General features: G+C 38.2%; 4 protein-coding genes, 1 long non-coding RNA gene and 1 other non-coding gene across 6 annotated transcripts; 1 reads left to right on the forward strand and 5 right to left on the reverse strand.

Moving 5' to 3' along the window:
* Positions 1-10,860: 10,860 nt before the first annotated feature.
* LOC145111064 (etoposide-induced protein) lies at positions 10,861-13,741 on the reverse strand. Its single transcript, XM_079047368.1, has 11 exons — positions 13,566-13,741; positions 13,418-13,483; positions 12,631-12,778; positions 12,264-12,316; positions 12,012-12,164; positions 11,860-11,923; positions 11,695-11,780; positions 11,549-11,631; positions 11,346-11,422; positions 11,118-11,233; positions 10,861-11,032 (listed from the first exon to the last, which is right to left on the reverse strand). Exons 1-11 carry the CDS (start codon positions 13,685-13,687, stop codon positions 10,966-10,968), a joined length of 1,035 nt encoding a protein of 344 aa, XP_078903494.1. The 5' UTR covers positions 13,688-13,741; the 3' UTR covers positions 10,861-10,965.
* Positions 13,742-15,376: 1,635 nt separating this feature from the next.
* On the reverse strand, positions 15,377-16,190 carry LOC145115460 (uncharacterized). The gene is made up of 3 exons (XR_013711577.1): positions 16,101-16,190; positions 15,857-15,962; positions 15,377-15,579 (listed from the first exon to the last, which is right to left on the reverse strand). It is a non-coding gene; the product is annotated as an uncharacterized LOC145115460 (long non-coding RNA).
* Positions 16,191-16,225: 35 nt separating this feature from the next.
* Positions 16,226-18,852, reverse strand: LOC145113052 (putative magnesium transporter NIPA5). Its single transcript, XM_079049157.1, has 6 exons — positions 18,462-18,852; positions 17,656-17,712; positions 17,378-17,468; positions 16,686-16,846; positions 16,471-16,598; positions 16,226-16,375 (listed from the first exon to the last, which is right to left on the reverse strand). Exons 1-6 carry the CDS (start codon positions 18,616-18,618, stop codon positions 16,226-16,228), a joined length of 744 nt encoding a protein of 247 aa, XP_078905283.1. The 5' UTR covers positions 18,619-18,852.
* An 8,618-nt stretch (positions 18,853-27,470) lies between these two features.
* Positions 27,471-30,345, reverse strand: LOC145113053 (uncharacterized). The gene is made up of 6 exons (XM_079049158.1): positions 28,907-30,345; positions 28,501-28,801; positions 28,165-28,422; positions 27,921-27,975; positions 27,652-27,830; positions 27,471-27,533 (listed from the first exon to the last, which is right to left on the reverse strand). The coding sequence occupies exons 1-6, from the start codon at positions 30,343-30,345 to the stop codon at positions 27,471-27,473; spliced, it is 2,295 nt and encodes a 764-aa protein (XP_078905284.1).
* On the forward strand, positions 29,561-29,667 carry LOC145118073 (small nucleolar RNA R71). Its single transcript, XR_013713057.1, has one exon. It is a non-coding gene; the product is annotated as a small nucleolar RNA R71 (small nucleolar RNA).
* Positions 30,346-62,034: 31,689 nt separating the features above from the next.
* Positions 62,035-63,786, reverse strand: LOC145111400 (nifU-like protein 2, chloroplastic). The gene is made up of 4 exons (XM_079047681.1): positions 63,526-63,786; positions 63,342-63,435; positions 62,704-63,020; positions 62,035-62,457 (listed from the first exon to the last, which is right to left on the reverse strand). Exons 1-4 carry the CDS (start codon positions 63,652-63,654, stop codon positions 62,266-62,268), a joined length of 732 nt encoding a protein of 243 aa, XP_078903807.1. The 5' UTR covers positions 63,655-63,786; the 3' UTR covers positions 62,035-62,265.
* Between the last annotated feature and the right edge of the window lie 8,303 nt (positions 63,787-72,089).

The following is a 72,089-nucleotide window of genomic DNA, read 5'->3' on the forward strand; positions in this document are numbered from 1 at the left end:
GAAGTAATTTTGTCTTTATTCAACTATTTTCTTAAGTAATTTTGGTGGTGTTTGTTTTTTGTCTGCAGATCTGCATAGCCTCTTCTGTCTGCGCCGCGCAGACCACGCGCAGACATTAGCCTTCGCAGACTGTTTGTTTTTTTGAAGACTGCAGACCTAAAAATGTCTGCATGCCCTCTTTTTGGCGCAGATGTGGACCAGAGTCTTCTAACATCTTCAGACATCTTCTAGCCTAAAAAAACACATATATCTTTATTTTTTTAAAGTTTTTTTTTTAATTTTTATTTTTTCCAACTTTATTAATGATAAACAATTTGAAAAAAAAAATACAATACTTAAAAAAAACGTTCAACGATACAAACATGATATTTTTGACAAATTTATAAATAAATATTTATTACAATAATAGTCGTTGAAGTTGTTTATATAAATATGAAAAAAAAATCATAATATATATTCTTATATTTTTTTGCCAAATTTTGTAAAACATTATTTAATACAGTATCGTCAATTTCTTGAGAAAATATTTATGGTACGTTTTTAATGGATTTAATTGAAAAAATCGAAGTTTATTTCCATCTATTTATGTATCATATTCTTTGATCCCTAATTATAATGCTTAGTTATAACTTTACAACCAAAGTTGTTGGTTTTTTTATCAAATATATACGTTAATTCATACCATTTTTATTTTTATTTTTTATATAATAATACATAAAAGTTGATCTAGATTTGTTAATTATTTATAACAAAGTCATAAAAATATTAAAAAAAATCACTTTGAACTTTAAAAAAATCAGTTTATTTAGATTTCAGTTTATTTTAGTAGTCCGCAGATGTTAAAAAAACAAACAGTCTTCTTTTTTCAGACTGCAGACGTTTGGTCCACCTCTTCTACAACAAAGATCTACAGATGTGGTTCGCAGACTGCAAACATATTGCCTCAGAAAAAACAAACAGCACCTTTGTCATCAGTCATTATCTCATATAGCTTGGTTATGAGTTTATGACTACTGTTTAGTGCCACTAAAATGGTCGAAAATATATGGCGGTTCTTCTTTTGCAGGTTGCTCGATACCTCAACCTATCCACGATCGGACACTAAATTTAGAGCTAACTCGTCCATGTTAACGTTTTTGGAATCTTAAAAGATTTACAGGAAAAGTTCTTAAATTTAAAATAAATTCAAATCAATTTATTTCCGACGACAATTTATATTTCAATTCATAATAAAGATTATGGTACATTAATGTTATTTGAATAATATAACATAAATATAATATAATATCCTTTATTATATATCTCTTGTGTCAATCATGGCTTATCCTATTGGCTTTGGTTGTAGAAGATTCTATCTTATCTGTCGAAATTTGTTCTTCCATTGAAAGTTTTTATGGTTCTAAAATAATAATAACTAGCAAAGTACTCGCGGCTACGCCGTTGCCGTTTTTGGGGTAATATAGAATAAATGGGCAAACTTTAAAAGATATGTGTTAAAATTGTAAATCACCATAAATAGGAAAGAAAATCGACAGCCCTTAAAATTAGATGTCAAAAGTATACAAATAAAAGAATGGATACTGGTAGAGAAAATTCAAAAATGTTGTGGCAATAATGTTAAAGTTGCCAAAGTTGGGAAAATATGGTGGTAAAATTCTAAATGAGGTTTTTTTGTGTTTTTTATGTCAAAATGTAAAAGTTTTTACTACAAGGACGAAAAATGTCAAATTCATTAAAGATTTGTGGCAAAAACACCACAATGTAAACTTTTGGCTGCAAGGACTATAAGTGTCAAAGTCACTAAAGATTTATGTCAAAAATCTAAAGTCACAAAAACTTAATCAAAACATAAAAATGTAAAAATTTTGACTTTAGGGACTAAAAGTGTCAAATTCACTAAATACTTGTGGCAAAAACCTAAAGGTAAAAAAATTTACTATTGCTTGGCTGCAAGGACTATAAGTGTCAAAGTCACTAAAGATTGATGTCAAAAATCTAAAGTCACAAAAACTTAATCAAAACATATAAAAATTTTGACTTTAAAAACTAAAAGTGTCAAATTCACTAAATACTTGTGGCAAAAAGCTAAAGGTAAAAATATTTACTATTGCTAAGCTCCTTTAGATTTAATATATATATATATATATATATATATATATATATATATATATATATATATATAGTAAGATAGAATAAACCACAAACATGTTTTTCCTTGATTCGTTTTATTTTAATTTTGAGGTTAAATAAATGCCAAAAACGAAAAAGGAATCATTTTTAAATTTATCGTATTTGACGTTATGATATATTACAATGATTGTTGTATTTAGAAAATTCTTTATAATGAATAAATTATAGATCATAAAAAGAATTCTTATAATTAGGTAAAGTCGCAATTTATGATACTTAAGAGATTTCATTCTCTACTAATAACATTAATAAATTCAAAACTTACGAAAACTTTTGTACAAATAGCGGCATGTTGCATCCACAGGGTCAAAATTTGTTGACAATGTGGAGTCATTTCCATTCCATTTAAAAATCCAGTACAAAATCTCTTCGAAATTTGGGTGGCCCACATTATAAAGTGATTAGCTTTTTTGTTATATATGAATTAAATAAAATAAAAATAATAAATATTCAACGATATATAACAATCTAAGAATTATTAATCACAATTGGTTGTTGGTAATCATTTCAATTCATCATTCGATTTTGACACAACGCACACCAATCTTAAATTCGTAATGTTTGAGCTAACAGAATTTGCAATCAACTGGTTTTCATAAATATTAACAATTTTCAAGTATGTATGTTCATTATTTATACTATCACAATTGTTTTTTTGAACTAAAATTAATTGTAACACCCATAAAATTCAAGCTAATTTAAAACTTTTTAAAACCATTAAGTTATTACAATTTGTTTTCACAATAGTTTAATAATCAGAGTATCCCCAGAATCAAATCGTAAAATCATGAACTATGAGGAGCTGTACGATCACGCCTTTGTCTTGCCACGATCCCCTAATGCACCTGAAACAATAAACTGAAACTGTAAGTCCGAAAGCTTAGTGAGTTCCCCCAAAATACTAATACCCACAACAATACACATATAATCATAACAACATACTATGGGTCCAATCAACCATCGGGTTAGAATACCCCAGGCCCTCAACCAACAGGTTGGAATGCCAACACACTATGGGTCCAGTCAACCATCAGGTTGGAATACCCCGCCCCTCAACCAACATGTTGGAATGCCAACACACTATGGGTCCAATCAACCATCAGGTTGGAATACCCCAGGCCCACAACCAACAGGTTGGAATGCCCACATACTATGAGTCCAATCATTCTCGGGATGGAATACTCACGGCCCACAACCAACAGGTTGGAATGCCCAGGTCTATTGGCTTTCGCACAAAGCAGATAAACCTCAACCGCCAAACAACATGTGCACATATAACAAATAATCACATAACAGTCTATAGACAACAAACTGATCTACCAGATCATACCTCATAACATATAATATTATATCCTACCCTCTAGGATATCAATCTAACAGATCATACCAGCATAACATAACCAATAACAATTCAAAGGGCCGGCCTTGGTGCCTTAGACCCTTGAGTATAGTGAGGATAACTCACCTGGCACTGCTGAAGTCCCGCAGATACAACTCCAGCTGATGGTTGACAGATTCTCGAACTGTCAACATCAAACAATACCCAATTAATAATTGGGTTCCAAGCCCAAGGTCCAATTCATACTACAAAAACCCAAAAATCAAATAATGGGCCAAAGCCCAACATATGGCCCAACTTTCCAAATTGGGCCCAGACCTCTACATGGTCTTTCCTTAAGGTCCATCAAATTATTCTAATCCAATCCCCATGGCCCAATATTACATAATCATAAAGGCCCAACACAAAGTCCAAGTGAAATTAGGGTTTCACATAAAATGACAATTAGGGTTAAGTGTTTCTCACTTAACCCATTAAGGACTTAATCCATTAAGTCCCTCACTTTACTAAATAAGTCATATGGTGTGATTGGGCTTAATACACAATTCCATTCCAATGGCCCAAATGTGGGTCCCGATAAGTCCAAGCCCATAATCCTAAAATTAGGGTTTTCACATGAAATGGTTATTAGGGTTAAGTGTTTCTTACTTAACCCATTAAGGACTTAATCCATTAAGGACTTAATCCATTAAGTCCATTCTTGCCTTAAGTTAGTTTGCCAATGATTATTATTTAATATTTCAAGTTATTAAATAATCTCGTGTGTGTGCCGATTAATTCTCAAGAATTAGAGTTTTATGCTATTAGGGTTTTCCAAACCCTAATTAGGGTTTCCTACCCAATACTAGCTTATTAGTCAATTGGTTGAGCATCTAGGTCACTTTGGGCCTTATTGAGCCCAATAGGGTTTTATTAGGTCCATTGGGGTCTCTTTGGGCCCACTAGGGTTTCTGTTGGCCCATTAGGGTTTAGTAGTCCCTTGTCCAAACATCCAAACGAGTCACAAACGAAACAAGGCACACCGCTACCCGACACGGCGGCCGGTGGCGGCAGGAGGCGGCAACCACCACCTCATGGTGGTGGTTCAGGTTTCTCTATTATTATTCTGATTACATATTACAATGATACACACACACTAGCCCAAAATAAACACCTAATAATTACACAAACAACTACCATGAGGCGGTAGACGGTGGTCGGAGGTGGCAGCCACCACCTCACGGTGGTGGTGGTCCTCTTGTGACTCCTGCCAAGACAACTACCCACCCGACACTCTTCTTTTTGCGCGATAAGCCCATCCACCCACCTGGTGGCGCGTGATGATGGCAGCAGCGGCCTTGGCGGCCATAACCTTGACTAACGGCGGCGACGGATGGCTACAACGGAACCCAGCAGCAGCAAATCCAATCGGCCCCTCCCCCGACCACAACACGGCTCAAGACTCCTCTTATGGTCTCCGGCGTACAGCAAGTTGTGAGTAACAGCAGCAATGGCATGAACGCCGACGCCCCGACGGCGGTTCTCCGGTCTCCACAGCTAAAGAGGCGGCGGCTGAATGACTTCGACGGGGGCACAACAACGGGTCTTCTACAGCTTCGGCACATGACAACCGTGACCTGGTGGTCCACGACTGCAGCGTTGATCCCTGCGGTTTTTCCCCAGTCACATATGACGTTCGACGATGGTTAGAAGAAGCTAAGGCGGCTGAGAAGAGAGAGAGAAAGAGAAGGGCGGCGATTTCCGGTGGTCGATGTCGCTGGCGATTGACGATGGAGTTCCTGCTTCGGCACGACAGCATCCCCGGTGGTTGATACTCGATCTCGACAAGGTGGCAGCAGCCGGCGATGGGGATACAAGGTCGGCGGCGGAAGTGGAGAAGGAGGGTGGAGGCGGCTGAAGTATTAAGGTAGGGTTAGGGTTTTAGGTGGTGACGGGTAAAGAGATTAAATACCCGATCCCTTGAACAAATTTCCATAATAACACATTTAGTCCCTCTCTTCCCTTTTCTTTCAAAACAAAACCCTAATTTACCCTTTAAACCCTTGTTTCCAATGATCCTTTTCATTACAAGTCCAACATTTACAAAACAACCCCTTCTTCTATAAATTATTCTCAATTAAGATCCGTAAATTACCATTTAACCCCTCCTTTTGAAAATCCTTACAATCCAAGTCCAAAATGTTACCAATCAGCCCTTGAGTTATGAAAATCTTTACAAATTAAGTCCCACAATCACACTTTAACCCCTAGAGATTCAAATCTTGTCAGTTGGCTCCCCGAAACCAACACCCCACTAATTATTATTTAATTTCTGAGCTCTAACAATATAAAATAATAATAATTACTTCCCGGAGTTCCTGATTTATTATTTAATTAATCTCTTAAAAAAATGGGATGTTACATAAATACGATTATTATAAACATTTTCATAACATTCAAAACATATAAATATTAATCATCAAAATACATAAATGCGGATATAATAAAATAAAATGTTTGGTTAATAATTTTGTAGTTATCATTTTAGTATTTGATGTTTTTGTTTTCAATAGGGTTATTATCACTGTAGCCCAACAAACTTACGTATAATGGTTTAAATGGTCCCTCGTGAGTATTTCTTGCATTTTAATGGCATGTAATTATGTTTTCTGGTTTTAAAATGACACTTTTGGAAATATGAAGGGGTCACCCGGTGACACCCATCCCACGTAGCATTTTTCCAATTCCACGTAATATCTAATTAGATTAATTAAGTCGACATCATTTCCACGTGTATATGATTTAATGATACATATTGTACGTATTAAACCCCTCAAGTGCCTCTTTCGACCTCTTTCTTCTGTAACATCTTCATCCATCATTTGTTCAACTGTTCTTCGGTCCTACCATTTTCTTCAATTGTTCATCACTTTGTCGTTGCTATGGTCATTTACATGAAGATTGATCTACATTTTGTCGGAATTTTTGCCAGGTACCCCGCTATTATTTACTCTGTAACGCCCCAAAATTCAGAACAAGATTTTTCATTTAAAAATAAAAGTATTTATTCAATTTACAACAATGATATAGATAACACCATTTGATTCAAACATTTATCAGAGTATTGTCAAAAGTTATCATGTGTGGAAATCTCCAACTGGATGCGATGCAATTGAGCCGTACTGATCCCACATCGGCTTGGAAGGAGAACGAAACATTTCCTTATAAGGAATTTGGATACCTCCCTTGACACAACGCATTTTAAAGTCGTGGGGGCAGCAGATCCCATAAGAACTCTGCAGTTAAGCGTGCCCGGGCGAGAGCAATTCAGGGATGGGTGACCCCCTGGGTAGTTTTCGTGTCGGGAGCCCAAAGCGGACAATATTGTGATACGTGTCAGAGGGGGATGTTACAAATGGTATCAGAACTAGGGCACGGGTCGATGTGTTTAACAGGGACGTCGAACCCTATAATGGGGGGGGGGGGGTGTGAAGGTGGGTTGCACCTAATCCCACATCGGCTTGGAAGGAGAACAAAACATTTCCTTATAAGGGATGTGGATACCTTCCTTGACACAACGCGTTTTAAAGCCGTGAGAGCAGTAGATCCCATAAGAACTCTACAGTTAAGCGTGCCCAGGCAAGAGCAATTCAGGGATGGGTGACCCCCTCGGAAGTTTTCATGTTAGGATCCCAAAGCGGACAATATTGTGATACGTTCCAGAGGGGAATGTTACACGTACCCCTTGTTTAATATAAGAAAAACCTGAAACATTTAAACAACAATCCGTAAACACAAAGCTTAGTGTGTTCCCTAAAATACCACACACAGCACAACATAAATAAACAACTATGGGTTATCAGGAACCCTGGAGACTACCGAAAGTCTCAGTGGGCAAACAGAACGTGTGGGTTATCAACAACCCTGGAGACTACTCGAAGTCTCAGCACACACGATATCACATATCATAGTAACAACAATAAGACCCAACTGGTCAGCACGTATATACTACCGCACATGCCAGCATACAAGAGTCACAAGAACAGCAAGCATCCTACATACACAATTTAGTGGGTCGGTATTGGTGCCTTCGACCCATGAGCACAGTGAGAAGACTCACCTGAATCAAAAAAATCTAAAACACTACGATACGATCCCTTTTCTGCACTGCTTGCACCCGTGAATCCAGTAACACCAAAACTAGATAAAATCTTAATTAATAGCCCAAAATCCTCAAGTTTGACCCAAGGTAAAACTTGGTCAAAAAGTCAACGATCAACGGAAGTCAAAGTCAGTAAGTCAAGAAGTCCAACTTCAGGCTGAGTACGCCCAACGTACTCAGCTCGTACGCATGACATACTCACCATCCGGAGACAGGACTCCACACGAGTACACATAACATACTCAAAGGTACGCCCAACGTACTCGGTCAAATGGCACTTTTCCATTAAGTGCTTATTCTCTTAAGTCCTTTCACCCAACACTCAGATCTAGACCCATAACATCATTCTAAGTCATAAAGTTCCCACCTTTATGACTTTCCATGCCTAGAAAAGGTCCAAAAGCCAAAACCCTAACTTATTAATCCATTAAGACATCATAAATCTTGCATGGAAGGAATAGAAGGACCAAGATTACATTTTTATGTTTCCTTATAGCTCCATAATGGATAAAGTTTCCAACTTTATCAATTAGAATGGTTCAAAAAACCAAGATCTAGTCTTTAAGTCTCAAAGGGACTAAAAGTGCGTCTTTTTCAACTTAATCCATTAAGTCCAAGTCTCCAACCTTTAGATCTAAATCAATATGATATTTAGATGGATAAAGTTTCGAACTTTATCCATAACAAGGTCGCAAACTTTAAAGATCTAAACTATACGCACTAAAGTGACCAAAAGCTCATAACACCTCAAACTAGCTAGATCTAACAAATGCATCATCAATATTCAAGCTTTATACCTCTAGAAGAAATATCAAGGTGAACAAAGTCTGGATCTACAAGCTCCAATGCAACTAACACTTCTCTGATGATCTCTTTCTTCTCCATGATGCACCAAGCACACTCCAAAGCACTCAAAAAAACCTTCTTTTTTGCTCACAAGGCTCAAACTAGGGTTAGGGGTTTCAAATGAGGGTGTTGGAGAGGTGGAGGTTGAGAATGGAATGAGTTTGGGGAAGTTAAAGAGCTTAACTAGGGCTTAAACCACGAAAATAAGGTTTGGGTTCTGATCGCGTACGCCTAACGTACTCCTGGTACGACCAACATGTAACTTAGAAAACACTTGTCATGAAGACATGTCTTTCATTCATCATTGGAGTTCACTTGCAAAATGCTTGTCATATAGACAGGTCTTTTACATATATCTCCAAAAAAAACTAATATAAAAATAAAAAACAGAAAATCTGCATACTAATATGCTTCGTAACCACCATTGCTTCAAATCCACCCATCACCCAAGCTTAACAACGAAATGTAACACAACCACTAGCAACACGAGCATCCCCACCATTATGTCACCCATCGCAACACCAACAACTTTAAACTTCTGATCATGGTCATCCAGCTTGTGATGGAGATTGATGTGGTCGATCCTGCACACGATATAGTCATGTCTGAGCTGCTTCTTCAACTGTTGCATTTCAGATTGATTATCTGCAATCTTCTGACCACATTCACAGAAGATTGAATGGAGCACATTGTATTTGATGTCTTCACCAGAATTTAAAGAGTCGGGTGAAGGTGGTGGAGCCGGCATTGTTGCTTTTTAAGGGTTCTTGTCGATGAGCGTTTGGCCAAATATGGTAAACAACTTTCAGGGTTGTTTTACATCAAGCCCCACATGGGTGTGTCCCCGTTTAATACGCAGACCTAATCCTGGAACTCAATTGGCTGTAAGGGTTGGTGGGATGTTGGTAGAAATTAAAGGCGGTAATTAATCTATGCATGCGTGTCATCGAGTCAACTCAGTATTGACTCTAGGGATGAGCTTTAGAACCAGACCCGGTTTTCCTATATTATAAGAACCGGGAACCGGACCGCCGGTTCTAGAGTCGGTTCCGGTTCCGGTCCCAGTTTTTCGGTTATTTTTCAAACTAGAACTGGTTGAAATATTATAGATGATATGTTATCTTCCAGAGTTTGTAAATGATTCAATATTTAACTAAATTATGACTTTTTACATTTTAAATTGAAGTACAAACACTAAATTACATGATGAAAAAAGAATCAAATAATTATGCCTTCATATGAGTGAGTTATGCGCATTTTAAAAGCGGGACAGATTTCAAAAAAAAATGTTGGAACGGAAAATACGCAACATTGATATGTTGTCTTCCGGGGTCTATAATTGATTAAATATCTAACCAAAATATGTGTTTTTATAGTCTAAAATGAACTATAAACACCAAATTACATGCTGGAAAAAAATTAAGTAATTCCGACATCATATGAATGAGTTATGCTCATTTAAAAAAATGTGTCAAATTCAAAAAAACAAAAAAAAATGTTGAAATAGAAAAAACGCAACATCGATATTATTTCTTTCGGGGGGTGTGTCTGATTCAATATTTAACCAAAACATATGTTTGTACACTAAAAAATGAATTACAAACTCTAAATTACATGTTGGAAAAAAAATCAAATAATTCCGACTTCATATGAGTGAGTTATGCGCATTTTAAAAAACGAGAAAAATATCAAACCGGTTCCGGTTTTTAGAACCGGGACCGGTTTTCATAAAAATGGAGAACCGGTAACCGGACCTTGTTACCAATTCTGGTTCCGGTTCCGGTTCTGACGGTTCTAATGCTCATCCCTAATTGACTCAACAGGTTCACTCACCTGCTTACTTTGCAAATGATTAGGTAGGAAAACCTACTAAAATGGGTAAAAGGACTTTTCCAATCGGTAAAACAGAAATACATGCCCTTAAAATGCAAAAAATACTCACGGGAGACCATTTAAACCATTATATGTAAGTTTGTTGGGCTACAGTGACAATAACCATTTTTAATAATTTAAAAAAAAAAAAAAAAAAAAAAAAAACTAGGATTCACTTGATTAGAACCCAACTGGCAACAACCCTTAATTCATTATTGAATGATGTTCAAAATGAAGATGCCAAGAGTTAATCGCATACAAAGACGTTGTGGTTTCATGCATACACATACAGTTCTAGCTTCATTTTTACAATAAATACTCCCTGTATTATGAGTGAAAAACGAAACTCCAAAGTTGCGTGTTTGAGTGTGCGTTCAGAAGAACTAATCAAAAAGGTGAAAAACCAATGGATTTTTTTTTTCTTTTGGAATCCTAAAAAAATGAACTAATGAACATATAAAAAACTTGAAAATACACACAAACTAATTAATTTAATGATTGCAGCCATAAAACAAGTAAAATTGATCTTTGTACAATGTTAACTTTCCAAGTACTACTTAGGATCAGCGTGTTGGTTTCAGAGTGCTTTCTTGTCGGATGTTTGTCCATGAGGTTCCACAGGAAGAAGAGATAAGATTCGCATCCTGTTGAAAAAAAAAAATCGATTATTTAAGACAAATTTTAGCGTAACATATATATAATTTTTTTAGAAAGAAGTAGATTTCTTACAATAACTTATCCGCAACATAAAATATAGGAAGCTTTCCCAATTCTTGACCCCTCCATTTTGTTTTTTGATAGTTGACCACACTCTCAGCATCTGAGCCTGCTGCAGTCAGAACAAACTGAGACACAAACAATTAGTGTGATTAACAAAATAAATATCCTGAAACTTATGATTTTGTAATAGTATGAGTTTGATTTTATTGATACATGGAAAGGTTTTTGAGCATTTACCATTGGAAAGAGCACAGCCATTACACCATAACTTACTAAAGGAGAAAAGAAGAAAATAGCCAGAACGCAAGGAGATCCTGAAAGTACATTATTCATACTTAAAATAATTGACATGCAGAATATAGTTAAGTGGATAAAATGATGCCCTTCAGAATAATTGAGGCAAATCAAATGTAAACGTGAAAAAGAAAAAGAAAAATCACCAAAACCAGCAAAGAATGCCCAGTTTGACTCAAAGAAGTCAAGCCTTTTATCCAAACTCAAACCAGAGAAGTTCCATTTGTACCTATAAAAAGATTAAATGAGAGGCCACAAAATAAAAAACAGGAGCCATGTCATCGCCACTTACTCAAAGCAGTAGTAGGCATACATCCATGAAAGAAGTATAAAATTGAGTGCCTTCCCGATATAAGGCACCAAACCCGTGAGGTAAACCTGTTATATAATATCTATATTATTACCAAAAGCTATCTATTACTTAAAAACACCAATGAAATATGATATATGTATATACCTCGAGAAAGAAAAAGGTCAAAAGGAGGAGTGAATAGCCTTGTTCTGCTATTCCTATCATGACCCTGAAAATATATATATGATGTTACTTATGGTTATGGCAACTAAATTAGCAACTCCAAAAAGTTTTTTTTTTTTTTTTTTTTTTTTTACCGGCCAAGATCAGTTGGTTTATCAACATGTGTATGTGTTTGTGTTGTATTTTCTGAAGTTGATGCCTCTTTTTTGTTATTGTTAGATGGAGTTGCATTGGTTGATCCAGCTCTTTCAGTCACTGTAAGACCAAACTGAGCAATATCATTGTACCTAGATATAAGCAGTATAATTAATCAAAGTCGACTGTTATTTATTATGTATGTGGGTGGAAAATGATGTATTTAACACTCATTATAAATAAATATGTACCAGATAGTGCTTAAAATGAAGCTGAATATGTACAAAGGGTAGAACCATAGACCCTGTTAACAACCAAAATCATATCAATTCATGGCCTTGGCAGCATTTCAAAATCACAAAACATCTAATTCAAAAGACAGAAAAGTCAAACAAGTCAATCGATAAAGGAGTCCATAGTCAACTCTCTCAAGTAGATGGGGTTCACTGGGTACAAAGGAGATCTAGAGACTTAAGCACAAACATATTTAGCATTTTCAGATTGTAGGCATCATGGCAACTCACATTTCAAGAATTAATTCTCAATGATTGTTAAAGTAGGCATCTTTAGATCAAAGCTGCACACATAAATTAACCAAGTTTCCTATTGTATACTCACATAAATAAGTTGTAAGAGTCCAAGTCGTAAGAAGGCATACAATCTTATAGGCATATGCGATAAGCATAGATCTTGATCACCATCTGAGACTCCAAAGGGTAATATCCATTGTAGTGTTGGAATGATAAGAGATCTTAGAATGAAAATACTGCAAATAATACAAGTTTAGATCACCATAGAGAGTATAAGGTCGAATGAGAATTGCAACTTAGTAACAGTTGAACATTATGCATCAAGAAACTTATAAAGAAATAATTTATTTTTAGGGCTAAATGCTACAAATAGTATCGTACTTTCCTTTATTTGTTTATTGTAGCATCTTAATTTCATTTGTTTCGATTACAACATTGTACTTACACTTTTTCCCATTATGGCGTTCTACTTTGAAAAAATTACCCAATTATAGCATTGTACTTTGATACTAGATTACTAGGTTATAACAGTGAAAATTGCTTTGTAGTTGGATGGCATTGCTATGATTATTTAAGTACTGTGAATTCTACACGATTATAGATTCAAATCTAAACAGTTTTGAGGTTCAAATTTGGCATAGATTTCCGCAATCGTAATGTTCCTTATATAATTACACATAATTATCAATGTGATCTACGCAGACAAACTAATTCTAGTCAATTTTGAAGTTAAAAACGTTTACTAACGACCTCCAAATATCCAATAGTAACTCTTTCAGGAACAAAGGTAGGATCGTTTTACTTCAATCAACACAATTTTACAATAGTTACAAGTATTCGAATCATCGGCACAAATTAACAGAGCAAGATATTACCTCCCTAAAAATATAAAACCGTTTAAGAGAAAGCACTGTCCGGTTCGAATCATCAGTTGCCTCGACCTTCAGAAGCGAATAAAACAATTAAAACAAAAGGTCGAAATTGAAGAAGCAACTTCTGTAAAAGTGGAAAAAATTGGAGAACCTGAGACAGTAGATGACGACTCTGTGGAGACAGCAAGCTTCTCGAAAACCTTCGACCCACAACACCGATGCTTGCTTTAGCTTCGTGAGGTAGCCTCTGATCAAGGGGCCGATGTTTTCCATTACTGAATTTACTCTTTGTTTCGTGCGCGTGAGAGAGACGAAATTGATTCCTCCAGCACCAGCAGGTTACGTTTCATATGCCGAACTTTTAATGACTTGGTCCCTATAGTCTATCGTTTGTAACAGGTCTAGTCCCTAAATGAGAAATTTAATGTATTGGTCCCTATAGTATATCATCTGTAGTAGGTCAAAAGTCAAAACACACGAATTCTAGCACCTATCAGGGTATCACCGTCGACAACGAAGAATAAAGAATTCGATGATTCGTAAACTAGAGGTCACCAAATTAAGCCATTCAAAATTTTCCTTTTTATTTCAACATCTATGCCAAAATTGCAAATTTGTCCCTCATCTCTGGGGAATTTATATTTAACTCCTGACATTCATAACTTTCAAAATTTTGTTGTCTAAAATAGTAAAAATTCGTTTGCAATTTTTGTTCGTTTTGTTTATGGATATTGCATATAACTAGGGGTGAGCAAAAACCGAACCGCAAACCGAAAAACCACAAAAAAACCGCAAAACCGAGACCGAAAAACCAAAACCGAAACAAAAACCGACGGTGCGGTTTCTACCTTTGCAAAAACCGAAAGTTTTCGGTGCGGTGCGGTTTCTAGTTTTGAAAAAACCGCAAAAAAATCGAACCGCACCGATATATATATATATATATATATATATATATATATATATATATATATGTGTGTGTGTGTGTGTGTGTAAAAGAATAAATTATTTGAAATCATATGTGTGTAAACTAAGAAATCATATGTCTTGTTGTATGTAAAAGAATACAATAAATTAATTATATATACAGTGGATTTAAAATAATATATGTGTTGTGTGTGCAAAATAATAAAAGAAAATGTGTAAAAAAATGCAATATACAAATTGCTTATATGTTTGTTGTGGCTATCCCACATCGCTTGATAAAGAAAAAAAATGAGGAATATAATTTATAAATGGACATAATTAAAGATACTATGTATAAGAGATTTAGTTCAGCCGACCGGTTGGTTCCTTTGAACCAAGTGGTTCCATTCCACAAAGTTACACTGTTATGGACCGAGTTGGTTCTATTTTAGTCTGAGTTGTTTTCGTTTCAACTTTTGTTTCCATTTTTGACCGAGTGGTTTTATTTTGGACATGAAATACCGTATCATTTTAACCGCAAAACCAAACCAATTTATTTTTCGGTTAAAAAAACCGAAACCGCACCGAAATAACCGCAAAACCGCAAGAAAAACCGCAAAACCGCACCGAAACAAAACCGCAAAGTTCGGTTTTTCATTATGGATAACCGCAACTTGCGGTTTGCAGTTCGGTTTGGTGCAAAAACCGCACCGAACCACACCATGCTCACCCCTACATATAACAACCAAGTTCAACATTTATACTATTTCTTTAACATTATTACTCTTGGTAATTGATCCTTGCAAATATATAAAAAAAAAAAATTCATCAATATACAATTTACTCAAATAAGATTATAACTTTTTGCAAAAGAATATTTAACAAATTTTATTATTATAAATATGGTCTTCTTATTATGACATGATTTTTTTTAGCGAACTTGATAGCTTACATACATCAAGGTCAACAGAAATGTCACTTATGAACACCATACATATTACGTAACAGAAAAGGAGGTGCATTTTCTATAATCAATATGATGACCTTTATATAACTGATATAAATCTATAATTAACAAACATGATAAAGTTAACAAAATCGATTTCCCCTAGCTAATGAAAAAGGCCAAGAGTAAAAATACAATGCGGTCTGCTAAAAAACACATCATGTTAACCTCATATTCATATTACTCGTCCTCAAAGGGATGCGTTCATTATACATACCATCTTCCTCGTCCATGTGCTTGGATACTCTCACTGGACCTGTCATTGATACACATGATGTAATTGGTTTGCACATACAGAGTGGCACTGACACTGACAATGATATGACTGATGTCAATGAGACAAAAACTGCAACTTTTTGCTGTCTCGCCCAGAAAGGTGGGACAGGGACTCACTCTCAGTGCAAAAGACAAAAGACATGAATGCCCTCATCATTTGTATATTGAAAATAGCAATAGAAAACTTGTCCAATCATGTGCCATAAAACTTTGTACTAGAAAGAATATGATGGTGATGAAAAGGTAAAGAAGCATACCATCAACCATGTCTTTGGTTTTATGAAGAAGAAAGGTTCCAGAAAGAATTGTCACAAACCCACAAAGTTCTGTTATAATTTGTGTAGGATCTTGCCCATCCCAATCCTGTTCAAACAATCAAACTTAAAAATGCTTTTAAACATATCATTTATCCAGATAACCACTTAATGGATAAACAAAGCTTAAATGATACTTGTGCAAAGAAAAAGACAAATGTAGTTAATTATTTTGACAAAGAATTACCTTGAACATGATCACACTTGCCAAGATAGTAAGAGATGTGAACAAAGCAGAACAAAGAAAAAGATGTACTCAATATGGGTGTTTTCTTTCACTTAATGTAAAAACTAAGAAGAACTACTTAATAGTTAATAGAATACCTTGTTCAAATAATTCATTTGAGTAATGATACAAAGCAGAACAAAGAAAGTAAAAGCCCATGTTTGAGGATAGACTAATTGATTCGTTCCTGAAAAAGTAAGCTTCAAAGCAATACCAAGACCTTTAACACTCATTACCTGTGAAACAAACAAACAAAAAAAAAACCCTTATATATATTCAGACACAAAGACCAAGAGAATAAACTAAAAAAAGAAATAAGAAAGTTACATACCGACAAATAACCTACTAGAGAACAAACTCCAATGTAGCACATTACATGTGTATGACCATATAACGAGATATAATATAAGACAAGTATAAAAACAGCTACAAACACCAGCACCCCATATAAAACAAAAGCTGCAAAATGAAAGTGGGAAAAATGTGAAAACTTGTTTGCATAAATGTGCATTTAACCCAAAAAATTAAATAAAAAAAGAGTGTTACCTGGCTCTGTAGCAAGATCCCATACCTCTGTGACTGATTCAATTGCGCGTTCTTGAGGAGCATGTAGAACAATTGTAATGGACCCCACAACACATAGAGCACAACCAAGAACTCCAAAAATATGCAGTTTTTCACGTAAAATTATATGTGCAAGTACAGCACTGCAATATGGCATAGGTCAGCTATATGTAGATGAATAGGTGTTTCTTTTTTACTAATGCAGAAAGAACGAATTAATTAAGGGGTTGTTTCTTTTTGACTTAATGAGCTTAATGGATTAAGCACTTAATATGTACAGGTATACATGACTGATTTTTTTACTTAATTTGGACATAATGACTTATTGGGTTAAGCCAAAAGACATGGGTGTAATGTATTAAGACACTAACCCTTTACCTATTTGCATTTTTTTTCCTTTTTCCTCCCAACTCCTCTCATAATGAATTGATTGATATTCTTAAATACTTAAAATAGATAAATATTGTGAAATATGTTTTTCGAAATGGAAGGGTAAAATGGTCATTAGGTCGTGTTTATTCAGTCTAGAAAAGAAACAGACATTATGTATACAACACATTATCCACACACACATCATTAAGGAACGGAAAAGAAAGAAACAACCCCTAAGTCCTAACTTAGGACATCCTTATTTGTATATTTTTATCTATATCTCAAATATTTTTTAAACCTGCCTGATTATAATGCTGAGTGCCCCAAGAGGAGTAACCAAAATAGCTGGTGCAAATGCATAGGCTGCAAAGTTTGCAACCTCTCCAACAACCACTGTACAAAAAGTTTGAATGAAGGTTAGTGTTTACATTAAGAATCAATATTTCAAGTAAAAAGGGTAAATTCCCCCACCAACGGGTCCCACTGCCAACATGGACAGGTAAATCATAATATCCTCAGAACAAAGAAAGTGGTGCAAACAAATAGGATACCATTATACAACATGAAATAAGAAACTCACTTGTTATCATGCCTACCCACCATAAAGGCTCATACAAGTATGAATATCCTCCGCTTCCTGAAAGAAAGAAAAAAAGGTCAAATTTTTTGGTATGTAAAATCGTAAAAGCATTATCAGAAGCAAATATTAGTAAAGCAGGAAGAAGCACATGTATCCTAAAACACCCTATAGCTTAATACTTTGAATTAGCACATTAGTTGGTTTAAGCATAAATAGCATTTTGTTTTACTTACGGATAAATGCAATAAATACTAATGCACTTCTATTTATTTGTGTCATGTAGCATCTTATATTCATTTCTTTCAAATAAAGCATGGTATTTTCAATCTTTTTCTTAGTAAGATATTGTACTCTGAAAAAATCTACACAAATTATAGCATTATTAAGATATTATACTTCGAAAAAATCTACCATTTATGGCAGTGAAAATTAACTTGTGTTTGGATGGCATTACTATAACCATGTAGATTTTTCAAAATGCAATGAAAATAGGATTTTATAGTAACCAAATAAACAAAAATATGTTGTTATTTCTTGCATTTAACCCTTTTTCTTGTATTCAAATTTAAAATCAATTTTACTATCTAAAAGACTACCATTAAGGTGAACAACCAAATATCAACTGACAACACAAATATAAAGATAAACCAACGAGGCATAGGAATAAAAAGAATTGCATCATCCATTTTAGTCTCACCAATTGAAAAGGTAAGTCTTGCAAACCGAAAAAATTGTCAACCCAAATAAGTCACAATAAATAGAAGTGCGTAATTAAAGATAATGATTTGCGTAATTGGTGTAATTACCTGCCCTAATACCAAAAGCGCCTGCTTTCTTGAGACCTTTTTTCTTAATAATAAAGCTAGAACCAATGAACAAACTTGAAGACAATGCTAAAATCAAACCCTTGATATTATCGGCGGACATACCACTGTAGGCATCCCTCCAGCTATGGGACGTCATCCAACAACAAAATCGAGAAAACCCTTTTGATTTTGCTTTCACAACTCCATTTTCTTGGTATTATGTGAGAGAGGGTTTTGGGGGAGATCTCGACTGGGTTTTGTTGGCAGGAGCTGCAGGTGTTGGCGAATGTGACGCGTGTTTCTTTGGAGAGGAGGGGTTTTGTTCGACGTCTCGTCCGCTTCTCCTTTTTGTGTAGAGTGATGATCACGTTTTGCTGGTCGGGTCCTAATCGTTCATCCCCAAACTAGAAAAGTTAGGGTTACAAACTCATTGGTATCAGGTACGACGACCGTTTATCGAAGCCTCTGTTACCTTACCTGTAACTAATTTCTAAAGCTCAATTACTCAAAATTTTATTTTAAAAGCATTCTTTTTTCTTTAAATAACTAGTAAAGAACCCGCGGCTACGCCGCTTTTGGGGTAATATGGAAAAAATCGGCCCAACTTTAAAAAATATGTGCTGAAATTGTAAATCACCATAAATAGGGGAGAAGTGTACAACGAAAAGTTGGGAAATTGGTGGAGAAAATCCAAAAATGTTGTGGCAATAATGTTAAAGTTGTCAATGTTGGGAAAATATGGTGGCAAAATTTTAAAGGAAGTTTTCTGTGTTTTTTTATGTCAAAATATAAAAGTTTTGACTACAAGGACGAAAAGTGTCAAATTCATTAAAGATTTGTGGCAAAAACACCAAAATGTAAAACCTTTGACTGCAAGGACTAAAAGTGTCAAAGTCATTAAAGATTTGTGGCAAAAACCTTAAGGCAGAAAAACTTTATTAAAAGGCAAAAATGTAAAAATTTTGACTTTAGGGACTAAAAGTGTCAAATTCAGTAAACTTTTGTGGCAAAAACCTTAAGCCTAAAAAGGTACTATTCCTAAGCTCCTTTGGATTTAATATATATATATATATATATATATATATATATATATATATATATATATAATAACTAAATATTTTTCTTTATCTTTTTGTTAATAAAACACATCCTCGATACAACTAAACTATTCATTTATCTATAACTCATTTAACAAGAATCTGACATATTTTCAAACATCTTGATACTATTGGGCCAAAATTTTATAAAACTATTTTTTTAACACTCGTGATTTGGCCTTTGGGGCCACAAAAGCATAGATGAAGCGTCTACCATTGAGTAGAGTCTCATACCACTAAACTTAATAGGTAATGAAGCAAGTCGTCGTTAGATGTCCCCAAAGAAATGACCTCCACAAACCATTGTGTTCTCAATCGCTCACGTAATCCTCCCCTAATGTATATGGCTTCCATGAGAGTGTAAATGTATATAACAAGGTTTTAAGCATGTGCATTGCAGTGGGAGTCTAAGTAATATTTTTTTTGTTGAAAATACATTGTAAACGGAAAGAAAAAGTCATTAATAGTTGGTTTAATGATTTTTTTTCTTTTTTGCAAATATAATGGAAGTACATAGCTACAAATGAAAAAAAATGATAATTATAAACTACATAGTCACACATATACATAGATACACCTAATTACAAACACCTACACAACTTATTTAAATGTAGGTATAATTTTTACAATAGCTATATTAACATTTGAAGTTAGTTGTTTTTTTAACCCTAGGTTTAGAAATATTAAATATAGTATCATTGGTAAAAATAGTATCTTCTCAAGTTATGCTCCATAAGTAGGTTGCCAACAAAATCGTAAGTCGTTAATAGATTGTCTAAAAACCATCAGACAATGCTATAATTGGGTTTTTTTATTGTTAAAGCACTGTACTTTAAAGTGCAACGCCATAATTAGGTGGTTGTTTTCAAATATGTCTGATTATAGCATTGTTCTTACAAAGTACAATGTTTTAATGAAAAAAATTAGTACAAAATTAAAAAAATTAGAAGAAAAAAAAAATTGGATAAATGAAATTAGACCTTTTGAAAGTAGGATGATATGTTTACATTATATTTATAGATCAGCTGAAGTTAGTTGTTATTTCATGCATTTAACCACTATTTTTAGAAATATTAAATATAGTATTATTTGTAAAGGTAGTGCCTTTTCAGTTTGTGCTCCATAAGTATGTTGCCAAAAAAGCCATAAACTATAAGTAGGTTGCATAAAAACCATCATAAAATCTTATAGTTAGTCTTTTTTCTTATTAAAGCATTGTACTTTGAGAACTCATTAATATGGCCCAACCAATAGTAGGCAACAATACATAACAATACAAATGAAAGAATGCACCAAAATGATGTGTTAATCCATCCATTCCACCACTTTAAATAAAGACTATAATACACACATAAAATACAAAGTTCAAAAGGGTGAAATAAGTCATTTAAATAAATAAAGTCCAACCACTTTAAATACATTGTCCAACCTCTTTAGATAAATAAGTAAATGAATACAACTTATATAATTGGATGAATTTTCAAAACACAATAATTTTGTAACACCCGGTTTCCAGATCAGATCGATTTAGGGCTTCGATGAGTCAAAGGCTTGGTTTTTGGGTATAATCAAGGCTCACGACGTGAGTAGTGGTCAAATGGAATTATGATTGAAACTAAGCTCACTACGTGAGCAATAGGAGCTCACGACGTGAGATGCGCTGCAGCCCAAGCCCATGATCTTTTAGGGTTTCCTCCATATTTAAACCCCATAAACTTCAATTTAGGGTTCCTAAACAGCCTCCTTCCTCCCTAAGCTCACTAAAACCCTAACCCTAGGCTCTCTTTGTGATTCTTGAGCTTTTGGTGGAGTTTTGGTGGTTTGAAGAAGAGAGATCACCATTGAAGCATTGATTCAGCTTGGAAGTTCCATTTATAACCTCTAGCAACACCTCTGGAGTCTGGACCATTGTGAGTAACCAAGATCCAAGCTTTTTGTTTCCTTATTGCTAGATCTTAGGTTTTATGCATGTTTATCCATGGCTTTAAGAGTTAGAGTGTTGGTGTAACACTCAGTTTTGGATTTGCTTCATTATTCGGGGCTGCAGCCCAATCTTCAGATGTCATGAGGCTTAGGACCTTGGGGAAGAAAGGTTTTGGTCTTTTAGGATGTGGGTGTTATGGTTTAAGTGATCCAAGTGTTTGATGGTATCTTCGGAGGCCAAAGATATAATCGTAATTTGATAAGTCGGTCTTTTATGGATTTTGGGTTTTGTTAGGGAAGTTTTACGGCTATGGTGTGTTGTTAGGAGCATAGGGTTTATCTTCACCTTTCCGCGGATATAAGGTTCGTTGGAAATGGACCTAAGATGAGGAAGTTAGAGTAGTTTGAAATAATGGCAAAAATGACCCTTGGTGGAAAAAGTTGGCAAGCTGGTCCCATATGTGTATGGAGGAGGGCACGTGCATGGGTGAGTACACCCAGCGTAATGAGCAGAGTGTCAAACCCTAATTTTTAGAGTTTGGGCACTATTTAAACATCTTTATGAGCTCAAGGCTCTTTCATTTCTCAGCCTCCTTTGACCTTAGAGCCTCATTTCGAACCCTAATCCCCTTGGTGGTGCATTTTTGATCTTGGATGTGATTTTGAAGGATTCTTAGTGTTATTTCAAGGAAGTGGATATTGGTGATCAAACTTGGTGTAGCCTTGGGGTTATAGATCCAGAATCTTCACACTCTTGGGAAGCTTCAGGAGGTAAAAAGTTCTTATATTGAATTCTTCTTATGCTAGTTTGAGTTTAGGGCAATATTAAGGGATTTTAATGTGTATTAAGTTCTCCTTGTGAGTTTGAGCCACTGCAGGAGCTTGGAGTGATATATCTTGCCTCTTCTGATGTTTCTAGTTCATAAAAATGCTTGCTTGATGTTTAAGAATGGTCCATGCATGTTCTAGTTGGATTAGAATGGGTCTTAATGGATTAAGATGGTTGTTGGGTCCCACTGAGTCATGAAAATGCATAAAGGTGCCGACTTTATGCATTACGAGCTTAGATTGAAGGTCTTCTGAGGTTTTGATGCAAGGACTTAAAGGTCTAAGTCGTAGTTTGAGTTTTGGAAAAGTCCTGGTTACGCCCTGCGTAACTAATGGTACGCCCAGCGTACCAAGTTGAGATCGCGATTTGGATTCGTCGAGAACGCCCAGCGTACAACGTTTCGCTGAGTTTGGGCTTGGTGTGTTTTTGGGCTTCGCACCTTTGGTCCACTTTATTGGACTTGTTACTTTGGGCCTTTGGCCATCTGAGATCAACTTTTGGACTAAGGAAATTATTGGGCTTTAGGATAAGGCCCATATGGGGTTGGGCCTAATTTGGAAAATTGGGCCATTAGTGGGCCTTTATGGATCTTTTGGTTTTGGGCCTTTTTAGTCTTAGGCTTGGGCCTCAGTTTTGGTTCATGTTGGGTCAGGGGTAAAATGGTCATTTTACCCCAAGTATGGAATGTGGGCCTTAGAATGGAACCCAACAGCTAATTGGGTGTTATTTTGGTACTGATAGCTCGGGGAGTCGTCAGGGCAGCAGCTAAGGATTTCTTTCAGTGAGCTTCTGCATTCGAGGTGAGTCTCATCACTGTTCTATGGGTCGAAGTGTAACGCTCGGGCATTTATCAGGTATTGTATTGCTTTTATTCAAGTTTAATTATTGAGTATTGGGATTTTTGGGGCTAAGCGTACGCTGGGCGTACAGGGCGTACGCACGGCGTACGCATATGAGGCACTTGGCGTACCCAAGCGTACGCTGGGCGTAGGGTGGCCAGATGCAAACCCTAAATTTTAGGGTTTGCACACTATTTAAACAACTTATAATCTTCAAATCCCTTATCCTCTCAGCCTCCCTTGCCCTCTCAGTGCCAAACTCGAACCCTAACCCTCTTGTTTGTATTTTGGAGCTTACTTTGAGTTTTTGGTGTAACTTTTGTGATTTTGAAGAAGAAGGAGTTTGAAGAAGGAGCAAGAGCTTGGAAAGGGCTTGTAGATCCAGAAGTTTGGCATCATTTCTGACCTATTGGAGGTATAAAGCTTTCTACTTGACTAATGCATGCTTAGATTTGGTTTTAGGATGTTTTATGTCACTTTTGGACTCCATTGTTGAGGTTTCTTGAGTCTTGGTAGTTCCAGACCATAAAATATGTCATTTTGAGCTCTTGGAAGCATTTAGAGTCATAAAAATCGGACCTTGATGGTTAAGCCACAACCATGCAAGTGTTTGATGGTCACAAAGTTTGTTTGAGGACTTAAATCATGTTTTAACCCCCGCCCCCCCCCCCCCCCCCATCTATGCATGCAAAGACATAAAGTTTGTAACTTTATGGATTAGGACGCCTTAAAGGACTTGGATCTATGTTTTGGACGTTAGGAATTAATGGATTAAGTCACAAAAGGAGTCTTTAGAAAGCTGTCCAGTACGCTGGGCAAACACCCTGGTACGCTGCGCGTACTGGGTCAACTTTTCGCTTCTGGTCAATGCCAGCATACGCTGGGCGTACGTGCCAGGTACGCCGCACGTACTGTTAACACGCTGTCGCGCACGTATTAAACAAATAAATTTATCACTGCTGGTTGCACTAAAAATATAGCATAGGGAAGCAGGGTCGAATCCTCAGGGACACAGCCTAAAAGTCAATGTCTTTTTGCATCAGACACATCTAGTCAAGAAACAGAATATAAAAGGGGGATTTTTAATTAAAAACTAAAAACTAAAAATGCAGTGATATTAAAATTAAACGAAAATCAATATTAAAAATGATTTCAGTTCTGTTGCGACTTTCCTAATCATGCAACTAACCTAGATCTGATTATTTGAGATGCGTTTTATCTAAGCTGGTACCGAGAAAAACTAACAAGCTCTAGTAATTTCTCTTTTACCTTATTTAGTTAACCAAAACAAGCTCTTCAATTAACCCTAACTTTTTACTGTCTAATCAAACAAGCTCTTAATTAAGATGATAAAAGTTGCATTAAGTTCTTTGTAAAATTCCCAGCAATACCCAATACTTCTCACAAGCTCGGAAGCGTAAAGGTATGATTTTTACAGTTTATAATAAAGTCAAATCCCAAACACGGAACCGGTTTATTACTTGTTACTTATTACCAATTAATTAGAACAATTACGGATTCTATTAACTGATTAAGTGGAATGATAAAACCCTAGCTAGGTGATCAGACTAACAAGAATTCAAATCAAACATTCATTAAGCTCAAAACTGAAGAATCTAGATAGAAACACAAATCAAAAACCAGATCTAATTATCAATCACATGAAAAGTAATTGTCTTTGCAGAACTGAAAACTAGGGTTTAGCCAGACATGGCTAAAATCTGATCTAAAACAATAAAAAGAAACATTAAACTACTAAATCTTACTAAACTAAATGTAGGAGATGATCCACAGTCTTCAGATCTTCAGAAATCGTTGAAATCGGAGAAGAAACGCCTCTAAAATCGTATTTTCGTCGTCTGGTACCTCTGGAATCGCCAACTTAGGTTACAGGAATGCTATCAGGGTCCATTTATACGTCCAGCAGCAAAAACGGCATACCTGCGATCGCATGTACACAACCTGCGATCGCAGGTTTTGAAATAAATGCGTCTGGTGCCTTTTTAATGAAGTAGGATGCTATTCTGGAACTTTTTGGCCAACCTGCGATCGCATGTACACATCCTGCGATCGCAGGTATTGAGTTTTCACTCCCGGATTAATTTTGGGCACAAAAGAACCTCGAAGGCAACTTGCGACCAAACCTGCGATCGCAAAAAGGGTCACCTGTGATCGCAAGGAGAGAACCTGCGATCGCAGGTTGTGCCTATGACGTCCGAAATTTCGTCTACTTTCCAGATCATTTTGAATCGCCTCAATCGGAGTTACGGTTCTCGAGATATGGTCAAAATACTGACAGGGGGTCAAAGCTGCCAGCAACATCCTTTAACTTTAGATTGCAAATTCTATCTTCGTGTGATCAATTCGATCGGATGTTTCTTGACCAAAGCACCTTGAAAGCATTCCTTATAATCCTTCATAAGTCCCAAGCTCCACTTTAAGCTCCAAACGCGCATCCAACTGCTCCCAAAGCACTGCTCCACTCGAACTATCTGAAATTGACATAAAAACATGAGCAGTATGAGAATTCTAACGAAAGACATGAGCTGAACATTATTTATCTAAATGACATGCAAATGTACAAAATATGATGCTAAAATTATGATAAAAACTACCCTATAAGATGCATAAAATGGCATCTAACAAATCTCCCCAAGCTTAAACCTTACTTGCCCTCAAGTAAGAAAAAGATATAACATTATAAACAAATGGAAAGATGTAGATGACCTAAAATGAATTTAAAATAAAATAAAACGAAAACTTAAACTAAAGTACTTTACTCTTTTTTTGTCACATGATCAGATTTCACAACGAGGAAGCTCCAATGAAATCACTACCTCCTAGACAACAGTCTCAATACTTTATATTAACAATTCAGATTTATATTTAATAAGTTAAACCAAGCTTGAGCAGATAAATTTACGCCGAATTAAATTTGTGAAAACAGTGTATTTTTAAAAATAATTTCACGGAGATTCGTTTATAAAAACTTAGCTTGACTAACCCCTCCTTTTTTTTAGAACTCGTCCAGTAAACGCGGTAAGCTCCATTATGGACAGAAAATCCAAGCTTACCCCTATGATTCCACTGTTGAGGGATCAATCTCATTATACCACACATCTTCTTTGTCTCGATCAAATCTTCAGATGTAACTTGCTTGCTTCTTGATTTCGACTTGAACTTGACTTGGATTTGACTTTGAATTGCAGATTTCTTCAAGTTGCTTGATATATCATTTCTAATATATATATATATATATATATATATATATATATATTGACTGGGCGCGAATTTTACTTTGAGGCCCACCATATCTTCAATACTTCAAAAATGATAACAAATTGTGGGTATAACAAGAGTTCCCTCCCAACCTCAAAAGGCGCAGAAACTATAGGGTTCAGTACTTCAAGGAATGAGGGTTATCCAATCTAGGTTCTTTTTAAGGCATTTAAGGAAATTATTTTCAAAACACTGTTCATTTTTCCATCCCACACTTTCATTGTAAAAATTATCTGACTCTTATGTTGGTTCATATTGAAAACATTTAAAGCACTTGAAAAGATAATTCTTAAAATTGATTGAAATGAGACTGTTATTTTTGGTAACTATCACGCTTCATCTTAACAGGGCTATCGAATGTAAAAAAATATCCTCATCTCATGTAAAATATAAAATTTTTATTTTTTAATGATTTTTTAAAATTTTTATATGCAGAAAATAAAAATAAAAATAACTAGAAATAAAATATTTTTGGGTTTTCTTTGTTTTTTTAATGCAGAAAAATAAAAAGGAAAATATAATATTTTTTGGAATTTCGAATTTTTATGTGCAAATGCAATGCAGAAAATAAAATGCAAAAAGAAAAACTAAATTTGAAAATTTCAAATGAAAAACTGAAAATTTAAAATTTTAACAAAAAATGCAAAATTTTTACACTAACCCCCTCCCCAAGCTTAAAATGATGCATTGTCCTCAATGCTCAGAGATGAATGAACAGCTCAATAAAGAAAATAAAAGCAAAAAGGGTGCAGCTAGGAAAGAATGTACCTGATAAGTTGGCAGAAATCTGATTTTGACGACAATGTAGCGAAAAATCTGAATTTTAGCGACTTTGAAGATCCTCTGATTTCCCCAAGCTTGCTCAGAACTGCGACCATCTCTTTATTGAAAGCATAAAATTAAAAACTACTCATCGGGTTGCCTCCTGGAAAGCCGCCCTTGTTTAAAGTCGTTGGCTCGACTTTGCCCAACCAGATTATCTAACTGGTGTAGTTGGGACTTCTCTGAAGCTCAACTCTTTTTCTTGTGACTCCAGATCGCTTTAAATATGGAAAGATTGGTGGATCTGGAACTTGTTCAACAGCATGGAAAAACTCCAGATTGTCTTCAGATATATCTTTCAAATTATTTTCAAACTTCTTCCATTTTCTGATCTTCTTCTTTTTCTTCCCAAAATTATTGTTTTCAGATTCCTTTCTTTTCAAATTTATATCAGAAATCACATTTCCCTCTTTTTCTTCCAAAAGTTTGTTTCTTTTTAACCCCGTCTCAGCCCCTTCAGATAACTTCTTTTCAGGTTTATCAGCTTCTACGAATTCCTTTTTAACAACCAAGATCCCTCCTTTGTTTTCCCCAAGCTTATATGTAGCCAGCTCCCCTGATGTGTATGATAAATTCCTGTCTGCGAATTTTTCTTGCACAAAGACATTAAAAAACTCACAGCATCCCTCTAATAAAGGACTGCTGGTACCCATATAATTGACAGAAATACTTTTAGAAGGAAAATCATCATTATTAATTTGAAATTTAACCACTTCCTCATCAAACTCCATTGAAATCATTCCATTAAAAACATCAATTTTTGTTTTTGCAGTTTTCATAAAAGGCCTTCCTAAAATAATAGAGTTTGAATCTGAAGTGTCCAAGTTCCCCATGTCCAAAATGTAAAAATCAGCGGGAAAAATCAGATTATCCACTTGGATAAGAACATCCTCCAGTACACCTTTTGGGTGTACTGTCGAGTGGTCAGCCAACTGTATAATTGTCCTGGTCTTTTGTAAAGTTCCCATTTTTAATTTTTCAAAAACAGAATAGGGAAGAACATTGACTGAAGTTCCTAGATCAACAAGCATGGCTTTTGGAAAATGAAGGTTCCCTAATTTACAAGGAACAGAGAAAATCCCCGGATCCTTGCACTTTGGAGGCAAACCTTTTTGCAAAATAGAAGAGATATTTTCACCAGCTTTTACAATCTCATTAAATTTCATTTTTTTCTTTGAAATACATAAATTTTTCAGAAATTTAGCATAGCGAGGGATATGTTGGATAATATCTAAAAGTGGGATATTTACCTCAACCTTGCGAAGAATTTCCATAATGTCCTCATCATCTCTTTCGCGCTTCGTGCTCCTCAGTCGCGATGGGAAGGGAGGTAATGGCTTGTACTCCTTCAGAATTGGCTTGGGTAGTGCTGGAGTTTCTTTTTCTTTATCTTTTTCAGCGAATTCTTCAACTAACACTTCTTCATACTCTTCTGTTTCAACTCCTTTTTCTGTTTCTTCGATATCTCCTTCTTCTACCAGAACTTCTTCAAATTCGTCTTCAGATTCGTTTTTTGGTTCAGATGCACTTAGGCCTTTGTATGTTTTCCCACTTCTCAAGGAAATAGCACTAACATTATGCTTCGGATTGTTTTCGGTGTGGCCCGGTAACTTTCCTTGAGATTCCAGACGACCCACAGAAGTGGCAAGTTGAGACACCTGCTGCTCCAGATTCTTGATACTAGCTCTGGTTTCTGTCTGGAATGCTTGGGTGCTCGTGGCAAGACTCTTCACTATATCTTCTAAGGCCATGCTGGAACTATTGGGTTGCTGTTGTGTGTTCTGATTCTGGTAATTCGAATTCTGGAAGTTGGGCTGAAAATGAGAATTCTGCTGATTCTGAAAATTTTGCTGAAAACCCGGCTGCTGCTGAAATCCGGGTGGAGGCTGAAATTGTTGTTTCTGCTGATAATTATTTTGAAAATTCTGTTGGTAGCCCCCGACAACTTTGACTGCAACTGTATCCTCTTGAAATATTGGGTACATATCTGTAGGGTGATCAGTCTTCAAGCAAATCCCACATTGTTTCTTTGCAGCTGCTTTTTCTTTAGTCAAGAGCAGAACAACTTTTGTCAATTCAGATATCTGAGCTTCCAGATGAACACTGCTGACTTCCTTGACACCCCTTGGTTGATCTGGATACCACTCGTCTTGATTTCCAGAGTGTTTAGACTTTGCCAGCTTTTCGATCAACTCTCTAATTTCAGTTGGTGTCATATCACCCAAAGAACCACCACTGGAAGCATTTATAAGGCGTCTTTCCATGGGTGTCAGACCTTCACAGAAACAGTTATAGAGCTGGTAATCACTAATTCCATGTTGGGGGCAACGGACCAACAACTTCTTGAATCTCTCCCAGTAGGTATGTAAAGCTTCTCTTTTTCCTTGTTTGATACCAAGGATTTCTCTTCTGAGACTGGAGACTCGTGTTTCTGGAAAATATTTCTCTAAGAACAGCTTCGCGAGCTCTGTCCAAGTGGTGATGGAACCAGATGGGAGTTCATATAACCATTCCCTTGCAGAATCTTGAAGCGAAAAGGGGAATGCCCTTAACTTTATCTGGTCTTCTGTGACAGCATGAGGCTTCATTCCTGAACAAACCACATGAAATTCCTTGAGGAATTTATGTGGGTCTTCGTTTTCCAATCCGCGGAATGTGGGAAGAAGATGAATCAGCCCAGATTTGAGTTCGAAGTTCTGGGCTTCTGGAAATGTAATGCAAAGGGGCTGTTGGTTGACCTCTTGAGTGGCCCACTCTCTAAGGGTCTTTTCAGCATCGTCTCCACTCATGTCTGATTCTTCAGATTCGGTTTCTGAAGAGTCTGTGGTTTCAGATTTAACGGAGGAAGGTGGGGAATAAGTTTTATAAGGGTTGTTTTGAGGATAAGATGGGGGTACTTTAAGAAAAATCGGATCTGGTTCGTTCCACAAGGGAGTGCCTTGTGGTGTGGAGGTTTCTGGGGGTATAGAAGATGATGAACCAAAGAGACCAGCTGATTGTTTTCTCTTTTTTGCTTCTTTCTTCAGTTTCCTTGCAGTTCGCTCAATTTCTGGATCAAAAACTAAAGGTGCACCTGAACGAATAATTCTTGGCATAAAACTATTAGAAAGCACTGTGTCCCCGGCAACGGCGCCAATTTGTTAACACGCTGTCGCGCACGTATTAAACAAATAAATTTATCACTGTTGGTTGCACTAAAAATATAGCATAGGGAAGCAGGGTCGAATCCTCAGGGACACAGCCTAAAAGTCAATGTCTTTTTGCATCAGACACATCTAGTCAAGAAACATAATATAAAAGGGGGATTTTTAATTAAAAACTAAAAACTAAAAATGCAGTGATATTAAAATTAAACGAAAATCAATATTAAAAACGATTTCAGTTCTGTTGCGACTTTCCTAATCATGCAACTAACCCAGATCTGATTATTTGAGATGCGTTCTATCTAAGCTGGTACTGAGAAAAACTAACAAGCTCTAGTAATTTCTCTTTTACCTTATTTAGTTAACCAAAACAAGCTCTTCAATTAACCCTAACTTTTTACTGTCTAATCAAACAAGCTCTTAATTAAGATGAGAAAAGTTGCATTAAGTTCTTTGTAAAATTCCCAACAATACCCAATACTTCTCACAAGCTCGGAAGCGTAAATGTATGATTTATACAGTTTATAATAAAGTCAAATCCCAAACACGGAACCGGTTTATTACTTGTTACTTATTACCAATTAATTAGAACAATTACGGATTCTATTAACTGATTAACTGGAATGATAAAACCCTAGCTAGGTGATCAGACTAACAAGAATTCAAATCAAACATTCATTAAGCTCAAAACTGAAGAATCTAGATAGAAACACAAATCAAAAACCAGATCTAATTATCAATCACATGAAAAGTAATTGTCTTTGCAGAACTGAAAACTAGGGTTTAGCCAGACATGGCTAAAATCTGATCTAAAACAATAAAAAGAAACATTAAACTACTAAATCTTACTAAACTAAATGTAAGAGATGATCCACAGTCTTCAGATCTTCAGAAATCGTTGAAATCGGAGAAGAAACGCCTCTAAAATCGTATTTTCGTCGTCTGGTACCTCTGGAATCGCCAACTTAGGTTACAGGAATGCTAGCAGGGTCCATTTATACGTCCAGCAGCAAAAACGGCGCACCTGCGATCGCATGTACACAACCTGCGATCGCAGGTTTTGAAATAAATGCGTCTGGTGCCTTTTTAATGAAGTAGGATGCTATTCTGGAACTTTTTGGCCAACCTGCGATCGCATGTACACATCCTGCGATCGCAGGTATTGAGTTTTCACTCCCGAATTAATTTTAGGCACAAAAGAACCTCGAAGGCAACTTGCGAGCAAACCTGCGATCGCAAAAAGGGTCACCTGCGATCGCAAGGAGAGAACCTGCGATCGCAGGTTGTGCCTATGACGTCCGAAATTTCGTCTACTTTCCAGATCATTTTGAATCGCCTCAATCGGAGTTACGGTTCTCGAGATATGGTCAAAATACTGACAGGGGGTCAAAGCTGCCAGCAACATCCTTTAACTTTAGATTGCAAATTCTATCTTCGTGTGATCAATTCGATCGGATGTTTCTTGACCAAAGCATCTTGAAAGCATTCCTTATAATCCTTCATAAGTCCCAAGCTCCACTTTAAGCTCCAAACGCGCATCTAACTGCTCCCAAAGCACTGCTCCACTCGAACTATCTGAAATTGACATAAAAACATGAGCAGTATGAGAATTCTAACGAAAGACATGAGCTGAACATTATTTATCTAAATGACATGCAAATGTACAAAATATGATGCTAAAATGATGATAAAAAATACCCTATAAGATGCATAAAATGGCATCTAACACGTACGCATACAGAATGATGAATAAGAGTTTTTGGGCCTTAGAAGTTTGGGCCTTGATTGTTGGACCTCATAGCTAATTGTGGAATCAGCTATGGGCCTAGAACTGTGATTTATGGTAGTGGGCCTTTTGGGGGCCGTTAGAAATTATTTATTTTGGGTCGAGAGTATGTTGGGCTTAAGATAAGGCCCATTTGAGGGGTTGGGCCCAATTTAGAAAATTGGGCCATTGGTGGGCCACTAGCGGGCTTGGGAAGACTATTTGGATTTGGGCGTTTCATGTTATGGTGTTGGGCCTTAGGCATTGGCCAAATTAGATCAGGGGTAAAATGGTCATTTTAACCTAAGAAAGATTATAAGTTTTTGACCAAGTGTTATTGTGGTAATGATAGCTCGAGGAGTCATAGGAGCAACTGTTAGAGATTTTCTTGCCATGAGATTTTGCATTCAGCCTTGCGAAGTGAGTTACCTTCCTGGTAGCAGTGGGTTTAAGGCACCAAGGTCGGCCCATTAGTAGGACTTTGTAGTTAGATGATTGTCATTGTGATAATTATCTGGTATGCCACTATCTGTTACGATTTATGTGCTAGTATGCTATGGTATTATGTGATAGTAGTAAGGGGGTGAAATAGACTCCGTATTCGGTCAATAAGACTGAAAGGGTAGGTCGGGCACCCATATATGCTTTGGCAGTATGATCATGTATGCTATTATGTGGTAGTGGTAGGGGTGAAATAGTCCCCGTAACCGATTGAAATAAACCGGAGGGTAGGTCGGGCACCCAAGTATGCCTGACAGGGGTAGGTCGGACACCCCGGTATGTCTGACATGGGTAGGTTGAGCACCCAGGTATGCTCAGCAGGGTAGGCCGGGCACCCAGATATGCCTGACAATATGTTTATTGTATGGTGTGTGATATGATGGGGGAACTCACTAAGCTTCATGCTTACGGTTTTCAGTTTTTGTTTCAGGTACTTCTAGCTCGAAGGGGAAAGGGCCGGCTTGATCGTCGCATCACGCCATGGATCTTCCGCACTAGTGATTTTGGGATTATGACTCTGATGATGATCTTATATGTATCATGGATTGCACAACTAAACTATTTTATGTTTTCATGGTTTTGGGAAAAATGAAATGGTTTGTTTTATGATTGTTAAACTTAAAAATGAAATTTTTGGGTTGTAATTTAAGGATGTTACAAGTTAGTATCATAGCCTTGGTTTGAGGGATTCGGACACACCTTCGGGGGTGTCTGGACTCAAATCGAGGGTTTGAGAGATTTTTACAAGAAAAATAATTTTTCTAAAATTTAAAATAAGGTTTTTGGATAAAGAATGAGGAGTGTTATGCGTGCAATCGGCCGAGCTCAAGTAAGTTTTCCCCAAGATACCCATACATGTTATGTTATGATATGATATGATTATGAGAACTGCATGCTAGATTAGGGCTAAGGATCTAGGTAGGATGCCTTGTATGCCTACTGTATGTGCTTATTGAACTGCATGCTAGTACTGATTAGTCAGTGATATGATGGTCTGTTTAGGATATGCCTGGTTTTGGTTAATCAATGCTCGAATGTTGTTTGCTTTGTGCTTTTAGGACTTCTAGTTATCTTTAATTAACTAGTAAAAGAATACGTTAAGTTACATATTACGAGGACTAAATAATTTCAGAAGGTTAGGTTTAGCCTTATTTCGCAGCTCTCGTTTGAGTCCAACCGTTGTAGGGTAGGACCTCTCATTCGAAGAATTATCTGGTCTTAGTAATATGTAATGGTATTCGCGAGCTAGTTAGAGAGAGATAGTAGGAACTTCTTATGCAGCTGATGGCGGAGAGTGGGTCGGAGATTACCCTAGGGCAAGCCTAGGATGAGATTAGTGTGGAGAGCAGTAGTAGTGAAAGGGACTTGGTGAAGTCAAGGGAATCCTTGAGGAAAGTACGGATAGATGTGGAAGGTAGTATGGGTTCGTACTACTGAAAGCAGAGGATCCGTGCTCGAGTCAAGGAGGGCTGAGATAGAACCAGGGAACTTGTAGTGTGTGTGAAACCTCTCGAGGTTATGTATGACCCTGTCGATTGTGTGTTTTGTTTCAGAATGGTGGTGACACGTCACAGAGCAGGAGGTTCAGGGTCTGGGTCAGGTTCGGGTACGGGTTCCGAGCCAGTTGTTGATGGATTGTGCGAGTTCATAGCATCCGAGATTACAAGAGGCATCCTTGATGTGACCCCGTTGATTTTTGGGTCGATCAAGGAGGGTATCATTAAGCTGGTGGAGGATCGCCTTAGGGCATTCAGGAGTAACATGGCACCTGGCCAGTCGGGGACTCGCACACTCTCCTTCAAGGACTTCAGGGGATGTGGAGCACCAGACTTCAGTGGGGTGAAGGACCCCATTGTGGCTAGTAGATGGATTGCAGACATCGAGTCTGCACAGTTGACGAGCTTCTGCATTGAGGGGTCAAAGGTCAGGTATGCTGCTGGTTGTTTGAGAGAGAGAGAGCTAGAGACTGGTGGGAGGCAGTCAGTGACACTTTGGGAGCCCCAGCCATTGAGGCTATGACCTGGTCAGACTTTATGACCAGATTTCGGGTCGAGTTTGCGCCAGCTGTGAAGATTCAACAGCTAGCCAGGGAGTTCTTGGATATGAGACAAACTACTGAGACAGTGGCGGAGATTACCGCCAAGTTCAGGGAGAGGACCTTGTTGGTGCCTCAGTATGTAACATTCCATTTAGAATTAATTAAATAAATAATAAACTCTAAAGCCCCAGGATGTAATTTTTATTATTATTTTATAGCCAAATCAATAATATTTAGCGGAGTGGTGGTTTCGGGGAGCCAAATGATATATTTTAGACTTTCAGGGGTTAAAGTGTAATTTCAGGATTTATTCTGTAAAGATTTTTAGAAGTCAGGGTGCGTTTGGTAAATATTGGACTTGATTTGAAAGGGATTTCAGAAGGCAAGGTATAAATGGTAAATTATGTACCTAGGTTGAAAGGAATTTGTCATAAAGGGGCTATATGGTAACTTAAGGATCTGTTTTGAAAAGTTTATGGGTATGAGGGACTGGAAGTGTCAAACTCATGGGAAGTTTATATGGACACGGGATTGGACCCGATAACTCCTTTTCCCTCTCGTTGGAACAAACAAACCCTAACCCTAGTGTATCTCTTTCATCAGCCGCCACCAAGGTGAAGACTCCTCAGCCGCCGCTCACATCACCAAGCCCGACCGCCACCTTTTCCGCCTGCTATTTCGCCGATGATCGCCGCCGCAACAACCCCGACTGTCGGAGACGCCATGGGCAACATAAGAACCGCCGAGGACTGTGGGGCACGTTGTGTTCGTCGTGCGTGAGTCGTGAGCCACCGGAAGCGCTCGGTAAGTCCAACCGCAAACCTACTTCCTCTCTCTTTCGTTCTTTGCTGTGAATACGACGCCGTGAACGTCGGCTGTGGTCGCTGGTGGCCTTAGGTCACCGTTCCTATGCTTTTGGTCGTCGTCTGCCACCCAAGGTGGTTGAGTTGGATGTGTTTACGTGTTCAGATTGTATTTGTGAGTGTATGCGTGGGTTTGCTCGGATGGAAACCAAGGAAGGCCCGCCACCACCACCGTGAGATGGTGGCTGCCACCCACTGTCGCCATTCTGCCACCGTTAGCCACCATCTCCGGTGGCGGTGTGCACTTGGGTGCGTTTGGACCATTAGTTGGAGTACTTTTGGTATTGTTTTGGCCTAAATACACAACCACCACCACCGCAAGGTGGTGGCTGCCGCCGCGGACCACCGTTGACCACCACTACCCGAGGTGGTAGTGGGTGGTGCCCAACTTATGTAACACAAATGGATCTAAAAACTTAACCGATGGTCTAACGGGCACGCGATTGGGTTGGAAATCCTTATTAGGGTTTAGAAAACCCTAATTTTGGGAATGCGAGTTTTGGATTTTTCGGGACCCACGTTTGGACCATTTTATTTGGAACTTTGATTTACACCCGACCACATTGTATGTTTGGACTAGGGGAGTGATAGACTTAACGGATTAAGTCCTTAATGGGTTAAGTAGGAACACTTAACCCTAATCGTTATTTTATGTGAAAAACCCTAATTGGGTTTGGGTTCTTGTTGGTCCATTTCTTGGACTAAGCTATTGTGGGCCTTCGTGGGCCCATTTGGGAACATGTTTATGGACTAAGGAAATTATTGGGCTTTAGGATAACGCCCATTGGGGAGGCTTGGGCCCAATTTGGAAAATTGGGCCATAAGTGGGCCATAATTAGTCCTTGATGATTATGAGATATTGGACCATCGGAATGCCAATTGTTTAGACTAGAATAAATGGTTGGGCCTCAAGATAAGTACATGTAGAGGTTTGGGCCCAATTTGGAAAATTGGGCCATATGTTGGGCCTTGGTTGATTATTAGGCTTTTGGGATTTCAGAGTGTGTGTTTGGACTTTGGTTTTAGACCAAGTTAGGTTAAGGGTAAAATAGTCTTTTTACCCCAAGCATGGACTTATGGTTATGTATTGGAACCCAATTATTAATTGGGTGTTGTTTTGATGTTGACAATTCGGGAAGCTGTCAACTAGCAGCTAGAGTTTTATCCGCGGGACTTCAACAGTGCGATGTGAGTCTCCTCACCATACCAATGGGTCTAAGGCACCAAGGTCGGACCATTTTATGATATGTGGTACACTAGTTGATACAGTGTTATGTGGCATGTTAGCTTGTTACGTGCTAGGAGGTATGCTAGTTGTATGTGTGTTATACTTGTATGGAAGACCATGGGAGAGCCCATGGCACTTGGATGTAAGACCATGTGGAGAGCCCATGACTTTCCTATTAAAGACCATGGGGGGAGCCCATGGCACTTGGATGTAAGACCATATGGGGGAGCCCATGGCTTTTCAGGTCAAGACCATGGGGGAGCCCATGACACTTGGATGTAAGACCATGTGGGGAGCCCATGGCTTTCCTATTAAAGACCATGGGGGAGCCCATGGCATCCTGGAGTAAGACCTTGGGGGGAGCCTACGACATCCTTATATGTTTATATGCATGGCTTATGTGAATGATATGGTTTATGTAGCTTTTATAGCTAATATGGTATATGTGATTATGTGTGTAAGACCTTGGAGGGTTTCCACAACATCTTATGCATTGGTTATGTACTTATGTTGCTTATGTGATTGATATGGCCTATGTGATTGATATGGTTTATGTAGCTGTTATAGCTAATGTGGATTATGTGGTTATGTGGATTGTGTGGGGTATGCTCTGGGGAACTCACTAAGCTTCATGCTTACAGTTTTGTTTATGGTTTCATGTATCATTGTTTTGGAAAGAAATGGCTCAGCTTGATCGCAGCGCACACACATGTGTTTTTCGGCATTATGTGATTTTGGGATGAACTCTGATAAATGTTTTTAATTAGCAATGTTTTGGAATACTTGGATTCAAATATATCCGTGTTTTGACTATAATGAAAATGAAATTTTTACCCTGGATTTTTGGGTCGTTACAGGTTGGTATTAGAGCCTTGGTTTGAGGGATTCGGACATACTTTCGGGTGTGTCTGAACTCAAACTGAGGATCTGTAAAGTTTTCAAAAAGAAAAAAATGTTTTCAAGGAAAAAGTTTTCTAAGATAAGAAAGGGTGTGGTGCATGCAATCAGCCAAGCTCAAGTAAGTTTCCCCAAAATACCCATATATGTTAATTGTTATGACTTGATTTATGAATCTGAGAATCGCATGCTATTTAGGGCTAGGAGAGATGCCTTTATATGTTGTATGAGCTGGTAGACTTGCATGCTAGTGTTAAGTAGCCAGCAATAGATTGGTCTGATATGTGATGCATGTAGCCGTGGAGATACTGTATGCCATGCTAGAATGAGAATGATTATTGGTATTAGTAACTGCTAAGTTTATGCTTTTAAAATTATATACGGTTAGGATCTTATAGCCTTAGAATAATTGATTTGGCCTTATTTCCAGTTCCTTGTTTGGTTGTGGTCCTAGGTAGAGTCTATTATTCGACACTCTATTAGATCCTGTTATGTGTATAATTTGCATGCATAAGGCAGCCATCAGTGAGGATGGATGGACGTAGATAGCATGAGTTGTGGTATGTGGGCTGAATGTTCTATGACAGTTCTTTGGATCGGAGTGCTACTGCATGAATGTTGCTTGCTTTGTGCTTTGTGGAACTCTTGAATGATGGGAGTCAGCTACTAAGTGAATATGACGATATTCAGGAGGTGGATGGCTGGCGTCATGAGCAGTTTTTCAGCACCTGATGGCAGGGCTAGGTTGGGAACCTAGGAAAGCCTAGGATATGCACCAGTGAGTTAGTGGGGTGGTTCGGTGAGGTTGGGAACCTAGGGGGAGCCTAGAAGTTGCTTTGGTGGGTATTGTGTTACTGTTTAGCGGAAATTTGGTGCACCAGTGGAGTAGGCGACTTAGAGGATTCAGGAGGATTGCTGAGGAAAGTATGGATAGGTGTGGAAGGTAGTATGGGCCCGTACTACTGAAAGCACATAATCCATACTCGAATCAGTGAGAGTCTTGGAGAATCTAAGAAGCTTATGGGAAGGAGAATTCTTGGTTATGCTCTGATAGTGGGGATAGCTGCTTTGCCAGATGAGGATGAGCACACATGAGGAAGGAGCAGGGTTTGGTCCCAGCTCTGGTGGTGAGCCAGTTAGTGGAAGGACTGCCAGGGTTTTGAGTTCGCCTTGGATCTATTGTATCAGGCGGAAAGGATTGATTGTGCGATCTATTGCACTTTCGGGATTGGAGGCTATGTCTTGGGAGTAGTTGTTGCCCGGGTAAGGCAGAGGTTGCTCCAGTTATTGCAGTTCAGCCGTTGATGATTGAGTTGGTGAGTGTGTCAGGGTGCGAGACCCTGAATGATATGATTTCTAGATCCAAGAACGAGGGACTAATTTGGAGCACATTGAGAAGAGGGGACCAGATCAGGTGCATATATTGGAGGGTCCCGGAAAGAGACCCAAGAATTCGGGTCAACTTTTGAGAGGCCAGCAGGGTCGGATTCAGTGCAGTACTTGTGGGAAACTGCACGAGGAAGTTTTTCATTTCAAGGGTTTTAGTAAGCGTATCTCTGGGTTTGTTTCCCTGCTTGTGTTTGGGTTATACCTTCAAACATTGTCATATGTCATTTGCATACCGTGGGTTACGGGGTGGTTAGTGAAAAGTCATTTTCCTCTTTGCTGGTTTGGAGCGTTCAATGTTATATGGGTCTATGGTCGAGATTGGTTCAGAGACGTGATGCGGAAGGTCTATGGTCAGGATTGGTGATTCAGCCATTATGCTTGAGTCGACTTTTGGAAGCGCCAGGGGAAGTGGTCTACTTCGGAGGCTTTGGGATGGGCATCAGTTATGTGGACTTCGAAATATAAGCGTGGCATCATTTCAAGGCGTCTGAGATTATTAGTTTCGCTAGGATTCGGGAAGTGTTCATCTGGTCTTTAGGAGTTGTGTGGTTTTTGGGGTTTGGACCAGTAATAGAACACTAGCACGGGTAAGCAGCAGGTTGTCAACAGTATGGGTATTAAAGAGTAAAAAGGATTGGGAATCCTTCAAATCTCATGTATTGCGAAGACTTAGTCGAATCTAAGTGGGGGAGAATCATGCATGTATTCAGGACAGGGGCAGGTATGAGACCGGGATGAGTTTATCATCCCCATCAAGGAAAATGGCGGCCCAAGTGGCTATCTGGTTTGAGGGTTGTGTGAGTTTGGAGTTCGGTAAAACTCCCCAGCATGTGAATCGCGTCTTCTTGGGGCTTGATAGCAGAATTTGGGGAAGCAGGTTGGGGCTCTAGTCATGAATTGAGTTCAGTTTGGGTGTTCGGTCGAGTGCGTGCTCGATTCTGTAGGCATTTCGAATTGATAGATTAGGGGTAAGGCATTGGGTTGCGGTGGTGTTAGGATGAAAGTGTTGTAAGACTACGGGGGAGCCGTAGCATTCATTAATGGTCAGTTAGGATGAAAGTGTTGTAATACTATGGGGGAGTCGTAGCATTCACTCATGGTCAGTAGGGTGAAAGTGTTGTAAGACTACGGGGTTCTTCGATTGATTAAGATTCTTCCATGTTTTGGTGTAAGAGGGCTCTCAGGAGAAATTTGTACAGAAAGGGAGCGCGTCGTAGTGTTTTTGGGTTCTTCGATTGATGTGAGTTTTCCTCACTATACCCGTGGGTCGAAGGCACCAATGTCGGCCCACTAGTTTTGGTTATCATTTATTAAAAGGATGCCCTAGGGGTTGTATGTATGTAACATCCTGTTTTGAGAAGTTTCTTATTTCGGGATTGTGGGCAATAAATGAATCAAGTAAAGGCCTTGGGCTTTAAGGAAATAGGGTTTAGACCCTGTTGGATGTTGATAATATTGCTTAGGTGATCTAATCCCTTGGTTTGTGTTTTGGATCTAAGGGGTAAATGGGAACAGTTATATGTTAGGCTTCTTGCATGGATTATGGTTTTTAGTTCGTCATGTTTTAAGCCAAAATTAACTAGATAGAAGTGTAGGGCTCATCGATACCTTTCCGTGGATATAAAGATCGTCGAAAACGGAGTTGAAACGAAGAAGTTATGGCTGTTTGAAGTTGAGATGGTTTTGGGTGAATGTCGTGGCCACGGCGTGGGGATCAGTCAGGCCCAAACCCATGATTTTTAGGGTTTTCAACGTATTTAAGCTTAATGTTTCACATTTTTGGGCATTTTATCAGCCTCCATCATCTCTAGAACCTCTTCATAATGAGTATTTTGCATAGGTTTCTTCTTATGCACATGTCTGTCTTTTAATCCCCCGTTTTCCTTCTATTAATTTCCGTAATTTTTTTGCCAATACGCTCTTCGATATTTGATTCTTCTATGTGGGTTTGTTGTAATTTCAGTTGAGGTTTGATGAATTTGATGTGGGTTTGGTAATATATATATATATATATATATATATATATATATATATATATATATATATATATATATATATATATATATATATATATATATATATTATTCCTCCATTTTTCCCAATCAATTTTTTTACTTGATATATATATATATATATATATATATATATATATATATATATATATATATATATATATATATATATATATATATTAAAAAAATTGATTGGGGAAAATGGAGGAATAATCTAAATCCCTAACTTTGTGTGTGTATATGTGTTCACATGTTATTAAATCGGAGGACATTCATATATGGGACCCAAAAGATAAAGTCAGATGAATGTCCATGGTCGACGGCTAGTTTTGCTCACTAATATTTTCTTTTCTTTAATGTTTTATGCTTCTTATTTACTATACTCGGTATTTCCTCCATCTCCTTTATCTTCTACTTTTTAATTGTTATTCTAGACCTTGATATTCTACTTTTGTGTTGACATGCCATTCTAGGAATACAATATTGAAGGAAACTCATGTTCTTTATTTCCAATTATCACATTTATAGTATTGTATATTCTTATGAGTAGGATTTAAAATTATATTTTTGGTTTAAGAATCAAGCTAAATTTTCCTGCTGTCGTTTTGATTCTTGGCAGTCAAATGTGTAACAATATCTTGGTGTCGTTTGGAGATTTGAACACAAACAGGCACACATAGAGAACATTGCAGATTTTCTGGAATTTGGTTGCTACGTATCATGTATAAGAATGAGAATGGATGGTTATATCTATAATTTGAAGATGCACACTAAGATAAAACAAAAGGACATTCTTTCAAGAATTAGCTATGTATTATTTCAAGAATGAAGCATTTAATAGATTCTTCAATATTTTTTATGTAATCCTTTCAAGTTTTCAGAAATATTCAATGACTATAGTGTATTTCGTCAAGAATGTAGTTTGGTTTTTATATCATTTTATCAAGAATGAATCATATTATCGTAATAATGGTTTTAGATTTTAGTAGATTATGTATTTCCGATTGATATTCCTTTAGGAATGTCATGTTCCAAAAAAAATCATATTTTTCAAAACTGAAAACGCATTCGGTCATATATATATATATATATATATATATATATATATATATATATATATATATATATATATATATATATATATATATAAAGAAAAATCAATTCCTAAAAATTTGGGTTTGTTTATTTTGTTGCCTAAAATAAGGATACAAAAAGGTCCATAAAAATTTGGGTTTGTTTATTTTGTTGCCGTTGGAACAAACCACTACCCCGATTCTCACAGTAATCGTCGGTGAAATTCCACACAAAGGCGGCTCGACGGTAACCACCGCTCCAACAACTGAACCGCAGCAACCGGCCGTCGGAGGGCAAACTTCCTCCGTCGCCGTATCAGCACAAAGCACTCCGATGCGAACGCCCCAATTAACGGTGATATCAAGTAGCACCACACCATCAACAGTGGAAGACGTCAGCACCACACCGACTTTCTCATAACCTCCACCGCTAAACGAGATAGCAGGCGGACAACATGTGGTTTTCCAGACACCACCGCTTAACCAGATGACAGGTGAACAACCGGTGGTTTTCTAGACATCACCACTGAATCAGATGGTAAGAAACCAAATAATGGCTTTCCAAACACCTCCGTTCACAACAAGCATACCTTTCTCCACCACAATCCCACAGTACCAACAACTTATCCCCAATAATCCTCTTGTACAAAAATCACCCCTGCTCTCCACCCAAACGTTAACCTTCCCATTCCCACAACAAGCATTCTATGGGCCAAACCCTGGCTAGTCTCCAACATATAACAACATGCTCATGCAACCCTACATCATTGCCCAACAGTATAACCCACAAGGTGCCTTTCCTATCCCAAATCAAGACTGCTTGTTGCGTAGCGTAACATCTCCATTCGTCAAGGGGCACTTGGATTACGAAATCCCAAACACAACAAAGTTACCACATCTCAAGACCTACAATGGAACCACAGATCCCGATAGCCACATCGACACATACGAGTGGACGATGACCTCGCTCAAGCTGGATGAGCGATTTTGGTGTACGTACTTCCCAACAACCCTAGATGGCAACGCAGGAACGTGGTTCAAGACGTTGCGACCATGGAGCATTTATAACTTCGGGCAGTTAAAATACCTATTCTTGACGAATTTCATGTAGCTGCGTCAATACAAGGGAGATGTGCACTCAATCATTGGCTGCAAACAGAACGAAGGAGAAACAGTAAGAGAATACTTCACCAGGTTTACCAACGCCACACTAGACGTCCCAGGTCACGACGAAGGCTTAATAGCAGGTGCCTTCACATGGGGCCTCCTGCCAGGACCGTTGTCTCAAAAGCTCATGGGAAAAAAGCCGCAGACATGGTCAGAGCTAAAAGAAAAAGTAGAACGCTACCTGAGACAGGAAGAAGTGGAGGCAACGAAACAGGCATACCTGAACGCCATGACCGCATCGTCCATGAAACGCCACAGTTCGCCACCGTCTCACCCAGAGACCCAAGGCGGGGGCAGGCACTTTGGGCGAGGCAAGCGCTCGCATGGATGCTTTAGGCCATTCCAAAGAGATGAAAGGCGAGGCAGGCGGCCAAACGTCTATGCAGTCTCTGACAAGCAACCAATGAAGGGAGGAAAAGGGACGATACTGTGAATACCACAAGAGTAAAATGCATGACACCATCAACTGCTCAGTGTTAAAAAGGAAAATGGAAGAAAAACAATTGAAGGGGAACCTCATCGAGGTGGCACGAAGACTTCGAGGCAAGTTTGATGCTGAGAACGCCAAAGATGCAGCCAGAGAACACGATCAACCTCACGAAATCCTGATGATACGCTCCAAATGGGGAAGGCAGGAGGAACATGGTGACATGGACAATCTCACCAGATCCATGCAAGGACTGACGTTTTCAGCAAAGGATCCTCGACCAATGGGCTGGCGAGGCGACGACCCACTCATAATCCAGGGGTCCATCAAAGATGTGACGATCCACCGAGTATGCATCGATACATACAGCTCAGCGGACATCATCTACGAGCATTGTTTCCGCCTCCTACCCAATAGATGGAAGTTGAGCCTCAAGCCTGCAATGGGGAGAGTAACAGGTTTCACAGGACACAGCCTACACGATTCATTTGCCTTTCACATTGATTAGCCATGACAAAGTAAAGAAGAAGACAGTCCTAATAAACTTTGTTGTGATAAGGCACCCCGCAGAGCATAACATCATCCTAGGACGTACGGACCTACTCAAGTTCGGGGTGGTCCCGTCAACGATGCATGGAATAGTAAAGTTCAGCACAACGGAGGGGTCGGGAACAATCCTAGCAACGCCAACAAGGGAGTTACGATGTTACGAAATCATGCAGCCGAAAGAACTCGTACAGGAAAGCAAGAAATCACGAGTAGAGCCAGCAAGCGGCAAATAAATTATCAATAGTGAGTACCCGGACCAACCGGTCAGTGTAGGAAGCAACCTTCCATCGACCACCTGACAGGTGTTAATCGGCCTCTTGAAAAAATAAAAGCACGCCTTCGCTTGGACCCCTACGGACATGGTAGGGGTAGACAGGAAGGTCATAGAACACAAACTCATGATCAAATCGGGCACTAAAGAAACCAAATAGAAAAAAAGGGTTCAAGGGGGAGATAGGAACAAGACAATCAACGTCGAAGTCGCTAAACTGACCAAGGCAAGGATACTACGAGAAGCAGTTTTCCCGACTTGGATTGCCAACCCCGTCATGGTAAGGAAGCACGATGGATCGTGGGACATGTGCATCGATTACTCCGATCTGAACAAGGCGTGCCCCAAGGACTTCTACCCTCTATCAGAAGTTGACCAAAAAATTGAGTCCTTGCAAGGCTTCAGACTAAAGTGCTTCTTAGATGCATACAAGGGGTACCATATGATCTTGATGAGCAAAGAAGATGAGGAGAAAACAACTTTCTACACGGACCATGGGGCTTTCTGCTACACCAAAATGTCGTTCGGCCTGAAGAACGCAGGGGCGACCTATCAACAACTCGTCGACTCTATTTTCGCTAAACAAATCGGAAGAAATATCGAAGTATACGTTGACGACATGGTCATAAAAAGCCCCGATGACAAGAAGCTACTGCAAGACGTAGAAGAAACATTCAAAACGTTGGAAAAAGTCAGGATGAAGCTGAATCCAAGAAAGTGTACCTTAGGTGTTGAGGAAGGCCAATTCCTGGGGTACTACATTACCACGAAGGGAATTCAGCCTAGCCCAACCAAAGTGGACGAGTTGATGGAGGTGCCATCCCCACACACCTTGCGAGATGCACAATGTCTAAACGGTAAGTTGGCCACTCTAAGCCGTTTCATTTCTAAATCAGCAGAAAAGGCCCTACCACTCTTCCACACCCTCAAATGATGCATTGAAAAGAACAACTTCCAATGGACAACGGCAGCGGAAGCAACGCTCCAGCAGATCAAGGAGGCCCTGCACAAGGTACCCACGTTCTCCAGCCCCATCCCAGGCGAAACGCTGCAAGTATACCTCTTTGCCTCGGATGAAGCCATCTCTTCGGTACTGGTAGTAGAAAGGGAAGGAACGCAAGCACAAGTTTACTTCGTTAGCCAAGCACTGCAGGGTCACGAAATCAATTATCCCATTCTCGAAAAGCTAGTGTTAGCACTCATCTATGCAGCGCGACGCTTGAGACACTACTTCCAAGCACATCAGATAGAGGTGCTAACAAACTGTCCGATCAAACAAATACTGCTCAAGCCAGAAACATCCGGGGCGATTAGAGAAATGGGCAATCGAGGTAGGGGAGCATGATATCAGCTAGATAGATACCGCCCATGTACCGGTATCAAAGGTCAAGCATTAGCAGACTTTCTCCTTGAAATCCCAGGCGAGGCAAAGACAACAATTCAGACAAAAGATTCATTGTGGACAGGCCAGTCTAGGGACGGCCATAAGTGGACCCTGTACACTGACGGAGCATCGAGTAAAGTGTTGGATTAATGTCTAAGTCCATAACTATATTTGGTATGTACTTGACCCGACCGACATGGTCCATTTGGGTTGCACTTCACCGGCGCAATTTATATGGATAGTCTTTTGAGAATAGTATATTTATGATTTATATTAATATATTATAAGTTCTAATATATTAATATGGAATCATATTATTTAATTAGTATTGATCAAGAATTAATTTAGAATTAATTAAGTGATCAAAAAGAACTAATTAAATATGGACTCTTATATATATGGAATGGGCCAAGTTCATTTAGGTTGGGCTAAGCTTTCATGGATGGTCCATGGAGCTTTTAACCCATGGATCCTATGTAAATGAAAGGTCATGGGTATTAGGGGTCCTTGGCTCACAAAATTGGCACAAGTGTGTGAAAATAAGAGTGGGCCGATTTTAGTGTGCATACATATTCTCTCAAGTTCTTCCAAGGTGTTTTGGTGATTTGTGATTCCATTTGAGGCTTCCACACTATTGGGGCTAAGCTCTTAAAGCTTGAAGACATCAAGCTACATCAAAATGTATGTCATCTAACTAGAACTTTGTAGTATATGTGCTTCATAATATGCTAGTTAGGATGAAACCTTGGAATAGTTAATATTTGCATGTATAATAGAGAAAACATAGATCCAAGGTTTATAGGGTTGCATGTACACCATAGGAGTGTTAGAATGCTCAAAACCCAACAGTGGTATCAGAGCCATGGGTTGTTTTCTGTTATATTGATGCAAATGTTTTATTTTCAAGTTGGAAAAAAAAGGAAAAAAAAATGACGTTTGTCAAATTTTAAGATAATTACTTGTTTTGTGAAAAACAAATTATTTGTAAAATTTGAATCATTTGTTATATGAGTTGAATTAGGTCAAATTTAGTAAAAGATAAAATGATATGATTATTTTATTAGTTTTAAAAGTTTGATCTAAATGTTTTAAGGAGTTACATATTTTGTCATAAAATTTTGGAGCTTAAAAGTTATTTTTTTAAAGTTGTGATCTTAAGGGTTTTTGAAACTTCCATAAGTTATGGATATGAAAGTTTTTTTTTTAAAAAAAAAAATTTGATTCAAAGTTTTTATGGAGTTACAAAATTTGGTGTTAATGTTTTAAAGAATTCCATAACTTGTTCTTAAGTTATGGAACATGGAAAGTTTCATCATAAAACACCATTAATTCCATAAGTTATGGAATCCAAAGGTTTTCAAGAATTACAAAACTTGCCCTCAAGTTTTGGAATTTGAGAAAAGTTTTTTATGAAAAAAAGAATTGAATTTTAAAACTCTTGGGTTCATAACTTAAACAATTAATTAAATGGTTTTAATTTTGAGTTTAATAATTGGAATTATGATGTTTTGTTGAATAGTTCAAATTAACTCTTATGGACTTTATTAATAGTTAATTAAAGCGTTTAATTAAAAGAGTATTATTAATCCATAAATATATGGTTTGAGTTTAATTAAATTAAAAGTCTAGTTTAATTAATAGATTAAACCACCAAGTATTTTAAATGTCTAAAATACACCCTTATACTATTATAATATTAAAAGTATAATATATTATATGTATAAGAGCAAGTCGTCTTACCATTAGTAGGCCTCATTCACGAAGCCGGTCTATAAGGGGGGTATAAGGTTACTGCCTATAAAATGACAGTTTAATGGGTGTCCACTCTCACTCACCGCTTCCTTGACCGGTGGAGGGTCGTTAGCCGAACAGGTAGGACAAGGACCATAATTCTCCCTTCATTAAAAGTATTAATGATAAATACTAAGTAACTAAACCTTTTATTAATTCTCAATCTTAGTTACTTAGGAAAATGTGAATAAGGTGCTAATCCATGAAATTACACTTTGCACTTTGTTTAATCCGTTAGTGGAGCGTGTGTGGTTAACCGGCACACTAACCTGGATTTAACAAAGTAGGCAAAGGGTAACTTAATATTTATCATAGTATCGGTGGAGCTCGTGTGGTTAACCGGCACATCGATTGAGGGGTAAATATTAAGGGTACCAAGTATATTTGCATGGTTACTTCACACCTTGTTTTGTGATCCTCAGCATCCCAGTCACAAAACCTGAAGGGCACACTCGAGATTGAAACATGCCATTGAAAAGTTCAATGAATCTCAGAAGATCTAGGAGTTTCAAATCCAAGTAAAAAACCTAATTAAATTATTTCGTTTTTCATGGTGGAAATTGGTAAATCGTCATTTACCTACCTTCAACTATTTTATAACTCGAATTACGGCATCCCTCTTCCAGTTATAAATAGGTTGTTGGATCCTAGCCTTAATATTTCATATTGGGTGTTATATTAAGGACTTTAGATCAACTATCTTGAATATCTCCCAAAAGATGTCGAGTTCAGACATCTATGATCTTCCCAAATCTCTTGGAACTTTACTTCCTCCACCTCCTCCAATTATTCTCCCTAACCCACAAGTTCAAGGTCACTCAAGCCCTAATGGCAAGCAAGGTCTATGTGTGATCACATCTTAGAGATGAAGTCACATATTGACAAGCCGGGAGAGTTGGGTTTCAAAGTCTTGAGAAAGTTGGATGTTCAATCACTTTCTAAGTCACATAGTGAGTTCCTTTGGGACTACTATGATATAGACTATGACATGAACCTTAATGATCATATCTATTTGCTTGGTGCTGCTGAATCAACAATGATTTGGAACGATAGTGAAGCAAATTTGATTAGAAGATCAACTTCCCAAAAACTTTATGGACAGTGACAATGGTGGCACTGGAAATCCAGAAAAAACATTCTCTTCCCAATGGAAAGGGATTGGCCATAGTCAAACCGGTTGACCAAATGGTAAAGAGAAAGGCTAAGTCTGAGATATTCCCATTACCAAAGGGTCCATATGTTTATTTTGCCAAAGGAAGGGGCGTTGATTGCAAAGCTGCCAAATTTACCTAAGGATGTTAAAGTCAATAAGTTTGACTCTACATCAGGTAGAGCCCATTATCTAACTCTGTTAAGTTCTATTCTGAGATCCTCATTACATGATGTGACTGGGTAACATGTTGATGTTTTAAGAATAAAAGAATAGAGAGAAATCTTAAAGGAAGTATATGCTGATTCTGATCGCGAAGGTGGATTTCGATCGCATCAGAATTTTGAGCAGTTGCTTAAGAAGTTATGATATAATGCTAAGGAATAGATAACAACAATTTTCCATGTGGATTGTAAGGATAAGTTTTTCCGCAAAGTTTTAAAATAAAAGAAAATTGTTTAATTTTGTTTATTTGAAGTATCCTTACAATGACATTTGTGGAAAATTGTTGCTTATATGATTCCACTAACAACAATATTGGAAAATGGATTTGATTCTTTCATTTGTGGTAGTGTCTAAATTTACCAAATCAGGAAAGTTCCTCATCACCCAAGTTTCAATTGGACCGAAACTTGGAATCATGCAAGTTGAATAGTATGATGAATGAGAACTTTCAAGCATTGGAAAATCAAGACTAATTACTTGTTCACATGGATGTGTGAGTCAAGTGAAGGACTAAAGGGATCGAGTACACATTCTTGTGCACTGGTCATGTCCACCACAAAGCTCGTTAAGACTATTTGATTTACTAAAGTTTAGTAAATATGGTTATACTTACAAGTTTAGTATAATTCTGAAACATTGGAAAAGTCTCAATGTATGGCAGAACGAATGGGAAGAATCAAATTAGGCAGAAAGATAAAAGTTTCTCAAATCTGAAAAGATGGGAGAGTACTTTAGTATCATGTTTGTGATCATCTTAATGATTTAGAAATCATATCACAATTAGTCATCTAAAGGTCATCTTAGTGCATTCTTATGACTAAGAAGAGGAGTCATGAATTGTTGAAATGGTTAGATCAGGAAGATGAGTCATACTTCGTTCCAAAACAATTATTAGAGTCATACTCCAAGATTGTAACTTGAGTGACATATCTGAAAGAAAGGTTTAAAACACTTGTCAAATGTAAGAGTAAAAGTGTCCTACTCTTGTACATTTGAAATTAGTAAGTTGTGATGTTTTGGATAAAACAAAGACCAACTAAGGCCAATTGTGTGAAGTGTTTGTCTTGATCCGCACTATCTCTTGAATATTTGGCAAGATAGTCTTATATGTCAAGAGGATAGTGGGAGTCTTAAAGATCCTAAAAAGAATTTCAAGAACTAATCAAGAATAAAACCTGAGGTTCTTCACTAGCACACGACTTGAGGTTTATAACCTATCGTGTTGACATATTCTGTGCCCATTCTAGTTAAAGTTGGCTTTGCATAGGAGTTCTGAAAGTTCTCAATTGGTTGCATAACAACTTGGAAGCAATGGCAGGCCCTGTACTGCCAGGTGGCAAGAAGTTAAGATTGCATAAGTTCAGTCCATATGAGTTTGGATTTGTCATTATCCTTGTCTTGTGACTATGGTTTTGACGATTCACATGGATAAGAACACATACACCATAAAATCTAAGGGTCATAAGGTTTCTCTCCGATTCGTGAAAATGATGGTGAGGAAACACTTCCACCAAGTAGATTTGAAGCAGATGGCAAAAGGTCTAAACAATTGAGACTATGATTACGACATCCCTTTTCATAGTTTTAAAATTGTTTAGACACACATGCATGCTATCTAAGGAAAGGTGTATGATTTTGATAAAGTTTTATCAAAGAATCTCGTATCAGAAATCTGAACTTTGGTAAGAAAGTCAATAAAGTATTGATTTCTAGAAGTCCAGCTGATTTCTGAGTACATGTCAAAGCTAGTGGGAGCATAAGTGTTATGCTAATAATCATCATGTTAGTGGGAGCATGATAATTATTGTTAGTGTTGCAAGTTAGCAATGTTAATTATAGAAAACAAAAGTTTCAATTCGTGAGGCTGCAGGGATTGAAAAAGTTGTTTTGCTATAATTAAGGGAGAGGATATACTTCATTTCAGTTCTAAAGGCTTAGATTGAGACCTTAATCATCTTTAGTCAAGAATATATATATGAATTTCATGTTGGATTAGTTCAACTTAAGGAAATTCTATATATTGCGTTCTCAAAATTCGATTATGATTACGACATCTCTCTTCATAGTCAAATTTTGAAAACATGGCAAATAAAAATATTGTAGCAAAAGACTGGTCTAGAATCATGTCTTTATGTGAGACATCATGAATCGTGTACCATTTGCTTTGGGTACAGGATCGATTGCATGTGCTATAATATTTGTCATTTCTAAATTTTTCCAAATGCCCAGAGGCATTAAGAAGGGAAAAGGTCTAGAATTGGATATGACTAAAATGATTAAGCAATTGTCGAGGACAATCTGAGGTTTACCAAAGATTGGTTGCTCAGGGACAGTTGGAAGTATAGTGCTAATTTTGGAAGGACCATATTGACATATTCTGAAAAGAGGCATCTCTTATTAAGAAGTGATAGTCAAAATGAGAATATGGAGTTGTCTCCATAGGTGGAAGTTATCTGTGTAAGATTAGAAAACTTAATGCAAGAAGCATGTCCAAAGCAATGTACTTTGAATATGAGACTTAGTTTCCATGGAGTTGATCTCCATTGGAATACCTTATAATGACTGTTGACAAGTCTTTGTGACTTTGTACATATTCATTACAGGAGGGTCAGTGCATATAAGTTTAAAATCTAAACAGATTTCGATAAATGATAGGAATTTGAAATTCTCACATTTTTCGATAAGGATTTGGGAGTGTGAAATTAGAATCATTGAAATTATGTTCAATTGGTTTATTTCACAAAGTAAGGATCATAGACAAACATAGAGTGCATACTTGGTGTATGGCAAAGCTATTGTTTAAGAAAAACATAGTGTACATGCTTGGAGCATGGGACAACTAGTGTTTTTAATTCAAGTATAAAGTTGATAAAACCGAAACAATGAATAATGAGTAATCAGTATGGTGATAAATAAAAGTGTTTATTTATATTCATAGGGTTTGATACCATATTTGATTCATTTATTCTTGTGTTTCACTTTGCATGTTTTGACTTCCAAAATAACTAAGTCGCTCTTCCTGAATGATTAAGTTATTCAAACCATCCACAGTCGGTCATATGTTGGAAGTAGATATGAATCAAGACTGTCATGGGTTGGTTTGTAGAGGTCCAAGTTGGTGGACAAAGTGGTGCTACAACACTCATGAGTGCTCATAAGTTCTGAGTTTTGGATTCAACCCACGCTCATTTGAATCACTTCATGGATTTTATCACAAGTGATCATGAGACGATAATATCTTATATTCTTAAAACCTAGAGATATGAGTTGTTACTATGAGTTGGTTATACATTGATTGCACGAAAACACATTGGTAACTCGATGTTATAAAACGTGCCTTTGTGTATGATTCAACAAGTAGTAGAACAAGCCATATGAGTCGAAGTTTATCCATTCCTTTTACCTTCGGGATAAAAGCGATATCTGTGGGCCCCTCGATGATTTAGCGATGACACATGTGAGTGCTTGGCCAAGCCAGGACTGATTTGATTTGTTCAATCAGTCAGTCATCATAAATCGAAAATCGGGAAACAACAAATGGACAGAGAGAATGATTATAATCCATGTCTCAGTCCATATGATATCTAGAATGGAGGAATATATGATCCCTTATCTAATGGACAAGTCATTGACAAGGTCAGAGTTCGACAGCGGATTTAAGAGCTATGATTGCCAGTTAGGTTTTGAAGTCATACTCAATAATAGTTTTAGACTTATCCAAGTGGGAGACTGTTGGATTAATGTCTAAGTCCATAACTATATTTGGTATGTACTTGACCCGACCCGGCATGGTCCATTTGGGTTGCACTTCACCGGCGCAATTTATATGGATAGTCTTTTGAGAATAGTATATTTATGATTTATATTAATATATTATAAGTTCTAATATATTAATATGGAATCATATTATTTAATTAGTATTGATCAAGAATTAATTTAGAATTAATTAAGTGATCAAAAAGAACTAATTAAATATGGACTCTTATATATATGGAATGGGCCAAGTTCATTTAGGTTGGGCTAAGCTTTCATGGATGGTCCATGGAGCTTTTAACCCATGGATCCTATGTAAATGAAAAGTCATGGGTATTAGGGTTTACATGGATGTAACCCTAATCCTCCATAATATATAAAGGGGTCCTTGGCTCATAAAATTGGCACAAGTGTGTGAAAATAAGAGTGGGCCGATTTTAGTGTGCATACATATTCTCTCAAGTTCTTCCAAGGTGTTTTGGTGATTTGTGATTCCATTTGAGGCTTCCACACTATTGGGGCTAAGCTCTTAAAGCTTGAAGACATCAAGCTACATCAAAAGGTATGTCATCTAACTAGAACTTTGTAGTATAGGTGCTTCATAATATGCTAGTTAGGATGAAACCTTGGAATAGTTAATATTTGCATGTATAATAGAGAAAACATAGATCCAAGGTTTATAGGGTTGCATGTACACCATAGGAGTGTTAGAATGCTCAAAACCCAACATAAAGAAGGGTTGGGAGCTAGCCTGATTTTGACAAGCCAGGAGGGGGAAGAGATCACTTATGCTCTCCGCTTCGATTTCCACACTTCTAAAAACGAAGCCGAGTACGAGGCATTGCTATCCGACCTACGATTAGCAAAGCAGATGGGTGCATAAGCAATTGTAGCCTTAACGGATTCAATATTAGTAGCTAATCAAATCAACGGAGAATTTGAAGCGAAAGACAAACGAATGGAGAAATACGTTAAAGTCGTGCAACGACTTGTCGAGCCCCTCAAAGAGTTCACCATTACGTAGATCTCGAGAGGAGAAAACAGAAGAGCAGATTAGCTTCAACATGCTTCGTTCACTTGTCTAAAAAGGTCCTTATGGAGGTGCTCAAAGAGAGAAGAATAGACGAATGACGGGTACACACTCTAGCGCCAACCCGACACACATGGATGACACCGATAGTCGAATACCTGCAGCACGGTATTTTGCCAGACAGCTATGAAGAAGCTAGGAGATGACGGATCAAAGCACCGTTATACGCGATCGTGGATGGAGTATCGTATCGGAAGGGATTCATGTCGCCATGGTTAAAATGTGTGGAGGAAGCCAAATGCAAGGAGGCGCTTCGAGAGACGCATGTCGGTTCAGTAGGCGCACACGAAGGGGAAAGGGCCCTCACAGGAAAAATACTTCGAATGGGCATCTACTGGCCAACCATACACCGGGATGCATTGGAAGTAACACAAAAGTGTGTAGAGTGTCAAATCTACTCTCCGATCCAAGGGACCCTCCAGTGCCTTTGACGAGTATTTCTAGCCCATGGCCCTTCTATCAGTGAAGAATAGACATTGTGGGGCCGTTCCCAGACGCCCCAGGCAAAGTAAAATACCTGGTAGTCACGGTAGATTACTTCACAAAATGGATAGAAGCTAAGCCATTAGCATGCATATCGGGAAGACAGATGATAAAGTTCCTATGGAAAAATATTGTAACAAGGTTTGGAATACCAAAGATACTCATCAGTGATAACGGCTTACAGTTTGCCGAGAATCCGTTCTGAGGTTGGTGCGCTGACAAGGGAATCGAACAACGATTCACATCGGTAGCACATCCCCAAGCGAAAGTCCAAAGAGAAGTGTCCAACAGGACGTTGGTAAATGGAATTAAGAAGCGTTTGGGAAAAGCTAAGGGAAAGTGGGTCGAAGAGCTACCAGGCGTGCTCTGGTCGTACAGGACGACGCCAATAGTGAGTACAAAAGAAACTCCTTTCAGCTTATCCTACGGCACGGAGGCAATGCTGCCAGTAGAATTGACGGTTGGGTCACTCCGAACGACCCATTTCGAAGAAGCAAGCTATAACAAAGATCTGAGATCAAACCTAGATCTCATCGAAGAGAAGTGTGAACGATAGAACATTTGTCAGCCAGCTTACAAAAATGTTGTGGAAAGGTATTATAACCAAAGGGTCAAAGAGAAAGTTTTCAAAGTAGGGGATTACATTTTGAGGCGAAATGAGGCAAGCCACACCCAACCGTAAGGAAAGCTGGGCCCCACATTAGAAGGACCATATAAGGTCATTGAAGCCCACCGCAGCGGTGCGTACGTGCTCGAAATGATGGAAGGAAGGCAAATCCCAAGAACGTGGAATGCCAGAAACTTAAGGAATTTCCATTTCTAACGCGTCACTCGGATTGATCACCCGGGGGACGTTCGATGCCGAATGGTCGATGCACTTTGGCATGAAACTTTTTTATTTCTTTTTACAAAGTAGTCAATGTAACCGCAAGGCTAAGCACAACCGTTTTCTTAAAATAGTCAGTGTATTCGAATGGCCGTCCTATTAAAATACTTAGCGTATTCAAACTTAAATACTTAGTGTATTTACAAGGCTCAGAATAGCCATCAAACTTAAAATACTTAGCATATTTACAAGGCTTAGAATAGCCATCAAACTTAAAATACTTAGTGTATTTACAAGGCTCGGAATAGCCATCAAACTTAAAATACTTAGTGTATTTACAAGGCTCAGAATAGCGGTCAAACTTAAAATACTCAGTGTATTTATACGGATCAAAACAGCCATCAAATCGAAATACCTAGCATATTTACGAGGTCAAATACACCACGTACCCGACGCTCCAACATACATAATAGCCGGAGAATCCCTTACACCCAGTGATCGGAAGCAATCATCCATCGCCACATTACAAAGAAAGAATAACAGGGGTTAAAAACAAAACCATGAGTACAAGATACAATAGATCACGAGCAAAAATAAAAAGTACCATTCATATTGAAAAAAGCCAAAGAGTTATTACAAACAAGGCCGGGAAGGCCACCACTATCAGACACTATCAAATCACACGACAACAAGTTACAAAAGCTTCACACTTTTCTTTCACACCCCTGAGGGGCAGCACATGATACGTAAAGTACCTTAAGAGTCAACCGAGCCAACACCACCAACATCGCTTCCCGCCACCGCACCACCATCATCGCCTCCGCCGCCGCCACCAACTCCATCAATTAGCACGTCATCAAGAATTTCATCAACCTCCTCCAGAACGCAAAGCTGCTGCATACCCTCCATGTTCAAATGCCCCAAGCCCAGGAGGGAAGCATGATCCATATTGGCAAACACAAGCACGACATCGTTAAGGCTCATAGTATGGTTGGACCGGGAGTCGCTGGCGTTGGGGTCATAGGAGTCGGAATCCACCTCAGCTTTCAACCTGCTGCGTCCGGACTCTTCTCCGACAACAAACGCCGCATGCCTGATCCGACTCACAGCACCAGTAAACTCCAGATGCTCAATCTACTTGTCCATAATGCGCACGACTCTCACCCGTAAGAGCCAATCCCGGTCACGTCGAGCAGCCTCCGCCTCAGATCGAGCCTCCTCGAGGAGCTTGTCACGATCACAGACATCACGCTCCAGGCTCTCGTTCTGAATCACGAGCCTTTCATTGTCCTGGGTCAAGGAATCTACTTTGGCTTCCAGGGCAGATCAGATTTCTTCTACAACAGTTTTCTCCGAAGGAAGTAGAGCACACCTCTGCTCAAAGCCGTGAACATCCTTTTCGAGCTTAGCAATCTGACGCTTCAGGTTGGCCTCCTGGACACCACAAACTGTGTGGGAAGCTTCCATCTCGTTAAGCAGTTGGATTCGGTGGGCACCAGCGACAAGATATAACATGGCCTGGGCAGCAACATAAGACATATTATGAGATAAGACGGGGCTACCCATGGCCTCCATATCGACGACAACAGTGGGCGGAAATGCATGGAGAGCAAATTCCACAGCGTTGGTGTGGACAGACAAGCAAGATTCACTTTGAAAACTCCAAGCAGGAACAAAAACATTAGATCCAGAACCACCCCCGGGGACCCCCTCGCGAGGTGGGGTTTGATGCAGCTCAGCACCCCCGGGACCCCCGGGGGGAGAAAGATCAGAAGAAGACTGCAGGATAGGTTGAACAGGAACAATGGGCTACTTGATCGCCCTTCAATCCCCCTCGGATTGTTGCACGTCGTCATCAGGGATCACAACAACTGCCTCTGGCGTACATGAGATCGAGTTCAATAAACGAGTAAAGTTGCGCCTCAATTGAACTCGCCTCCCGATGTTAAAAACATCGGTGGAGGTCTCCCCCATGGCCAAGACGACATTCCTCTTAGAGATGGCCCGCCGAACGTCAGAAATGATTCCATCTTTGCTGTCCTCGACTACCTCCATGTGGCCAAAGCTTGCAACAGAAGATGGAGCAACCGTCGAGATAGGCTAGGCAGCCAAGGGTGGTTCCCCGACCGTCGCTAAAGATCTTTCCACAACCAGAAACACTGAAGGAGCAGTCCCGGCGAGCCGATCGGCCTGACAAGGCGGAGGAAGCGTTTTAACTAGATCAGTTTCCCGGTGCCCCAACTTCCCCCGATACCGCTTCCGCAGGACCTCGTCCATCGAAATAGGAGATTCAGCGTCTGCAAAAGCAAAAGCAAGTCAAGACCAAAATTGCCAAACATGAAACCTTTCACTGCTCTTTCCAGCAAACAAAAGGGGGAGGGGGAGGGAGAAGGAAAAATAGTAGAACCACTCACCATCAGTTACAGTGTAAAAGATGGGCATCTTCCCTCGGCACCTCCAAGAAGGGCTCATACCAACACCAGCGAGCAAAACCTCTGAATATTCCTCAGGCACAACCTGAATAGTCTTCAGAAGATCAACAATAGCTTGGTTGTGAGGATACAACTTAGGAGTAACATCAGCAAAGTTGTTCGCCCGATATCGCCCACTGTCGACCCGATCTTGGTTGACCCACAACCACTTGTCTTGCCAGTTCTTGGGGGTCTTGCCATCGGGAACCAATGTATGCCCCCCTCGCTGGATAGAGAAAGTATACTTTTCGCCTGTAGCATAGAACCTGAAGAAGTACTTAAAGACAAAGTAGTCGGGAAGTACCCCATTGGCTCGACAAATCATCTCAAACACCACCACTTTATTGATAGCGTTTGGAGTGAGCATTCAGACGCTAAATCCGTTTTTATGCAGAAGCTCCTCTTGAAAATCAATGAGTGGGAGGCGCATACAAGCGTTGAGGGTTTTCAGATAAACACGCACCTTGCACGGGGGAGGAGATAAGATCATCGAATTAGGCAATGGGAACTCAACCCCGTCAGCCGAAGAAAGGCCGTAGGCATCACTAAGGAGCTTGAATTCAGCTTCAGATGGAATGGTACCAGATTGAGTAGCCATGGAACCAAGAGAAAAACCCTAGAAGAAGAAGTAAGAAGAAATGAGAAAGAAATGGCATGAATAAGGAACGCCGTTGACTTTATAAAGGATAAGGAAAGGCGGGATATTCAAAATCCCTGACGTGATGATGTAACCGACTGCCATAATGGGCAGTCACGTCGCCGTAAAAATCGAAGCGACGATTGAACCAGAGCTCGCCGCGTGTACCGAGCAGTTAAGTCCAGAACGTCATAGCTAGTCTAGCAACGCTCTGGACTAGGGGACTTGATGACGTGCCCTTAGCGCACACGAAGAAGCCGCGCCCGGACGCGTCAGAGAATGCCCCAGGGCATGCCGCGCCCGGCAAGTTAAGCCCGACGGAACCTAGCGCCCGTCAGCGCCCCTAAGAGCAGGGCACTCACGGAGAAAGGCTTGACCCCGCCAGGGGTGCCTTCCACTCCGGGACAAATGTAACGGTCTCAAGCGACAAGGCAGATACTCAAAGCATTACTGCCTGAACCAATCGTTGGCTCTGACAGATTAATGAGCACGATCACCCAATCAGCGTCCCCGATCCTGTCGGGTCTGACGCCCTTGTCCTGTACGGACTAGCAGAAGGATTCAATATAAAAGGTCACCCCAGGTACCTTGAGAAGTAAGTCGTTCTCTCCCAGTTTACTCACAATACAATCTCAAGTCTATCCACTGACTTGACCGTCAGGGCGTTTTCCTGGGAGCCTCTTCCCAGAGAACGGATGACGATCCTTTCTCGTTCTGACCTCGCGGGTTCATCAGAATTATAGAAGGCGTAGAGCACCATAGTCGTGGAACCTGGTCACAACATATATATATATATATATATATATATATATATATATATATATATATATATATATATATATATATATATATATATATATATATATATATATATTCTTAACAATTTATTAAAATATATATTTTAACAAAAACGACAATTTCAAAATTAGGATGTATTTAAATATCTATAATCAAACATAGTTATGAATTAGATTTATTAAGTATTTACATATTAAATATAAACAAATAAGTTTTATTAAAAATATATGAAATTGTTGTTGATGAGGGGATGGATCCCATGTAATTACATGAATATTGATATTTCATTCATGTGAATAAATATTGATATTTCATTCAAGTGAATAGTTATTCCAAGGTAACAAATTTGAAAGATAACTAGCAGGAATCGGTGGCGCCCTTGGCGCTGGATTGGATGAGTATTGGTTAAATGTTGATAAAAACTGGGAAGGGGTTGTATATACGTTCATTTTCGGTATGCAGTCTACATACACAGTATAACTCAAAAGATGCAGGAAAACTACACTACAAAACTGTACATTCTTTGGTTTATATTTGTTGGAGTTGCTTTTACTTTTGTGTTTTCTTTTACTTTTTTTTCATGAAGTTAGATGTTATAAGTGGTTAAGTGTGGCTGTATGTTGTAGGTTACATACATAATTGTATACGTTAGCTTTTGTGTTTCATTTATTGTTACTTTGGTGTGGTATTAGTAGTTATTGCTATAAACTATAGCGGACTAAGTAAAGGACAATATGACTGATATTGTATTTATTTGTATATTGATATTGGACATGGTTTCCCTGGGAAAAAAATAAGAACAACGCAAATATAACGTCGACATTTACTTGTCGGTAGCATCATTCATTATATGTTTATACTTGCAAACCTTTTATGGATTGATCCAACCATAAAAGAGATGTTGTCCTCCATGGATTGATCTTCGACTCAGGCGTCTTGAAGGATAGTCTTGAGTATTTTCGAAGTGGGGCTGTCAGCTTCTATGGTGATGGTGATATGAGAGCTTTCTTCCATGGTAAATCCTTCTTGTGGTCTCGTTTGAGTTGCTTCCATAAGATCTCCGATTTGTCGGAGGTAGGCAATGAGAGCGACACAATAGAAAGAAAAGACAAAAGACTGAGGAAAAAGAAAAACCCAATAGAGAGCATCATAACTTAAGAGAAGAAGAACCACGTAACAGGTAAAACATCCAAAAAAAATGGAAGAATACAAACCTGGAGAAGAAGGCGCGAAAGAAAGGAGAAAGAAGAATTTGGAAAAAGAAAAACCCAACAGAGAGCATCATAACTTAAGAGAAGAAGAACCACGTAACAGGTAAAACATCCAAAAAAAATGGAAGAATACAAACCTGGAGAAGAAGGCGCGAAAGAAAGGAGAAAGAAGAATTTGGAAGAAAGAGGAAGGTCTGACCTCGAAGTGGACATTGGCTTAATAGCCGACACGCGTGAATTAAGGGAATATTTTGTATTATTTTAATGGAGGAATATACCCCAGTTATGTGGAAAAAGACGTTAAGGGGTAGAATGAAAAATTCACCCAAAACCACGGCAATTTAGTGAAATTGGAATTAAACGGTGGCCAAATCGAAAACCATAAAAATTTACTGTTCACCAACTGGATGAGAATTAATATGTATATAATATAATGGTCTTGTTTTCAATTTTATTTAACAAAAAATAATCATTATAAATCTTCATCGGTCGGTTTTTTATGGCTAATTTGATTTGACATATTAAATCTTCATTAATTTTATTCAACAAAAACAAAACTAGTGATTATATAAATATTCTTCTTTAGTTATTGATATTTTTGTTTTTCTTTAACTAAGTTACCTATTCATCTTTATGAAGAAGATAATAAAATTAAGGGTAACAATTGATGACACGACACGAAATGAAATTGAGACTAAATTGAATTTCGAATTCGTGTTGGTGTCATGTTTGTGTCAAGTTTAAAAAACATGATGTCGTTTTGTGTTGTGTTCGTATTCAAACATACGGACTGAAGGTTGCGGACCGAGTCCAAGCTTCTGACCCAATTAGAAGACTTTTCAAACAGGCCCTAAGTTTTAAAGGTTAAATCCTAATGGTTAATCATATTGACTTAAAAAATTACCACTCCAACAATAAAAAAGAAAACACTTTATTAGTTGATTTTATGTTATTGATCTCTCAAAAAACTTACCATTGGAGATGTGTTATAACATTGCCTAGAGACAAAATCTGCAACAACAATAACAAACTATATTGGCAAATCATCTGAGCTGTTTCTACTTTCTATAACTTTGAACATGCGATACAGCAATAGTACTATTCTTGTAACTTGCTCTACTAAGTTAGGGCAAATTAAAACACTAGTCCCTATGCTTTTTCACATAATTACAAGTTCAGTTTAATTTTTGAAACCGTTCAATATTGTTCTTAGGTTTGCATTTTCTTTCAAAGATGTTCCTTGTTTTTTACTCCACATTGTAAGTTTGGTCTAAATTTTGAAAGCATTTTCTTTCAAAGATGTTCCTTGTTTTTTACTCCACATTGTAAGTATGGTCTAAATTTTGAAATCATTTTATATGGATTAGGGACCAGATCTGTAACAAAATGCAAACCTATGGACGATATGGGGATAATCTAAAAATTCTGACTGAAATTGTGATCTTTATCTTTGAATTTTTACAAAGCAAAAAAACAAATTTGTAATTTATGCTTCACATTGATGAATACTTATGCCATAAGTGTTGACAACCCCAAACTTTTCACATTGCCCTTTTTGTATTAATATCAAATAAAAACAATAACTCTACATTTTTCATTCTCGTTCAACAATAAACAATAAAAAACAAAATAACACCACATAAACAATAACCGTAGCATAGGGGCAAAATTGTAATTCACTCTTTTAATTTACAGAATTATAAGGATGCTGCTATACGTACCCCTCAATCACATAAATTTTCAAATCATGAAGGATACACACACTATTTCACTCATAAGAGGATACACGAAGCAATTTGGGGTACATATAGAATTACCCAATTATAATCGTTTTTCGTATTTAACATGTACAAATAGGTTTGAGTGGAATTTATTATTGTAAGAGTTGAACAGCTGCAATGGCAGGGATCTTTTCGCGTAATTTCTGGGTGACAGCTACTCTGACAGTCATCACACTTGCTGCGGGCCCCGTTAACCGTACTTTTACTATCGGCTCTTCTATTGACACAAACTCCACTGATCCACCTGCTGCCCCAACAAGATATGGTCGTATTTCTTCCAGAACCTACAATTATTATTATTATAGTAGAGTTAAATGCAAGAAATAACACTCTACTTTCAATAATTTGTTTATTATTATTATAGCATTCTACTTTCATTTCTTCGCCTTACATAAATAAATGCTTGTAATAAAAATAATTGAAAATAGGATGCTATAATACATAAATAAATGAAAGTATGTTGCTATTTTTTGCATTTAACCGGTGCATTGAATCCTACTTTTTAATTTCTTTCTATTTTGAAAACGTACCTTCTCTATATTTTCTTCATTAAGGTCAAGGCCAGTTTCTTCATCTGGTATGGGTTCAACAGCAACAATTTCAGGAATCTTCTCCATCAAACGTCTTTCAATGCCCAATTTCATTGTGGTTACAGAGCTTGGACATGAACCACAAGCTCCTTGTAGCTTTAGGCGTACAATTTTTCCATCAATTTCATGTAACGCCACATTTCCACCATCTGCAATCAGATAAGGCCGAATTTCATCTAGAACACTCTCAATGTTTTCTGCAGTAAGAGCCAATTCCACAACCGATTCTGGAGTACTTGCAACAGCCTTTATTATAACTGTGAAAAATGGTTTTTTTCAAATTGGTCAAAATATGTATAATGGTTTAATCACTACACAGTACACACTAACACAAGGCTTTGTTGTTTATCAAACAATGGAGCCTGGATGGGAGTAGCAATAGGGAATCTTTGCGAAGTTATATTGGCTAAAAGCCTATAAGGGATTGTTCAATCTATATTGTAGGCATGAAATACATGAGCTCAGTAAATTTGGAAACTGAAATTCCTTATATCTGAATTCTAATAGCATAAAGTTCAACCACTAGTTTTTAAGCGGATGAGATCAGGTTGCAAACTAGAACACGTAAAACGAGTTACCTTTCCGGCGTGACCCCTGTGAAACTCGAATTTTAGATGAGAATGAACCGCCCCAAGCAAGAGAGATTCGAGTGCCCAAGAAACCAGAAGATATCTAGATGAAGAATCCAGTAAGTTATTACGATAATAAAAAGATAAAAACACAACCACAAATACAAACATACAGGTCGATGGATTACGAAACCTTAGGGAATGGATTGATCGTGGAATATGAAGTTGAAGATGGGAAAGATGATGAGGAATCTGGGGTTTGTTGCGGTCTAGTGACGGAGGAATAAGATGATGGACTCAAAATCACAGCAGCAGTTTGCATCTTCACGATTCTTCGACGAATTTAGCACAACGAAAATCCGTCGGTTTCCTCGCCGGAAAATACTTGTTGTACGCACGAAGGAATTTGTGTTAGAGCCGTTTGTCCCGAGGTTGAGAGTTGAGACGCGTTATTCTTGGAACACCATGATTTTGTACAACGATCTGAAATATATAAAAATTAAAAAAAAAAAAAAAAAAACTAAATTAAAAACTATTAAAATAGCTCTAAATCTGTATTACAGATGAAAATTTATTTTTAACTCGAGTTTTTTTAAAAGTTAACACCTATATATTACACTCATATTGTGTGGCCTTTATGCGAGATGCTTTCCCGTTGGAGTTCCGGTTATTTCTTCGATTGAAGAAGATTCTAATATGTTCTTCTGACGAAAGTTTAAAGTTCCAGATGATATTTGTGAGAGTTATTGCGCTGGTGACCTCTCAAACAACAGAAAGAGAGATAACTAGAGAGAACTCAATAACAAGATGAAAATTTCCGTAAAGAGAAAAAAGAGATCGAAACGGGAATTTAAGATATCCGGTGAGTATTTAAGATAACGATGAGATCTTTGATGCTCCGTAGAGAAGACCCGTTGATGTTGCGTTATACTTAGTGTTTTACTGTTCGTCTCATTTTCCGCAGAAATAACAACCAACTTTGCATTGTACATATTCCTAGTTCATTTCATACACTTTCCGGAATTGTTTGAAGCTTTAGATGGACAATGAAGGAGAAAAAGGAGCCTTAGCTGGTCTTCGTTTCTATACAGTATGTCTCAATGAGTTTTGGAAAACTACGATGGAATACCAATGCCTGTAAGGTACATCTTAAATTATTGTTTATTCATTTGAGGTGTATAGTTAGTATACGACTACATATAAAAGATGATGTTGATGAATCATTAACGATGGATAAATCCACGTAAGGCAACAATAAATGACATGTAGCTGAAATTTTTCTTTAATTTTTTTTGACCGGTTACATTTGGAAATCTGCCGATATCAAAAGGTATAAGAGTAAAGTGTTGGTTCCTATACTTTGTTTGTTCAGTCTAACTTTTAAAAATTTAACGAGATGCATTCCTGTGCTATGAAGAAATTGCATTGCATATCGTCAGTCCATTTAAAAAGACTATTTTACATTTATTTTTATGTTTTTGTTATATATATATATATATATATATATATATATATATATATATATATATATATATATATATATGTTTTAATTTTTTAATATTTTGATGATTATATTTTATTTTATTTATTTGTATTTTTTATGATTTATATTTTTATTTGAAATTTTATTAGAATATATTTTTAATGTTTTTATATTTTATTAGTTTATATTTTTTGACATTTTTTTTGAATAAATTTTCTAGTTTTTTTTATGAATATATTTTTTAATGTTTTTTTTTTGATGTTTTGTTTTTTTTTTTATATTTTTGTAAACTTTTTATAAATATTTTTTGTATGAAAATTATAAAAAAGTGTGTTAAATGTGAATATGATTAACACGTATTAGGTATAAAATTGTTTATTTTAATAAGGTTATTATATAGGCTAACCAGAATTCGAAACGATTGTCAACGGCTTGATGTTCAATTTTTTTTAGTTTTAGAAAATTTTTAATATTTTGTTCCGAATGACAAATGTTAATCGGAATTCCTATAACTAAAACATATGTGTCAATGTTTTCGAGTTCATTTTTTTTATTTTTTAATTTTTGTTCATTTTCAAATTATATGGTTTCCAATTAGCCATTATATAACGTGAAACCCGTTTTTGAATTTAGGTTAGCTTATATGTTAATCCTATTAAAAAAAAATAACTTTATACCTAATATGTGTTAATAATATTCACATTTAACGAAGGAAATGAACAACATACAATAATCCCCTCATTTTTCCACGTCATCATTTCTTCTTTTTTTCGATTTTTTTTATTTTTTCAATTTATTTAATTTAGATTTATTTATTTTTTATTTTTTTATTCACATTATATTATTTAAAAAACGAAACATGCAATTTAATTAAATTTTAAATTAACCATAACATTTAAAAACTAAAAATAACATTACAAAAAAACATTGAACGCAAAAAAATCATAGTCCTAAAAACATAAAAACGATACGCTAGTCATTCAAATATTTCTTTTCGATCATCTCCTTCATCTTTCGGAGCACCTGCACTTGTCGTGGTCTCATATTTTCTTCGCTAATCCTCTGTTTGCTTACGAAGAAACTCCAAGTGCTCACGTTGCACATCAACATTTTTTGTGTGATTAGATTGTGTTGGTCGAACTTTGCTTTCATTTCCGCCAACTCTTGTGCTCTTCTCTCGACTTCGTCTGCGTGACGTTGAGCACGATTTGTTTGTCGCGCCCGATCGGTTGGCATAGGGGGGGGGGAGATCTCTTCGATGTCGTCGGGGATGTCATTTGTGTCGGCATTGAGGTCGATGTTTGTTCGTGCGTCGGAAACGTCAAACGAACTAGAATTGCAAGACCTATTTGATTGTGCCCCCGACGATGTTAGCGACTTAATCCATTTTGGATCTTGTCTGGCAATCTCTCATATTTTTTCAAACTCGAAAGTGTGCCCCATTTCATCTTGATATTGTTCCCTCGCAGCTTTGTACACATCAAAATCATTCTTACCACTTTGCTTTTGTGATTCTAGTCTCATGAAAATCCCGTTAAACTTGGTGCACCGACGATTGATCGGAGTCAACTTGCTACTAAGCATATCGATATTGTGATATGACTGTTTCTTCATAATCGTGTGGAATTTTCTGAGCACGACTTCCCAAAACCCTACTCTTCGCATACCATTTCCTACGGTTGGATTCTTTGAAGTCTCACACCACACCACTGCCAATACGTACTCCTCCTCCTCCAGTGTCCACCATAATGGAGGTTCTTCTTTATTTTCCGCGACTGCGCCTTCCTTTTACTTTTCCCTTTTGCCTCTCCCTTTCCGACTGCCTCTCGTTTGCGTTTCAGGAACAATTTCTTGCGTTGGTTGTGTGGTTGCTTGTAGCATGGAAGCGAAAGTACTGAAAAGGTTTTGTTGAAGATTTGGGTTTTGTTGCATGTAAGGGGATGTAGGAAACTGCATTGGGGTGAGTTTGGATTAAAAAAGTTTGCTTGAAACGGTATTTGTGGTGAGTTTGTGTTGAGTAGATTCATATAACTCCCGTAATGTGCGAACCTCATTGGAGCAAATGTGTTTGTTTTTGGAGGAGGGGTGTTCGGGTTTTGCTCCATATTTGATTGAATGAAAAGGTGGCTGATTTTTGTGAATATAGTTAGTTGAATAAAATGAGAGAAAGAGAGAAAAAAAATTGGGTAAATATGTGTGTATTTATATGGAAAAAGTAAATAAGTAATTTTTTATTGCTTTTTGACCATTCCAACCGGCCATATGAACGTTAAATTCGAAAAAATAGGTGTTGCCTCTCGTTATCGTCACAATCGGAGATCACATAGCATGGCTTAACGGCATAGTTGGGGCGGTGTTCCAGTGTTACAACGGCGTTGAGCGCCTTCCACGTGACACGTCTCAAGTTGCTAGACATGTCTTGGGAATTCCAATCTATACTTTTGCATCAAAATGCGCTTTTAGTGGAGGAGGTAGGGTGATTGGTCCCTTTAGAACTACCCTAACTACTAAGATAGTCTAAGCTCTACTTTACACGCAACATTGGATAAGCATTACACCGATAGACATTACGTTTTAAAATATGCCTACCAATATGTTAGAGGAATTGCAAGAAAAAATCAATGCTTAAAAACCGGTTCAAGCCGGTCGGTTGAACCGGTTGGATCAGGAACCGGAGAAAGGAGTTGTATTTTCAAAAAAAGCAATTAAACCAGTTAGATTGAATAAAAACTCATGGAAATAAATCATTTTGCATAACTAACTTTGATAACCGTTTCACATCTATTTAGATTTCTCTTAAATTGAATAAAAACAAATGGTAAATGTCATGAAACTTTTTCATGTGTGTATTCATCTAAAACTATATTTTGTTTCAGTATTATACTTTATTTTTTCTTTTTGGTGTATGTGGATTGATGTAAAACGTATGGTTATGTATTTTTTAACGTATTTGGTGTGATCTGCAACTTGTTTTTATATGTATTTTTAATGTTTGAATTTATTTTTCTGTGTTATTTTATTGACTGGACTTGTGTGTCTACATGAAAATAAGAAGAAAAAATTGATAATTCTAGAAAACCGGTTGAACCCACGGTCAAACCGTTAAACTGTAACAGCCCAGAAACAGTGATAAAAAATTTTAATTTTAAAAAATCAATAGTTTCCAACATCAAACTATTTCAAAACATCCATAATGTACAATATCAAAATCATCAGAGTAATAATATCCCAAAAGTGCAGAAATCATGAGGGGAGGATGTTGTGCCATCATGCCAGACCCTTCCCTTTTGAACAGGAAGTACCTGAAACCACAAACATAAACTGTAAGCATAAATCTTAGTGAGTTCCCCAAAGTACCACATAACAATCATACAATTGGGCTTAACCCTTGTAACACCCCGACTCTCAGGTACAAACTTTCAGTATTATATTTCCATTAAAAAGGTTGACTCGACGAGTTGGATGCCCCGACTCGTCGAGTAGGAAGGTTTTGGTCGCGGGTCTTAAGTGACCGACTCGGCGAGTCGGAGGACAGACTCGGCGAGTTGGAGCTGGAACGAGAAACCCTAATCCTTGGGCTTTTGCACCCTATTTAACGGATCTTTTGCCCCCCTTAGCCTCCCCTTATAGCCCTTTGTGAGTCCAGAAACCCTAAATCGCCGTTTTCCTCTCTTTTTGTGTGATATTAAGCCTTGTGGTGAATTGTGGAAGGAAGATCTTGAAGTGCTCAAGCTTGGAACAAGAGGAAGGATGTAGATCCGAGTTCTTCTTCATCTTAGCACCGTTTTTGAGGTAACAAATTGTTACCTTGACCTTCTTCTACCTAGATTTATGCATGTATGAAATTAGGCCATATGTTATTTTGGGTATTAGCCATGATTTGAAGTTGCAACTTCAGATCTAGGCTTATATGGGTCTATAAGATCATAAAGTTTCAGCCTTTAGCATGATAGTGCGTTTCCCTTGCCTATAATCTCTTCTTTAGCTTGATTTGGGTCATTATCACCTTGCATGTACGTAAAGTTTGCAACTTTACGTAAGAAGTATGCCTTAGGAGCTTAGATCTACATTCTGGAGCCTTGGAATGGCTTAAAAAGCATCTAAATGGAGAAAGGACTGAAGGGACTCGAAGAGTTGCATGGTCAACTCGGCGAGTCCGATGAAGATTGCCGTGCAAGGATTTCTGCATGGGATCGGCGAGTCAATAAGCTGACTCGGCGAGTCAGTAGGCTGACTCGACGAGTCAATAGGCTGACTCGGCGAGTCAGCTAGGGTTTTCCCGACTTTTGGGCATGCATGAACTCGGCGAGTTGCAGAAAAACTCGACGAGCCAGCTGGGGATTTCACGACTTCTCGAGTTCTGAAAGGACTCGGCGAGCCAGTGAATTGCACTCGACGAGTCGGGTCAACACGGACTGTTGAACTTGACCATTGACTTCGACTTTGACCAAGGGTTGACCAGTTGACTACTGGGGTATTTTGGTAAATTGGAAATTTATGGATATGGTCCTGTGGTAAATATAGGCGATGGAGTACGTGGCGGTGATTTGAGACTTTGAGCTTATCACTTCAGTTTGACAGTTGTGATGTGAGTTTTCCTCACTATACCCAAGGGTCTAAGGCACCAAGGCCGGCCCTTTTTGGATGGTTATCCTGATATGTTATATGCTTGAGTATTGTATGATCTTTTAGATCAGTATCCTGGTAGATAGGATGTTATATGTTGCTATGATCTGTTAGATCAGTATCCTGGTAGATAGGATGTTACTATGATGTTATGATCTGTTAGATCGGTTTGTCTGTCTATAGATTGTTATGTGATTAGCTGGTATATGTGCACATGTTTGATTAGTGGTTGAGGCTTATCTGCTTTGTGCGAAAGCCAATAGACCTGGGCATTCCAACCCGATGGTTGTGGGCCGTGAGTATTTCATCCCGAGGATGATTGGACTCGTAGTATGTGGGCATTCCAAACTGTTGGTTGTGGGCCTGGGGTATTCCATCCCGAGGATGATTGGACCCATAGTATGTTGGCATTCCAACTGGATGGTTGAGGGCCTGGGGTATTCCAACCCGATGGGTGACAGGACCCATAGTATGCTGTTTGTGATTATATGTGTATTGTTGTGTGTATGGGTATTTTGGGGGAAATCACTAAGCTTTGGGGTTACAGTTTCAGTTTTGGTTTTAGGTACCTCAGATGATCGCGGGAAGGAAAAGGCGTGATCGTACAACTCCTCACACTTTATGACTATGTTTCTGGGATACCCTGGTATGGAACTATTTTGAAAACAAATTTGTAATAACTATTGGTTTCTAAATGTTTTAAAAAGTTTAAATTTGGCTTGATTTTTATGGATGTTACAAGTTGGTATCAGAGCCTTGGTTTGAGTGAATTGGAGGAACACTCGTGTGAATCCAGTCTCAAACTAAGGAAAAATATTTTCAAAATGATTTTAAATGGTTTTCAAAATAAGAAAAGGAGGATGCAAGTGTACGATCAGTCGGAGCCAGTAAGTAAACCCCAAAATATCATGCAGTTATTTGATTATATGATATGTTAGAACAACATGCTAATACTAGGCTAGGGATCTTTAGGAATTGCATGATAGAATTGCTTGATTGTATGATGCCTGATAGCCTAGGGTTTTCATTATATGAAATTGACATCATTACTGTAGTTACTTAGTGTATGCATCACGACCGTACATAATTAAGATCTTATAGCCTGAGAATGTTTGGTTTGGCCTTATTTCCTGTTCTTGTTTGATGAAGGGCTTAGGGTAGGATCAGGTATTCGAAAGTCTATAGGGTCTGGCGTTATGTATGACTAGCATAGACTAGTGCTGCAGGGTTGGTGGAAGTTTCATGGATGGTTGAGTAGTGCGAGGTCAATAGACCAGTTATGAGATAGTTAGCCTCCCTCTAGGAGAGAGGATTGAGCGATCACCATGCATATGTATATTGTTAGGGTGTTGTGTTGATACTTGAGACAAAAATGGGTAGGTGTGGAAGGTAGTATGGGCCCATACTACTGAAAGCACATGACCCATATGCGTAGCCAGGAAGTCACAATCCCTAGGGTTTAGTTGGGAGTTGGTTCCCTGTTATTTATGCGGATTATCTGATATCTTCCTGGTATATTTTCAGTATGGTGGTTACGAGGCGTTTCGTGACTGGATCCGGATTGGGATCAGGGCAGGGCGATCAGGGCGCTCCGACAGAGCCCGAGGTTATCGGCCAGGGTGGTCCAGCGTTGACAGAGGATCGTGTCAGGGAGATCATCCGCGAGGAGGTGGTCGGGATTGTCCGGGTCAGATTCCGGAGATGTTTGGGTCTATTAAGACCGTTATGATGGAGTACTTTGATGACAGGTATGCAGCCCTTGCTGAAACGGCTGCCGCAACAGCTACAACAGTTGTAACAACGGCAGGGGGAGAGGATGGTCGAGCTTTTCAGTACCGGGACTTCGATAACACGAAGCCCCCGACATTTGATGGTACTCAGGATCCGATCAGAGCCATGAGGTGGTTGTCTGACGTGGAGGGTTGTTTCTTCACGTGCTCATGTCCTACTGACCAAAAGGTTAGATGTGCCCTGAACCTGCTGAGGTACGGGGCAAAGGACTGGTGGAGACTGATGACTGGGTCTTATTCGTATGATCAGAGATCTGCTGTTACTTGGGAGCAGTTCAGAGATATGTTTCGCGCTCGCTACATCCCACGGGTGGAGCGGGAGCGGCTGGCACAGGAGTTTTTGAACTTGAGACAGGATGGCGAGACAGTGGCGGAGATCACCCGCATGTTTACTGAGAGGGCGATGTTCTGCCTGGAGTTTGCTTCTGAGCAGGCTCAGATGACACGTTATCTGAGCATGCTCAAGACGGATATACGACAGTTTGTGGCGATCCAACCTTGTAGTAAGCTTCTAGATCTACAGGAGGCCGCTAGGCGGCGTGAGTTGGAGATTGAGGTGCAGTTGAGGGAGCAGCGGCAGTCCCCGACACAGTCACAGCCGGCGCCAAAGCGGTCTAAGACCGCCGATACTAGGACTGGAGGACAGTCGGGCCGCACTTGTGGGAAGTGCGGGAAGGCTCACTCGGGGGTTTACCGATCGGGGAGTGGGTGCCACAGATATGGCAAGTAGAGCCACATTGATAGGGATTGTAGGAAGCAGACTCCAGCTCTTGGGGTCAGATTATGTTATCATTGTGAGCAGATGGGCCATATGAAGGCCTAATGTCTCTTATTAGCCGCCAAGCCAGCGCAGGCTCC

This window comes from Lactuca virosa, chromosome 5 (assembly GCF_052849685.1).
Source record: "Lactuca virosa cultivar CGN04683 chromosome 5, Lactuca_virosa_CGN04683_v6, whole genome shotgun sequence".
Taxonomy (NCBI): Eukaryota; Viridiplantae; Streptophyta; class Magnoliopsida; order Asterales; family Asteraceae; genus Lactuca; species Lactuca virosa.

Bases quoted from the DNA above. Each gene is read 5' to 3' on its own strand.
- LOC145113052 (XM_079049157.1), bottom strand. From the start codon at position 18,618: ATGACGTCCCATAGCTGGAGGGATGCCTACAGTGGTATGTCCGCCGAT. The intron at 16,847-17,377 runs GCAGGTTTAAAA...GCCATATTGCAG, and splicing joins GCACTCAGCATTATAATCAG to TGCTGTACTTGCACATATAA. The intron at 16,376-16,470 runs GTATGTAACTTT...TTTGTTTCACAG, and splicing joins CTCTAGTAGGTTATTTGTCG to GTAATGAGTGTTAAAGGTCT.
- LOC145111400 (XM_079047681.1), bottom strand. From the start codon at position 63,654: ATGCAAACTGCTGCTGTGATTTTGAGTCCATCATCTTATTCCTCCGTC. The intron at 63,021-63,341 runs GTAACTCGTTTT...CATTTTTCACAG, and splicing joins ACAGGGGTCACGCCGGAAAG to TTATAATAAAGGCTGTTGCA. The intron at 62,458-62,703 runs GTACGTTTTCAA...TAATAATTGTAG, and splicing joins ATGAAGAAAATATAGAGAAG to GTTCTGGAAGAAATACGACC.
- LOC145111064 (XM_079047368.1), bottom strand. From the start codon at position 13,687: ATGGAAAACATCGGCCCCTTGATCAGAGGCTACCTCACGAAGCTAAAG. The intron at 12,779-13,417 runs GTAATATCTTGC...TATTATTTGCAG, and splicing joins GGTTTTATATTTTTAGGGAG to TATTTTCATTCTAAGATCTC. The intron at 11,632-11,694 runs GTAAGTGGCGAT...ATCTTTTTATAG, and splicing joins TATGCCTACTACTGCTTTGA to GTACAAATGGAACTTCTCTG.
- LOC145113053 (XM_079049158.1), bottom strand. From the start codon at position 30,345: ATGCCAAGAATTATTCGTTCAGGTGCACCTTTAGTTTTTGATCCAGAA. The intron at 28,802-28,906 runs GTCTCAACTTGC...TTCCTTGAGAAG, and splicing joins AAGAATCTGGAGCAGCAGGT to TGGGAAAACATACAAAGGCC. The intron at 27,534-27,651 runs GTGATTTCTGAT...ATATATCTGAAG, and splicing joins TGGAAGAAAAAGAGGGAAAT to ACAATCTGGAGTTTTTCCAT.